A 72,089-nucleotide genomic window follows, 5' to 3' on the forward strand; every position below is an offset into this window, starting at 1 on the left:
TATCGTCAAAGCATTGATACATGAAATACATTGTGTATCTTTTCTAGCTCAGGTGGCAACAACAATCTATATACAGCCAGTCTGATACGCTCGACAATTTCATATGGCCCGATAAACCTCAGACTCAATTTTCCTTTTCTGCCAAATCAAAGTACTTTCTTCCACTGTGAGGCTTTCAAAAACACTTTGTCTCTGATCTCAAATTTAATGTCTTCTCGTTTCAAATCTACATATGATTTCTGACGATCGGAAGCCACTTTCAGACTATCTTGGATCACTTTTACTTTTTATTCAATCTCTTTTATCAAGTCAATCCCGTGAATCTTATTCTCACTGAGCTTAGTCCAATACAAATGTGTACAGAATTTACGACCATATAAGGCTTCGTACGGTGCCATTTTGATGCTCGATTGAAAACTGTTATTATAAATGAATTCAATCAAAGGTAAATACTATTCCCACGTACCTTCAAACTCAAGAATGCAACATCTCAACATATCCTTGAGTATCTGAATAATCCGCTCGGATTGACCATCAATCTGCAGGTGAAAAGTAGTACTGAAGTGTAATTTCGTACCAAGAGCATCTTGCAATTTCTTCCAAAATCACGATGTGAATCTCGGATCTCTGTCTGACACAATAGATAATGGCACATCGTGCAACCTCACAATATCAGAAATGTATAACTCAACTAACTTATCAAGTGAGTAATCTGATCGTACCAGAATAAAATGGGCTGATTTAGTTAATCTATCAACCACAACCCAGTTAGCATCTTTCTTTCTCAGAGATAGGGGCAAATTTGAAACAAAATCCATTGTCACTCTATCCCATTTCCACTCCGGAATCATAATTGGTTGTAACAAACCAGATGGCACTTGATGTTCAGCTTTAACTTGTTGACAAATTAAGCATTTTGGAATAAATTCAGAGATATCATGCTTCATACCAGGCCACCAATAAAACTATTTCAGATCATTATACATTTTCGTGCTACCCGGATGAACAGATAAACAACTGTTATGAGCTTCATTCAAAATCATCTAAATCAATTCTGAATTTCTCAGAACACAAATTTGATCTCGGAATCTAATATAATTATCTTTATCAACTCTGATTTCTGAATCAGAATATAAATCACACTGAGCTCGTTTTGCTAAAGTCTCATTATCAACCTTCTGAGCTTCGATAATCTGTTGAATGAATAACGGTCTTGCTTTTAATTCGGTTAAAATCGAACCATCATTGGGCACAACCAAATAAGCATTCATCGCACACAGAGCAAAAAGTAATTTTCGACTCAAAGCATCAGTAACAACATTTGCTTTTCCCGGATGATGATCAATCATAAGCTCATAGTCCTTTAACAATTCTAACCACCTTCTTTGTCGCAGATTCAGATCTTTCTGAGTCATCAGATATTTCAAACTCTTATGATCAGAATATACGTGACATTTCTTACCAAACAGATAGTGGCGCCAAATTTTCAAAGCAAACACAATCACAGCTAATTCCAGATCGTATCTTGGATAGTTCTTTTCGTGCGGCTTTAACTGTCTCAAAGCATAAGCAATAACTTTGCCTTCTTGCATCAAAACACATCCCAGACTGTTCAACGAAGCATCACTATAGATCACAAATTCTTTACCCATTTTAGGTTGTACTAACACTGGAGCTTCAGTCAATAGGGCTTTCAATTGATCAAAGCTTTTCTGACACTTTTCGGACCATTCAAACTTCACATCTTTCTGAAGCAGTTTCGTTAATGGAGTTGCAATCATAAAAAAGCCTTTTACAAACCATCTATAATAACCGGCAAGTCCCAAAAAACTGCAGACTTCAGAGACATTCCTCGGAGGCTTTGTAACACCCCGTACCCGAGACCGTTGCCGGAGTCAGACACGAGGGGTTCGCAGACTTAAATCACTAATTTGCACAGTCCATTTTAAATTTCCAGACAAGCTGGCTAACTGCGTCACTGTCACCTTAAAAATCATATCTCGAGTTCCAAAACTCAGAAACCAGTTCCGTAAATTTTTCCAGAAACTAGACTCATATGTTCATCTACAAATTTTTTTCTAGAATTTTTGGTCGAGCCAATTAGTACAGTTTATTAGCTAAACTCTCCCCTATTTCAGGGTTCGACTACACTGACCTTTGCGCATTACGACTTGGATATCTCCCTGTACAGGGCTTCAATACTGATACCGTTTGTTTCTATAGAAACTATACTCGAAAAGGAATCTATACATATATGGAATGACTTCTAATTATCTCTGGGTAATTTATAATGAATTTCCAAGGTCGAAACAGGGAATCCAGAAACCGTTCTGGCCCTGTCTCACGAAAACTTAAATATCTCTTAACATACTGTTCATATGATTGTTTCGTTACTTTCCTATGAAAATAGATTCATCAAGGTTCGATTACATAATTTATTCACTATTTAATTCCATTCCTACTATTTTTAGTGATTTTTCACATTCACGTCACTACTGCTATCAGCATCTATTTTTAAGGTAGACATTACCTATTACATAGTTTCCATGATTCAACTAGCCCTTTTGCATATATAGCACAAAATATGATCAGGATTAACCATTCCAATGGCTAATCGTTCCAAAACATTTCCATACCTCTTAATGAACATCATACAAGACGATTATAATATTAAGCTCAAAGTGTATATAAGCCATTTCCGCATGGCTATCCAAATTTATACAAAACCAAAGGGTCCATGACCAACAACAAAAAGGGTAGTCCTATACATGCCATTTCAAAGTTCAACCAAAAGTGTACCAAAGGGCTTTGATAGTGTGGGCGACTTCGACTTCAATAATCCCGAGTCCGATAGCTGACGAACCAAAATCTATAAAACAGAGATTCAAAGAAATGGAGTAAGCATTTAATGCTTAGTAAGTTTTGAGCCATAAAATTTGACACAACTAAAGGGTAGCATTCATATGGCTAAACGGATAATTTCATATGCACAAATTCTCAATATCACTTACTTCACATTACCAACCCTTATATTCATACACAAAAGATCAACTTAGCCAAAGGCCGGAAGCTCATTAATCGACTGAGCGAATAATATTTAAATGAAATCACTACTCCAATGCGTATACAAAACGTACCTTATCGTTGGGATTTTTCGAGCATATTAATTGAAATTTTTACAGCAAGATCGCTCATTCCCAACCCAAGTACCTTCGGAATTTAGCCGGATATAACTACTTGCTCAAATGCCTTCGAGACTTGACCCGGTTATAGTAACTCGCACAAATGCCTTAGGGACTTAGCCCGGTTCAATAACTCGCACCAATGCCTTCGGGACTTAGCCCGGATATAATAACTCGCACAATTGCCTTCGGGTTTAGCCCAGAATTAGTCACTAGCACAAATGCCTTCGGGACTTAGCCCGATTATCATCCGAATATCCATGCACATATCAATAAATCATGACACATCTCTATTTCAATTTCATGACTAGAATTCAAACACAAGTCACTTATCAAGCATTATCATTTCGGCTCAATAGCTACATACAAGAGCATGATTTTGATTTACTTAAAACATGATCTAATCGAATCATAATCTAAGCTCCATTACTCAAAGACTTACCTCGAATGTGGTCGAAAGATTTCGATGGCTGTTCGATCACTTTTTCCTTTCCCTTATCCAACTGTGGTCCTCTAAGCTCTTGAGCTAATTCAAACAAATTTAACTTATTAAAGTCTCATTATGCTAGCTTATGGCCGAATATGACAAGGAATTTGATAGGTCATATGGCCACCTTTTAGCTCAAATACACAATGGTCATGCACATTTTTAATCACATTAAGCAATTTAATACAATTCATTCGAACATCAAAAGAGAAGCTCAAGGTACTTAGCCCATATATACATTAGACATTAGAGTCACATATTGTACGAAATCACAAATCGAATTCAACATATTAGCTAATATTCCCCTTAGCCGAATTTTCTAAGTCAAGATAAAGCCATCAATATGCTTACCTATGGCCGAACATACACATCAATTTATGTACTCATTCATGTGGCCGAACATACATGTCTATGTTGAGGCCGATTGCAACACTTAATACATTCTACAAGTATGTTCACTTGTATTGACTAAACACCATTTTGTTTCAAGTTCAAAACTTGGCTAATACACATATATACACTATTAAAGCATCCTTTCCCTTTCCATCAATTCAACACATGCATTACTCATTGATATACAAAATTATATTCGCCTTAGCACACATCTTGTCTGGCCAATTTTTCTCCATCTAGCAACATTTTATGTACTATGCCGAACCAAAAGATCAAACACCTAGCTTAATCATTTCCAAAACACTTAACCGGCCTTTGACCAAGACTTTAAACAAAGTCTATGTTCGGCTATCACACATATGGGCATTATTAGCTCAAAGTTTTAACAAGATTAATTTCTTTGATCTTAACCTAAATGACAACCCCCATTGTTCATCTAGATTTAGCATGAAACAAACACCAACCAAGAAAACAACACCCATGGCCGAGTATCATCTTCATCACATAGCAAGATTTAAACCATGGGCTAGGTAGAACTCAAACTAACATCAAAAATATGCATGAATCTCATGGAACAACATCAAACTTACCTTAACCTAGCTACAAGCATGGCGAATCTCTTCAACATTTCCTCCTTTCTTTCCTTTTGAATTTGGTCAAGAAGAATGAAAAGGATGGACATTTTTTTCTTTGTTTTCATCATTTTCCTTCTTCCATTTCTTTATTACTAGCTTTTTATTTTATTGTTTCCTACATGCCACATTAGCACACCATGCTTAAAATATGCTATGCCCCATAGCATGGCCAGCCACTAGCTCAAATATTGGGCAATTTGACATGCAAACCCACCATTTCACAACATGCATTATTAGGCCTCTTTACATTTGCCTAGCACATTTCTAAATTTTCTCACATAAGTCCTATTTGATAAAATTCACTTACAATTAACAAAATTCAAACATGAAATTTTCACACATGCATATATACATATAATGAGCATCAACTATGACGGTTAATTATTTTATGACTCGGTTTTGTGGCCCCGAAACCACTTCCCAACTAGGGTCACATTAGGGCTGTCACAACTCTCCCCCACTTAAGAAATTTTCGTCCCCGAAAATCTTACCGGTAAATAGGTTTGGGTATCGCTCTTTCATAGAGTTCTCGGTTCCCAAGTAGCTTCTTCCATCCCGTGTTTGAGCCATAACACTTTTACTAACGGAACCCTTTTGTTTCGCAACTCTTTCACTTCACGAGCTAGGATACGAATCGGTTCTTCTTCATAACTCATATCGGATTGAATTTCAATCTCGATGGATTAATTACGTGTGATGGATCGATCTATAACGTCAAGCATCGAAACATGAAAGACGTCGTGAATCTTTTCAAGTTCAGGGGCAAAATCAATCTATACGCCATCGACCAACTCGCTCGTAGATTTCATACGGCCCAATGAATCTCGGACTCAATTTGCCCTTACGGCCAAATCGAGTATCTTTTTCCAAGGTGAAACCTTAAGAAACGCTTTGTCTCCCACGATACTCAATATTTCTTCATTTTAAATCCGATACGACTTTCGACGATCCGATGTCGCCTTCAGACTTTCACTAATTATTTTTACTTTCGCTCAAAGATCTTTAATCCAATCCACTCGAAAATTTTACTTTCACCGAGCTCGGTCCAAAACAATGGCGCACGGCATTTACGCCTCGCATAAAGCCTCGTAAGGTGCCATCTTAATACTTGATTGAAAACTATTGTTGTGCGAATTCAATCAAAGGTAAATACCGCTCCCATGAACCACTAAACTCGAGGATGCAACATCTCAACATATCCTCAAGTATCTGAATTATCCGCTCGGATTGACCATCGGTTTGTGGATGAAAAGCGGTAATAAAATGCAGCTTGGTACCCAAAGCTTCTTGTAATTTCTTCGAAAATCGCGAGGTGAATATCAGAGCTCTATCCGATACAATAGAGATAGGTACCCCGTGTAATCTCACAATCTAAGAAACATACAGTTCAGCTAGTTTATCCAATGAAAAATCCGTACGTACGGGGATAAAATGAGCCGACTTAGTCAGTCTATCAACAACAACCCAAATCGCATCTTTCTTACTTGTCGACAATGGCAACCCAGACACAAAATCCATCGTGACTCTATCCCATTTCCATTCAGGTATCATGATCGGCTGAAGTAAACCCGTAGGCACTTGATGTTCCGCCTTTACTTGCTGACATATTAAACACTTCAAAACAAAAACGGAAATGTCTCGTTTCATACCATGCCACCAAAACTGACGTCTCAGATCGTTGTACATTTTCGTACTCCCCGGGTGAATCGACATTCGGCTACAATGAGCTTTGTTCAGAATCATCGAAATGAGTTCTGAATTTCTTGGAACACACAACCGACTTCTGAACCCCAAACAATCGTCATCATCAATTTAAAACTCTGATTCCATGTTCGAAACACATTCAGCCCGTTTTGCAACCAGTTCATCATCGGCTTTCTGAGCTTCACGAATTTGATGAATCAAAAATGGTTTGGCCTTTAATTCCACCACTAACACATTGTCGGATAGAACAGACAAGTGTACATTCATCGCTTGTAAAGCAACTAGTGATTTACGACTTAAGGCATCCGCAACCACATTAGCCTTTCCCGGGTGATAGTCAATGACAAGTTCATAATCTTTCAACAACTCAAGCCAACGCCTTTGTCACAGATTCAAGTCTCTTTGAGTCATCAAATATTTGAGACTTTTGTGATCCGAAAATACATGGCACTTCTCACCAAATAAGTAATGTCGCCATATTTTCAAAGCGAATACGATGGCAGCTAATTCGAGATCATGGGTCGGATAATTTTTCTCATGTGGCTTTAATTGTCTCGACGATAGGCCACAACTCGACCCTCTTGCATCAATACGCAACCCAACCCAAGTAGGGAGGCATCACTATAAATGACAAACTCTTTGCCCGATTCGGTCTGCACTAGAATTGAGCTTCAATGATAAGTTTTCGATTGATCGAAACTTTTCGACATTTTTTCATCCATTCGAACTTAACATCTTTTGAAGTAGCTTCGTCATTGGTGTGGCTATCATCGAGAAACCTTTACAAACCATCGATAGTAACCGCAAGTCCCAAAAGCTCCGAACCTCAAGAATATTTCTGAGGCTTCCAGCTAAGTATGGTTGAAATTTTGCTCGGGTCAACTCGAATACCGATGCGGATACCACATGACCCAAGAAGCTAACCTCTCTTAACCGTAACTCACACTTCATCGAACTTAGCATATAACCGCTATCCCGTAAAATTTGCAACACTAATCTCGGTGCTCAACATGTTCGGTCTCATCTCTTGAATAGACCAAGATGTCATCAATAAACACAACTACTTAATCGGTCCAAATATCGCTCAAGATCCGGTTCATCAAATCCATAAATACCGCAAGGGCATTAGTGAGCCCAAACGGCATCACTAAGAACTCATAGTGGCCGATCTCGCTCGAAAGCGTTTTGGGTATATCCGAATCTCAATTCAGAATCGATAATAACCCGATCTCAAATCTATCTTTGAAAACACCGAGGCTCCTTTTAGTTGATCAAACAAATCGTCAATATGCGGTAACGGATATTTATTCTTTATTTTCACTCTATTCAGCTGACGATAGTCGATGCACAACCTCATGGTTCCGTCCTTCTTTTTCACAAACAATACTGGTGCACCCCAAGGTGAGAAACTTGGTTGAGCGAAACCTCTATCCGTCAATTCTTGCAACTGAGCTTTCAACTCTTTTAACTCGGTTGGTGCCATACGATACGGAGCTATCGAAATTGATGTAGTCCCAGGTACAAGCTCAATACCAAACTCTACTTCCCGAACAAGTGGTAAACCTGGTAATTCTTCGGGAAAAACATCCGGGTATTCACAAACCATCGGCACAGATTCAGGCTTCCTTTCTAACTCTTTGTCATCAAGTACATACGCAAGGTATGCTTCACACCCCTTTCTTACACATTTCTGAGCCAGCATCGACGATATTACAGCTGGCAACCTATTCAAGTCAGTAGACTCGACTCGAATTATCTCGTTATTTACGCACCTCAAATCGATGGTTTTTCTTTTGCAATTTACAATTGCATCATGCACGGTCAACCAATCCATACCGAGGATAACATCAAATTCGTCAAACGGTAAAAGCATCAAATCAGCCAGAAAACAAGAACCTTGGATTACTAGGGGACATTTCTTGCACACTTTGTCGACAAGCACGTAACGACCCAAAGGATTTGACACCAATTATAAACTCAATAGACTCAACAGTAGAGTCTTTATCGATGCTAAGGTTTCACATATATAAGAATGAGTAGAACCAGGTCAATCAAAGCAATCACATTAGTATCAAAGAGAGTAAAAGTACGGTAATAACATCTGGCGAGGAAGCATCCTCGCGTGGGCGTATAGCGTAAGCTCTAGCAGGAGCACAAGCCTCAGATCTGGTTGTAGCATCTCTAGATCCTCTCTGACCGCCACTAGCATTGCCCGTATTCCTAGATGGTCTACCCCGAGCAGTAGTAGCGCCAAGTTTCCCACTCGATTTACATTTTGTTCGCATAATCTCGGAAATCTTTAATAAAGTGGTGAGTGACCAAGACTTGTAACAGAGCGGTCATGGAATCTACAACTCCCGAGTGCCATTTACCACAACATCGACACTCGCTCGTCTCGACGATCATTTCCAACATCTGGCGATCAAGTGACTCGTGCACTCACTGGGGTCGATCGTGATCTCGTCTAGATAAGCCCAAGTGTCTCTAGATCGGCCTAAGCCATCTCTAAATTTCTTCGATGATTGTGGGAAGGGCTTCAAGACCTCTTACTGAAACTCCTTTGCTTCCACCTCACTTTTCTTTTCTCCATATCGAGCTCCTCGGCTTTGCAAGCCCGCCGACAAGTGCCACAAATTCTCGAATTTCCAAAATGCCAACATACAACTTTATATCATCATTCAGCCCATCCTCGAAACGTTTACACATCACGGCTTCTGAAGAAATGCATTCCCACGCGTACCGGCTAAGCCTTACAAATTTTCGTTCATAGTCGATAACCGACATGGAACCTTGTTTAAGTTCAAGAAATTCCTTCCGTTTTTGATCCATAAATCTCTGACTGATATACTTTTTCTGAAACTCGGTTTGGAAAAACTCCCAAGTTACTTGCTCTCTGTGCACAACAGAAGTCAACGTATTCCACCAATAGTAGGCAAAATCACGTAGCAAGGAGATAGTACACTTTAGCCTCTCATTGGGTGTGTAAGATAGCTCATCGAGTCCCTGGATAGTGTTGTCCAACCAAAATTCAGCTTGCTCGGCATCATCGCTGTCCGTAGCTTTAAATTCAATAGCCCCGTGTTTTCAGATTCTGTCAACTGGGGGTTTATTTGACCTTATTTGGTCAGTTGCCGGAGGTATTGTAGGTGCGAGGGTGGTATTTGTCGGGAATGGAGGTTGTGGAACAGCCGTATTAGTTCGAATGTATTGGTTGAACCAATCATTCATCACGCTTTAAAAAGCTTGTCTAGCTTCATCATTCGGATTACTAGCATTAGGTTGAGAGTCCGCCGGAGCTGTCCCTTGTGCGGGAGCAGGCGCTACACTCTCAAGATCATCAGCTACCGCTCGGTCGGGATCGGGATCCATTACTATAAATAAACACATTTTCAATTGTCAGAAATCACCACACTATCAAATAATCACATAATGGCATGTATAGCTAGACCCAAACGTATTACGGTAGTCCTAGAATCGACTAAACTGTAGCTCTGATACCAATAAAATTGTAACACCCCGTACCCGAGACCGTTTCCGGAGTCAGACACGAGGGGTTCGCAGACTTAAATCACTTATTTGCACAGTCCATTTTAAATTTCCAGACGAGCTGGCTAACTGCGTCACTGTCACCTTAAAAATCATATCTCGAGTTCCAAAACTCGAAAACCAGTTCTGTAAATTTTTCCTGAAACTAGACTCATATGTTCATCTAAAATTTTTTTTCTAGAATTTTTGGTCGAGCTAATTAGTACAGTTTATTAGCTAAACTCTCCCCTGTTTCAGGGTTCGACTACACTGACCTTTGCTCATTACGACTTGGATATCTCCCTGTACAGGGCTTCAATACTGATACCGTTTGTTTCTATAGAAACTAGACTCAAAGAGGAATATATACATATATGGCATGACTTTTAATTATCTCTGGTTAATTTATAATGAATTTCCAAGGTTGGAACAGGGAATCCAGAAACTGTTCTGGCCCTGTCTCACGAAAACTTAAATATCTCTTCACATACTGTTCATATGATTGTTTCGTTACTTTCCTATGAAAATAGATTCATCAAGGTTCGATTACATAATTTATTCACTATTTAATTCCATTCCTAATATTTTTAGTGATTTTTCACATTCACGTCACTGCTGCTATCAACATCTATTTTTAAGGTAGACTTTACCTATTACATAGTTTCCATGATTCAACTAGCCCTTTTGCATATATAGCACAAAATATGATCATGATTAACCATTCCAATGGATAATCGTTCCCTAAAATTTCCATACCTCTTAATGAACATCATACAAGACGATTATAATATTAAGCTCAAAGTGTATATAAGCCATTTTCGCATGGCTATCCAAATTTATACAAAACCAAAGGGTCCATGACCAACAACAAAAAGGGTAGTCCTATACATGCCATTTCAAAGTTCAACCAAAAGTGTACCAAAGGGCTTTGATAGTTTGGGCGACTTCGACTTCAATAATCCCGAGTCCGATAGTGATTTAACCAAAATCTATAAAACAGAGATTCAAAGAAACGGAGTAAGCATTTAATGCTTAGTAAGTTTTGAGCCATAAAATTTGACACAACTAAAGGGTAGCATTCATATGGCTAAACGGATAATTTCATATGCACAAATTCTCAATATCACTTACTTCACATTACCAACCCTTATATTCATACACAAAAGATCAACTTAGCCAAAGGCTGAAAGCTCAATAATCGACTGAGCGAATAATATTTAAACGAAATCACTACTCCAATGCGTATACGAAACGTACCTCATCGTTGGGATTTTTCGAGCGTATTAATTGAAATTTTTACAGCAAGATCGCTCATTCCCAACCCAAGTACCTTCGGAATTTAGCCGGATATAACTACTTGCTCAAATGCCTTCGGGACTTGACCCGGTTATAGTAACTCGCACAAATGCCTTCGGGACTTAGCCCGGTTCAATAACTCGCACCAATGCCTTCGGGACTTAGCCCGGATATAATAACTCGCACAATTGCCTTCGGGTTTAGCCCGAAATTAGTCACTAGCACAAATGCCTTCGGGACTTAGCCCGGTTATCATCCGAATATCCATGCACATATCAATAAATCATGACACATCTCTATTTCAATTTCATGACTAGAATTCAAACACAAGTCACTTATCAAGCATTATCATTTCGGCTCAATAGCTACATACAAGAGCATGATTTTGATTTACTTAAAACATGATCTAATCGAATCATAATCTAAGCTCCATTACTCAAAGACTTACCTCGGATGTGGTCGAACGATTTCGACGGCTTTTCGATCACTTTTTCCTTTCCCTTATCCAACTGTGGTCCTCTAAGCTCTTGAGCTAATTCAAACAAATTTAACTTATTAAAGTCTCATTATGCTAGCTTATGGCCGAATATGACAAGGAATTTGATAGGTCATATGGCCACCTTTTAGCTCAAATACACAATGGTCATGCGCATTTTTAATCACATTAAGCAATTTAATACAATTCATTCGAACATCAAAAGAGAAGCTCAAGGTACTTAGCCCATATATACATTAGACATTAGAGTCACATATTGTACGAAATCACAAATCGAATTCAACATATTAGCTAATATTCCCCTTAGCTGAATTTTCTAAGTCAAGATAAAGCCATCAATATGCTTACCTATGGCCGAACATACACATCAATTTATGTACTCATTCATGTGGCCGAACATACATGTCTATGCTTTGAGGCCGATTAAAGACTTAATACATTCTACAAGTATGGTCACTTGTATTGACTAAACACCATTTTGTTTCAAGTTCAAAACTTGGCTAATACACATATATACACTATTAAAGCATCCTTTCCTTTCCATCAATTCAACACATGCATTACTCATTGATATACAAAATTATATTCGCCTTAGCACACATCTTGTCTGGTCAATTTTTCTCCATCTAGCAACATTTTATGTACTATGTCGAACCAAAAGATCAAACACCTAGCTTAATCATTTCCAAAACACTTAACTGCCTTTGACCAAGACTTTAAACAAAGTCTATGTTCGGCTATCACACATATGGGCATTATTAGTTCAAAGTTTTAACAAGATTAATTTCTTTGATCTTAACCTAAATGACAACCCCCATTGTTCATCTAGATTTAGCATGAAACAAACACCAACCAAGAAAACAACACCCATGGCCGAGTATCATCTTCATCACATAGCAAGATTTAAACCATGGGCTAGGTAGAACTCAAACTAACATAAAAAATATGCATGAATCTCATGGAACAACATCAAAATTACCTTAACCTAGCTACAAGCATGGCCGAATCTCTTCAACATTTCCTCCTTTCTTTCCTTTGGAATTTCGGTCAAGAAGAATGAAAAAGGATGGACATTTTTTTTTTCTTTGTTTTCATCATTTTCCTTTTTCCATTTCTTTATTACTAGCTTTTATTTTATTGTTTCCTACATACCACATTAGCACACCATGCTTAAAATATGCTATGCCCCATAGCATGGCCGCCACTAGCTCAAATATTGGGCAATTTGACATGCAAACCCACCATTTCACAACATGCATTATTAGGCCTCTTTACATTTGCCTAGCACATTTCTAAATTTTCTCACATAAGTCCTATTTGATAAAATTCACTTACAATTAACAAAATTCAAACATGAAATTTTCACACATGCATATATACATATAATGAGCATCAACTATGACGGTTAATTATTTTTATGACTCGGTTTTGTGGCCCCGAAACCACTTCCCGACTAGGGTCACATTAGGGCTGTCACAGGCTTTGAATCCAAAATAGCTAAAATTTTGTTCGGATCAACTCAGATACCTGATGCTGATACAATATGGCCTAGAAAACTAACTTTTCATAACCAAAATTCACATTTGATAAACTTCGCATACAATTTCTTATCACGCAAAGCTCTGTAGCACTATTCTCAAATGCTCGATATGCTCGGATTCATCACGCGAATAAATCAATATGTCATCAATAAATACGAAAACAAATCGATCTAAATACGATCTGAAAATTCTGTTCATCAAATTCATAAAGATAACAGGTGCATTTGTTAATCCGAAAGGCATAACTAAGAATTCATAGTGGTCGTACCTCATTTTGAATGTAGTTTTCGGAATGTCTAAGTCTTTTACTCGCAACTAATAATAGTCTGATTTCAAATCTATCTTCGAAAACACGGTAGCTCCTATCAACTGATCAAACAAATCATCAATTCGAGGCAGAAGGTATTTATTCTTGATAGTCACCTTGTTCAATTGCTGATACTCAATACACATTCTCATTATGCCGTCTTTCTTTTTCACAAACAGAACAGGAGCACCCCAAGGTGAGAAACTTGGTCTAGCAAACCCTCTATCGGTCAACTCTTGTAACTGAGTCTTTAATTCTGTTAGTTTGGTCGGAGCCATTCTATACGGAGCTATCGAAATCGTAATAGTTCCTGGTACTAACTCAATGCCAAATTCAACTTCTCGGATCAGAGGTCATTCTGGAAGTTCTTCAGGAAACACATCAGGGAATTCACAGACAACAAGCACTGATTCAACTTTCTTTTCTGACACTTTCGAATCAATCACATAGGTAAAGTAAGCTTCACAACCTTTTCTCACAATACTCAGAGCTTTCATTGACGAAATCACAGTCAGTAACCCATTTAAATCACCGGATTCAATTCAAACTATTTCATCATTCTTGCATCTCAAATCAATAGTTTACGTTTTCAATTCACAACAGCATCATGCAAAGTTAACCAATCCATACCCAGAATTATATCAAACTCATCAAAGGGTAATAACATCAAATCAACTAGAAAACAAATGTCTCGAAACATTAATAGACAATTCTTACAGACTTTGTCAACTAAAACACTTTTACCTAGAGGGTTCAATACTCAAATCATGAATTCAGTAGACTCTATAGGCAAAGCCTTACTGGATACTAAATTCATGCATATATATGAATGTCTTGATCCAGGATCTATTAAAGCAATCACAAAAGTATCATAAAGTGTAAATGTACCCGTTATAACATCAGGAGACGAAGCTTCTTCACGAGCTCAGATGGCGTAGGCTCTGGCAAGTGCTATAGCCTCGGATCAAATAGTAGTGTCTTTAGTCCCTCTTTGGCTACCACTTACATTTCCCGGATTTAACAGACATACGGCCTTGTTTAAGCTTAAGAAACTCTTTACGTTTTTGATCAATAAATCTTTGACTAATATATTTCTTTCGAAATTCAATTTGAAAAAAATCCCAAATAACTCGCTCTTTCAGAGCCACGAATATCAAGGTCTTCCACCAGTGATATGCCGTATCTCTTAGAAATGAAATGGCACATTTTATGCATTCATTCGAAGTTAAAGACAATTCATCAAATACTCATACAGTATTCTCTAACCAAAACTCGGCTCTTTCAGCATCATCATTTGTTGTAGCACAGAATTCTTCAACTCTATATTTTCTAATCTTATCAACTGGAGGCTTAATTCAGATTAGCTTATGACATAACAGGAACTTGGAGAGGATTAGTCGGGGTTGAGGGTTGTTGAACAGCCAAATTAGTTCTAATGTACTGATTGAACCAATCATTCATCATTGATAAAAGGCTTGTCTAGTCTCTCTATCTGGCTACTCGTAATCGTTCTAGAGTCGGATGGCACTGTCCCTTGCATGGGAGCAGGCGCATTGCTCTCGACATCGTCAGCTACGGCTCGTTCAAGATCCATTTGCTATATAAAACACATTTTCATTGTCAGGATTCATTACACTATCGCAGTTCATAAATATGACATGTATAGCTAGAATTATATACGCTACGTTAGTCCTAGAATCGACTACACCGTAGCTCTGATACCAACCAAATGTAATACCCTTAACCCGTATCCATCGCCAGACTAGGGTTAAAGGCGTTACCGGAAAAATTGAAATATTTCACAAATAATTCACAAACATCATTCACACATAATCATACATCATTATAGAGTCCCTTAAAATAGGTCAACGAGACCTTAATCATGCTTTAAAAAGGGTACCAAGCTCATACAAAATTTTTCTAAACTTAAACATTTTTCAAAGTTGTACAGGTCACACGCCGGTGCGATCAGGCCATGTGCCTCACACGGCTTTAGACACGTCCGTGTGTCTAGGCCATGTCAAAATAGGGATACATACTGACTTATCCACACGGCCACAAGACACAACCATGTCCCAAGCCGTGTGAAAATTAGAGAGGCTACTGACTTGGGTCACACGGTCAGTCACACGTTCGTGTGTCTAGCCCGTGTTCAAAACTAACTTGGCCACACGGCCTAGCAAAAGCCCGTGTGTGCGACCGTGTGGTCTGCTCAGGCTCATTTCTAAATGGCCCTTAAGCAACACGGTTGAGACACACGCCCGTGTCTCTGCCCGTGTGGGCAAAAATAGGCCATTTATAAGGCCAATTGACCACCCATTAAGAGTCCTACCTACAAGCATCAAAACTATAACATTTTATACCAAATTCTCAATCATTTCACAACCAAATCATACACCATTCATGCCATTACATTATTAACAAATTCCATTCTCAATTCACCAACCAAATCATACCAAATCTAAACCAAAATCATAACAAAGCATATGTTTCAATACTTCAAATTTACATCATTCATATACACACCCATAATCAAGCCAAATCACATGGCTAGATATATACATCACAAATCATAATAAAAATACTTCTAGCCTATACATGCCATACTTTAATATTCACATTTTCAAAAGGTACCAAAAAGAAGTTCGATAGTGTGGTAATGATCCTCGACGATCCCCGAGCTCCCAATAGCTATGATATCTATAAAACAATGCAAACACACACAAAGTAAGCTTTCAAAAGCTTAGTAAGCCATATACAATAAACTTAACATTCAAAACATGAAAGCATCATCAAAATACATACACTCTATTGTCAAATACTATTACAAACCACATAATCCATATACATTTCCCCTATACTCAATTCATTTGAACATATAGCATACTTTCTCATACTTATATCACATATCATCACTTGTACATATACTTACCTTTTATTCTCAAGCATAGTATACATTTCAAACGTACCTGAATCGAATACACAACTCATATATTCATTCGTTTCTCGGAATGCCCGTTGAACCATTTGGAATCATAAGTGTAATAGCCCAAATTTACCATGGCCTGTAAAAATAAATAAATATAAAAACAACAAAAAAAAAATTTATTAAAGTCTATTTACAGTCCATTAACAAAGCCCAAAATTCGGTTAGCCCAAAATTCATTAGCCCTATACCCGGTTATACCCAAAAACCCTTAGCCTGATAGCCCAAACCCGTTTACATCGGTAGCCCAACAGATGACCCAAGACCCAATTAGCCTAAATTACCCACTACCCCATTACACCCATAACCCAAAAAACAAACGGGGCCCAAGAGGCCCAAACCGTGAAACAAGAACGGCAGACCTAGGGTTTCAGAAACCCTAGGCGCCGCAAGCACTCCAACTGACGTGTCCTTTCATCTCGCAATGACCCACCATTAGTGCCATGATTCCAGGCTCCGTATCACGCCGTGATCGACGCCCGAATCAATGCCAATGTGCCGTCATCAGTGCCGTTCATTACTAGCCTCCTCGCTGGTACCTGCAAAAGAAAAAGGAACCACAGCAACCAAAGAAACAAATATGGAAAGAAATCAAAGGATTTTTTTTCCTAAAAATGTAACAGAGGGTTATAAAAACCCCTTTTTGATCTTTTGTAATACTACGTTTTTTGGAATATATACACAGATTCAAAAAAGGAACACATTTTACACACATAATAAAAAGAGACCAACAGTCGATTGAAGAGCACAGAGGTGATTATTTTTTTCTCTCTGAATACATACTGATATCGTAAAAATAGAAGGAAAAAGGACGTACCGTTGGATTTGTGTTGGAAAATGAGGCTTTCTAGCCTCCGGCCACCGTATATGGTGGAGTTGACGGTGGCGCGTAAGCGCGTGTAGGCCCTAGTCGAAGGCTCGACAGGGCTCCGAGGGCCGGCTCCCAAACCCTCTTGCAGAGGATTTTTTTGTTTTTTTTTTAAATCGGGTTTCAAAATGAATTTAGGGTTGATATTTGGCTTTTATAGCCTTATAAAAACGGCGTCGTTTTGCTTAAAACAATAAGCTTCAAAATGGCATCGTTCCAGAGCTAGGATCCGCGCGTTGACCCGAGATCAGGGAAGGATCCGCGCGTTTTTGTTTAAAGGGCTAATTGCCCAATTGATCCTCCCTTTTTTTATTATTTATAATTTTATTTTATTTTTATTTTAAATTGACCCTAACCTTTATATTTAGTTCAATTTAGTCCTAATGGCCATTAAAATCTATTCTCAAGAAAGACGTCATTTTGGGGAATTAGGCTAATTGCCCAAATGAGTCCCCAGCTTTTTAATGCATTTCAATTAAGCCCCAAAATTTTTATTTATTTGTAATTAACCCAAGATTTTTAATTAAAATTGATTTTAATCCTTTTTATATATTTAATTTATTTTAGATACTATGTATATTATTTATTTTTATAAATATTAGCTATATATAAATAGTATATATCTTATTTTTTATTTTTTATATAATTATTCATTATATTATTTATATTATTATACATTTTATTTATAAATTTTATTAGATTATATATTTTACTACGTACATTATTCCTTACATTTTTATTTTATTATAAATTATATATTCTTTTATTATTTATTAATTGTAAAAAATTTTAAAATTTTAAAATTATTATTAAATAATATATATGTCATATTATTTATATTATTATATATATTTTCTTTATAAATTCTATTATATGTTATATATCTTATTGCATATTATTCCTTTTTTATATTTTTTATTATAAATTATGTATATTTTAAGAAACTTTTAAAATTATTATTAAATAATATATGCATATTTATAAAATATATAATGTTTAATATCTAACGTTTTTAAATTTGTTATAAAATCTTGTTCCTATTTAACATATTATTATTATAAATATATTAAGTCATCATATCATATAGTATGTTTTATATATTAATCATTTTAAAATTTCTCATTTATCATTTATTATTTTAACCATTTTTATACTTCATCTATGTTTTATTTCTTTGACTTATATTTTATATACTCAAAATTTATTTATTTTATTTATTATTATTTAGTAGGTTAATTTTTATTTCATAAATTATTTGTTATTTTTATATATTATTTGTTTATCATATTTGCATAAAATTGATTATTTATGTTACTTCAAGTTATATTTGCATGAGATACTATTATGTATGTGTTCGTAATCTATATTATGCTCATTGTTTTTTCGTGATTATACTTGTATGAAATGCTAATGTGTATTACGTGATTTTTGTCATTATTTAACATTTTCTATACTATATTCGCATGAAATATTATTATATATGTTTAATTTGTATTGATATATTCACTATTCGCCATTTTGTATTTTGCATGAAATGATAATGTGTATTCATGTTATTTGTGATTATATGTACATGAAATGTTAAAGTATATTGTGCGATTTATGTCATATTTACCATTTTCTATATTATATTTGCATGTAATGTTAAAGTATGTAGTTTAATTAATCTAATATTGATCTTTTGTAATAGGTAAAATGCATCATCATTTTTTTAAAAAAATTTATATTTCATTTAATCCAAAGGAATCTTAAAAACAAGGCTATGTCTTTTGTATTTAGGAATTTGGGAAATAGTGTCCTAACATGCTGGCTTGCGATTTCCCGTTTGTCTAAATATCTAAAGTATCCTTTTTAATAGATTTTGTAAATTACAAGATGATTTTAGTTACAAAAGTTTAAGAATATCGTGTCCAATCATGCTGGATGTGATGTTCGCATTCTTTTGGAACGAAAGAATTTTTATTTTCAACTCAAATTATTTTGGCTTTAAAAGAGATCTTATTTCTAAATTCTTTCAAGTTTTTGACATTAAGACAAAACTATTTAATTTGGTACCAATTTTGGGCATTGCGAGGGTGTTAACCCTTCCTCGCACGTAACCGATTCCTGAGCTCGTTTTCTCATAATTTCGTAGACCAAAATATTTTATAAGGTGATCCAATCACACCTAAAAAGGTTGATGGCCACTCCCGTTTTCAAAATACCCTCTCCATTTTAAAAGAGGTTTCGACAGTTTGGCGACTCCACTGGGGACTTATAAGAGAGTCAAGCCATGAAATTGATTTTTTGTGTCTTAATGTCAAAAGTTTGGAAAAATTTTAAAGATATTGATCATTTTACATGTGTTTGCTGCATATGTTTGTTATTTTGTTTTCGCACACATTGCATTTGCATGACCTTTGTGGTCGCACCTTTAAGTGGGAGTGAGAAGCTACGCTTTCGTGAGGTTTTCACCTCTGTATGGGCTAGTGGATTGCTTCCGGGATACATCTGTACCTATGTCTTCGTGAGATTTTCATCTCCGTATGGCCATAGGGAAATGTGTTCCCCTGAACCGAACTTGGTCCATATGAGCTTATAATGGGTGAGGACCGAGGAATCTGCTGGTTCAGGTAGCCTTGCTTTAGAACTGAAACACATATAGTGAACTTTAAGTGCTTACCCTAGGGAGTATAGTGATAGTCTTTAGTAAGCTACCTTTATAAGTACTTGTTTGTTATATTTTTATATGATACTGACTTACTTTATTTTGCTATCATTACATGTCACTCAACATTTAAAGGTGTCGATTCACGGTTTGATTTCTAGATTAGAAAGTTTTGTAATGAGGAACAAATATCTTGATAAAGTGGAGGACAACGCTTCTGTCTGTGCATGGTCAGAGAAAACCCAGTTAGAGAAAGGAGATAGTGTCACTGAGGGGTATACGTCAGAGTTGTGGGACTTCACTCGTATCAGTTCAACACAGAATGAGTTTTAGGAGTTGAAGGACATTTGGGCCCAATGGGATGACGAGGCTAAGCAGCTGTTTTACCAGAATTATGGAGATCTTCCCTATTTTCTAGACATCAAGGTGGATAAGCATCTGTTTCAAGCCATGGTACAGTTTTGGAACCCTACTTATAGTTGTTTTACATTTGGAGAGGTAGACTTAGTACCTACTTTGGAGGAATATACGACCTTGCTTCGCTGTCCAAAAATTCAAGGTAACAAAGCCTATGTTAGGGCTGCTAATCCCCCAGCTTTTGTGAAGAAATTAATGATGATTACAGGGGTGAGTGAACAGTGGGCCGCAGCTTGAATCCAACAAAAGGGTGATAGCAAATGTATTCCGTGGGCAAGTTTGAGGGATTTGATATTGGCACACCCAGATGTGAAGAAGAGGGTTGATATCTTGGCCTTAAGTATGTATGGATTAGTGATTTTCCCAAAAGCCATGGGGCACATAGATAAGGCAGTTGCAAATTTATTCGATCGAATTAGTAAACAGAACACACCTGTACCTGCAATCCTAGCCAAGACATTTAGATCCTTGAGTGCGTGTCAGAGAGCTGGTGAAGGTAGATTCATTGGCTGTGCACAATTGTTGTTAGTATGGTTCCATTTTCATTTTTGGAGGGTTGATAAGGTTCCTTACTGAGTGTTCTTTGAGGATTATTCTCCCTTAAGGGAAGCAGCAGCTACGCCAAGGAGGGACGACATTTTAGAGGAAAGGTGGGTAGAAATACTTCAGAACCTCCGAGAAGAAGATGTTATATGGAAAGCCCCTTGGATGACTCCGAGCGAAATTCTTTATCGTTGCGGAAGTTTTGATTGGGTACCTCTTCCTGGAATTTGGGAAGTTGTTGGTTATGCACCATTACTCGTCCTAAGGCAATATAAGGCAGAGCAGTTTATACCAACAACACAAGGGCTAGCTCAGAGTGATTTTTCGTATAAAGGGGATCATTATAAAAAGAAGATGCGAGAAATTGTAGAGGCTTGGAAGAAGGTTTGCTGTGTGAAGATTCTAACTAAAGGTCCGACGACAACTCTTGAATACAAAGGGTGGTTTGGTAAGAGGGTCAATGATAACGTCCTTAGACCGACTTTGGAGGCTGCTCGATCAATGAAGGAGAATTTACTAGTGATTCCATCAGAAGAGTTCGAAAGGAAGAGTTTGGAACTTGGAAAAAGATAGAGAGGCTTGAGGAGGAAAATATGTACCTAAGCTTAGACGTTGACGTTCAGAAATTGAGGTCGAAAAAGTAAGGAAAGAAAAGAGGAAGATTGAGGAAGACCGAGATGACTTGAAGACGCAGTATAAGAAGACACAACTATCATTAAAGAGAGCTGGATTGGGGAAGTCTTCAGAACAGTGGCAACAAGAGGTTCAAAAAGAAAGAGCCAAGGCCGAGTATTAGGAGAAGAAGTTCCAAGAGATGCAGGCGCGTAATCAGGCCCTAGAGAAGGAGAATCAAGGATTAAAAACTAAGGTGACTGAGCTTGGACGATCTCTTCATCATCACCGAAGTCGTAACTCTGTGGTCGAGTTAAAGGCAAGCCTAGATAAGATCGAGGAAATGAAGCACAATATTGAAGGGTTGGAAGCAGCACTACAGGACTATGAGCTGCAGATTGAGCAGCTCGAGGCAAGGGAAGAACATTGGAAGGAAGAGCTTCACCATTTTCAGGATCAGGTTAGAGATAGGGACTACCTCATGGGAGAAGCTATAGTACAGATTCGAGAAGTTGCTGATCACTTGCAGGACCTGGCGGCGCAAGCTAATGTATTAAGTACAAAGTATGAGTTAGTGTCAGATAGAGGTCTAGAGTTAGCTTTGTTATTATATAGGGTTAAAACTTTGGACCTAAGGGCAAAGGCATATTTGTAATCCGTTTTGTGTAAAGATTTTTTGTCTCTTAAATAACATTTTCTAAAAGAAATTGAATCAGAATCGATATCTTTTTACATTCATGCATTTGCATCTCATCGCATCATATGCATTCAAATTTAGAGAAAGACCCTAATTAGCTAAAATTAATAGGGAGAAAGAGAGAGTGAGAAAAAGAAAATCTGGAAGCAACACATCCTTACGGTACATGCATTAAGACAAAGAATATGGATCAAAGACTTGAGTAGATCCAGAAAGAAATGTAGGAGCAATTACAAGAACAATTGATGAAAATCCAACAGGAGGTGAAGGATCAAATGTTGGAGGCTCAAAGGAATATGATGGCTGAGATGGCTCAGTTGTTGAGGGGGACAACAGATAAAGGAAAGGCCCCTATGACTACCACTGAAGAGGATAACGAGGGTCATCCTCCTGGTTTTACTCCACCTCATGTGCAGACTCAACCTAAGGCATATCCCCGCGGGTCGTCTGTCACAATAAGGCCTCAACAAGGACAAGTCGATGCTGGAATACCAATGAACTTTCAAACTGGTTCGGGATTCAACCCTGGAGACAACCCTGCCAATCCAGTTATCCCTGATCTAGATATAGCTGAGAGGGAAGAGATAAGACTCGAATCATCAAGGCAATTAGAAGAACGTTGTAGATGGTTAGAGGAGAAATTTAAGGCACTAGAAAATGCTGATAATCGTCAGGGAATTGATGCTAAGGACTTGAGTTTGGTCCCAAATTTGGTGCTTCCCCATAAGTTCAAAATACCAAAATTCGATAAGTACAATGGGACTACTTGCTCGGAAGCCCATATCACCATGTTCTGCAGACGGATGACTAGTTATGTAAACAATGATCAATTATTGATCCATTGTTTTCAGGATAGTTTGGTTGGGGCAGCGGCTAGGTGGTAGAATCAACTGAGTCGAGCAAGGATCGGTTCTTAGAGAGACTTAGCGCAAGCCTTTATGCAACAATATAATCATGTGACTGACATGACTTCTGATAGGATTACTTTGTGAAATATGGAAAAGAAACCTAATGAGATCTTTAGGCAATATGCACAGAGGTGGAGGGAGGTTGCCATGCAAGTTCAACCACCGCTCTTGGAGAAAGAAACTACCATGCTATTCATCAACACTTTAAAGGCCCTATTCATTACCTACATGATTGGACGTACCACCAAGAGTTTTGCTGATATAGTTATGGCGGGAGAAATGATTGAGAATGCCATAAGAGGTGGCAAGATAGAGGGGGAAACTACTAAAAGATCAGCCTCAAGAAAGAAAGATAATGAGGTGAATAATACGAGTAGTTATAATTCGAAAGCGGTTACGGTTAGTCAGCCTAGAGTAACTACGGTTGGGCAATAAGATTCTCAAAAGCAGGGATCTAGTTCGAGACAGAATTCTGAAAAGGTCTCATTTACGCCTATCCCAGTGATGTATCGGGAGCTTTATCAAAGTTTATTCAATGCACATGCAATAGCTCCTTTTCATTTGAAACCGTTACAACCCCCATATCCCAAATGGTATGATGCAAACACCAAATGTGAGTACCATGCAGGGATATCGGGGTATTCAATTGAAAATTGCACTGGTTTTAAGAAGGCAGTGGAAAGACTAATCAAGATGGGGGTCGTAAAATTTGACGACACCCTTAGTACAGAGAACCCGTTGCCAAATCATGATGATCAAGGGGTAAATACAGTTAGGGATACTGGTATGAGAAGGGTTAAAAAGGGCGTGGCCGAAGCGAGAACACCGATGAAAATGATTTGGGAAGAAATGGTGAAAAGAGAGATGATAATCTCTAAAGAAAGGAATAGAGGAGTGAGAGACTACTGCGAATTCCATGCTGAAGAGGGACACGAGATCCAGGAATGTGACGAGTTTAAGGCCTTAGTACAAAGCCTTATAGATAATAAGGAGCTGGAATTTTATAAATCTAGCTCAGATAAGGGACGGATATGCACATTAGAAGATGGACCGAAGAATCAAAATCGGCCAAGGATCATTATTTCTTTACCAAGAAATAATGAAGTTGAAATACGAACGGTACCGAAAGTCTTTATTCATAAACCTGTTTCCTTTCCTTATAAGGAGAACAAGAGGGTACCTTGGAATTATAGTTGCAATGTGACAATGCCGGAGAAGGAGGATATAGCAGGTGCTTTTGAGGAGATTCAAGGTAAGGGTTCTTACACACTAGTGGGAAGCCTTATGATGCAGAAGGCGTCAGAGTGAAGCCTGCAAAAGCAAAAGCTTGTGACAAAGGAAAGGGGACTGAAATATTGGTTAATGGGCCAGTGAAGGAAGAAGAAGCCAGAGAATTTCTAAAATTCTTGAAACACAGTGAGTACAGTGTAGTTGAGCATTTGCGCAAACAACCAACTCGTATATCAGTATTGGCTTTGCTTCTGAGTTCGGAGGTACATCGTGAGGCGTTAATGAAGGTGCTCAACGAGACTTATGTTACTAATGATATATCCATCAACAAGTTGGATCGATTGTTTAGTAACATAAGTGCTGACAATTTCATTTATTTCAACGATGATGAAATCCCACATGGAGGCATGAGATCAGCTAAGGCTTTGCACATTACCACTCGCTGCAAAGGATATACATTTTCGAGTGTGCTTATTAATAATTGGTCAGCCTTAAATGTCATGCCGTTGTCTACATTGAACATATTACCCATTGATAGTTCTCACACGAAAACATGCCATAATGTAGTGAGAGCATTTGATGGCACGGAGAGAAAGGTCATGGGAAGAATTGATATTCCTTTGATGATTGGGCCAAACACGTATGAGGTGGACTTTTAGTGATGGACATCATGCCCTCTTACAATTGCCTGTTGGGGAGGCCTTGGATACATTCGGCAGGAGCGGTGCCCTCATCTCTGCACCAGAAATTGAAGTTAGTAGCTGACGGATAGTTGGTCACCATAAATGCGGAGGAGGACATTATAGCAACAGTTACCAGTGACGCACCCTATGTAGAAGCAAATGAGGAGGCCATTGAATGCTCTTTCCGTTCATTAGAGTTCTTCAATCAACATTCATCTTAGAGGGGAATGAGGTGCCGGTGCCTAGGATATCCAGAACCACAAGAATAGGTTTACAGATGACAGTAGGGAAAGAAGCCTTGCCAGGAAAAGGATTGGGAAGATATCTCCAAAGAGGGATTCAAGATCCTGAATTAAAGGAGAAAAGAGACCGTTTTGGCCTGAGTTTCAGGCCAGATTACAAGCAGAGGAGGAAAGAAATAGAGAAGCGCCAAGAAAGAATAATGGCACGTTTAGATGGAAGAGAGGTAGAGTGGGAACTGATGACATTCCCCCATATATCTCAAACCTTTATATCAAGAGGGATGATTCTTCCTGAGAGAGGATTGCTCGAAAAAGGAGGTTATCACATCAATGTTGTGCATAATGAAGAGTTTGAATGAGGAAACCTTGAGGGCATTCGCCCTTACGAACCAGGAAGCTCTTTAAACAATTGGGTTGCAGAAGAACTTCCTGTAGTTTTTAAAGATTCTTCAGAGTAATTTTTAGAACACTCTTATTGCTCTAAAGCTTAGGAGTAGTAAGATTTCATTTGTAAAATAGGCTCATGTTCGGATATTTACATTTCAATAAAATGCAACTTTTGTTATCGATTCAAGTGAACATTCTTTTATACCATTCAATATTCTTTTGACATTTAAATTCTTTCAATTTTTTTCCATTTCACTCATAACATATAAATAAATTTATTCATTCTTTGTATATTCTTTCGTACCCCGCAGGCCCCTAGATATCAATGACATAAGCACTGATACTACGAATCCTAGATTCTCTTTTGAGCAATACATGTGTTTAGAAGAACTTCAAGATTTTGAAGATGACAAGGATTGTGATATGTCTCTAGATCTGTTGAGAATAGTGAAACAAGAGGAGAAACAAATCCTACCTCATGAGAAAGAGGCAATAGAAAATGTAGCCTTGGATGAAGGGAAGGAGGTGAAAATTGGCACACATATTGCTAAGAAAACGAGACAAGGCCTTGTTGAGTTACTACGAGAATTCAAAGATATCTTTGAATTGTCATATAAGGATATGGCGGGTTTGAATACTGATATCGTGGTACATCGTCTCCCCATAAGACAAGATTGCAAGCCAGTCCAACAAAAATTGCGAAGGATGAGGCTTGATATTGTGCTGAAAATAAAAGATGAAGTCAAAAAGCAGTTTGACGCTGGATTCCTACAAAAGGTTAAGTATTCAGAATGGGTGGGCAACATTGTGTCTGTCCCTAAGAAGGATGGGAAGGTATGAATATGTGTTGATTACAGAGATCTGAATAAAGCTAGCCCAAATGACAACTTTTCTTTACCGCACATCGACACTTTAGTGGACAATACAACGGGATATTCGTTGTTCTCCTTTATGGATGGCTTCTCAGGGTACAATCAGATAAAGATGCATCCTGAGGACATGGATAAAACCACCTTTATAACATTGTGGGGCACCTTTTGTTACAAGGTAATGCCCTTCGAGCTAAAGAATGCAAGGGCAACATACTAAAGGGCTATGGTGACCTTACTTCACGATATGATGCATAAAGAGATTGAGGTGTATATTGATGACATGATTGCTAAATCTCGATCAGAGAAGGAACATATTGAAGTTTTGAGGAAGTTATTCCTGAGATTAAGGAAATTTCAGTTGAAGCTTAATCCGGCAAAGTGCATCTTCGAAGCTAGGTCGAAGAAGTTATTGGGCTTTGTGGTCAGTGAAAAGGGAATAGAAGTTGACTCAGACAAGGTTAGAGCCATACAAGAATTGCCTCCACCACGTACTCAGAAGGAAGTATGGGGTTTTCTTGAAAGATTGAATTATATTGCTTGGTTTATTTCACAATTAACCGAGAAATGTGATCCTATATTCCGCCTCCTTAGAAAACACAACCAAGGTACTTGGGATGAGGAATGCCAGAATGCTTTTGATAAGGTTAAGCAATACTTGTTAAACGCTCCAGTGTTATCTCCGCCTAGTCCAGATAGACCATTAATTCTGTACTTATCAGTGTTTAGTAATTCTATGGGATGTGTGCTTGGCCAACATGAATAGTCAGGAAGAAAAGAAAAGGCGATCTATTACCTCAGTAAGAAATTCACAGAGTGTGAGATGAGATATTCACCAATTGAGAAATTGTGTTGTGCTTTAATCTGGACGACTCGAAGGTTGAGGCAATATATGTTATATCATACAACTTGGCTAATTTCAAAACTTGATCCATTAAAGTACATGATGGAGTCAACAGCCCTAAATGGAAGAATGGCAAGGTGGCAGGCACTGCTTTTAGAATTTGATATAGTCTATGTGAGTCAAAAGGCTATAAAAAGGAGCGCGATAGCAGAATTTCTGGCGAGCAGAGCTCTGGAAGATTATGAGCCATTAAGCTTTGATTTCCCTAATGAGGAGTTGATGTATGTGGCAACTATTGAAGAACGTTCATGGAAGATGAAATTTGACGGCACATCCAATGCGGTAGGAAATGGAATTAGGGCAGTCTTGGTATCCCCAAATGGTGATCATTATTCATTTGCATGTAAATTGGATTTTGACTGTACGAACAATATGGCTGAGTATGAAGTATGCATCATGGGGATTCAAGCGGCCAGAGAGCGAAAAATTAGAACTCTGGAAGTATATGGAGACTCTTCGTTTATAATATACCAGCTTAGGGGTGAATGGGAGACAAGGGACCCCAAATTGATTAATTATCGAAAGGTAGTTTTGGAGTTACTTGAAGAGTTTGATAACGTCACTTTCAGTTATCTCCCACGGGATGAAAATCAGATGGCGGATGCTTTGGTAACATTGGCTTCCATGATTAAAGTGAATAAACAAAAGGATGTGAAACCAATTTAGATGAGCATTTCTGAGGTTCCAGCTCATTGCTGTAACATTGAAGAAGAGGAAAAGGATGATCATCCTTGGTATCAAGATATATTACGGTATGTGAGAAATTGTGAATATCCTGAACAGGCAACTAAGAATGACAAAAGAACTTTGAGAATGTTAGCCTGCGAATATGTGCTAGATGGGGATATCCATTATAAAAGAAGGAAAGATCAGATACTTTTGAGATATGTTGACACTGTAGAAGCTAAACAAATCCTGCAAGAAGTACATGAAGGAGTTTGTGGTACACATGCTAATGGCTTTACGATGGCAAGACAAATCATGAGGTTTGGATACTATTGGTCTACTATGGAAGGAGATTGTATCAGTTATGCTAAGCAATGTCATAAATGCCAGATATATGGAGACAAGATCCATGTACCACCTTCACCCTTACATGTTATGACTTCTCCATAGCCCTTTTCCATGTTGGGCATGGATGTCATTGGGCCAATATCACCAAAAGCTTCGAATGGGTATCGTTTCATTTTCGTGGTCATTGATTACTTCACAAAATGGGTAGAGGTAGCTTCATATGCTAGTGTTACCAAGTCGGCAATAAGTCATTTCTTGAAAAAGGAGATTATTTGTCGGTATGGAATGCCTAAGAGGATTATATCGGATAATGCATTGAACTTGAATAATAGCATGATTGTGGAAGTTTGTAGCCAATTCTAGATCAAACATCATAATTCATCTCCATATCGCCTAAAAATGAATGGGGCAGTAGAAGCTGCTAATAAAAATATCAAAAAGATAGTGGGAAAAATAACTGAGACCTATAGAGATTGGCATGAGAAATTACCGTTTGCACTCTTGGCCTATCGAACGTCCGTTAGAACCTCTACTAGGGCAACTCCTTTCTCGTTGGTTTATGGGATGGAGGCAGTGTTACCTATTGAAGTGGAAATACCTTCTCTTCGAATTTTGTCAGAGATAAAACTGGATGAAGCAGAATAGATTCAATCGCGGTATGACCAATTGAACTTGATTGAAGAAAAGAGGCTAAGAGCTATTCGCCATGGTTAGATGTATCAGAAGTGAATGATGCGAGCTTATGATAAGAAAGTTCATCCAAGAGAATTTCGCGAAGGGGACCTTGTGCTGAAAAAGATCCTTCCCATACAGAAGGAGTTTAGAGGAAAATGGATGCCGAATTGGGAATGGCCGTATGTTGTGAAGAAGGCTTTCTCTGGTGGTACTTTGATTTTGACAGAAATGGATGGGAAAAGTTTACCCAATCCAGTGAATTCAGACTTAGTCAAGAAGTACTTTGTCTGAAGAGAAGGGAAGCTAAAGCGAAAACCCACAAAGGGCGCTTTGAGATTTCTAAAAAAAAATAAAGAGGCCAAGGTGAAAACCCGCAAAGGGCGCCTTGAGACCAAAGGGGTTTTGAGTTGAAAACTCGAAAGGGCTGCTCAAATATTCGAGAAACATGCGGTGACTTTGCTATACCAGATTTGATGAGAAATGGAATATGTTACATACCGGGGCATCAACAAAGTACTTTGGATCTTCTAAACACATGTTAAACTCAAAATAGTCTTCATGAAATTTGTACACAGAAGCCTAAGCTGTGATATGATTGGACATCGATTTTTTTTGTTCTGTTTATTATCTTTGGATTCTTTTTCTTCTCAAAGATATGTTTTCAGATTAATTTCCTATTGTATTCTAATGATTTGTCTAACTATTCTCAACATTAAATCATTTGTCTTCCATAAAGAGTGTTGCATTGAAATAATAATTGATGAACTAGATATTTTTACAAGCGAAGTTTTGCATATTACTCTGGAAATCTCTAGAGAATACAAGAAACTAAAACAGAACAATTGTTTGAAGAATTCCCATGAGTAAAGGTCGGAGGTACTCAAGGAAATTTCTTCTTCAGTCCAAAGGATGATTGGACAATTCAAACGATTCAATCGTAGGAGAGGATTGCCTTCAGCAGGTCGTAACGTTTGGAGAATGGTATAATAGGTCCAATTTGATTTAAAACACATGAGCAGAGTATGATTGATACTTGGAGTAAAATAAAAGTAGAACTTTGATGGATGAACGAGTAAAGACGTCTGAAATAGGAATCATTTTCATAACATTTTGCATAATTAGGAGCATTTGATTCATTTCAAGCATGGCATTTTAAAATCATCGGGCATGAGTACATATGCATTCTACAGGTTATGTCCTTTAAAGGACAATGTAGATTGAAGATAGCATATTTGGTGTCTCTGTATTATCAGAGAGCAGATCAAAGATAGCATATTTGGCATCTCTGTATTGTCAGAGAGCAGATCGAAGATAGAAAATTTGGCATATCTGTATTGTCAGAGAGCAGATAGAAGATAGCAGATTTGGCATCTCTGTATTGTCAGAGAGCAGATCGAAGATAGCAGATTTGGCGTCTCTATATTGTCAGAAAGCAGATCGAAGATAGCAGATTTGGCATCTCTGTATTATCAGAGAGCAGATCGAAGATAGCAGATTTGGCATCTCTGTATTGTCACAGAGCAGATCAAAGATAGCAGATTTGGCGTCTCTGTATTGTCAGAGAGCAGATCGAAGATAGCAGATTTGGTATCTCTGTATTGTCAGAGAACAGATCGAAGATCACGGATTTGGCATCTCTGTATTGTCAGAAAGCAGATCGAAGATAGCAGATTTAGCATCTCTGTATTGTCAGAGAGCAAATCAAAGATAGGAGATTTGGCATCTTTGTATTATCAGAGAGCAGATCGGAGATAACAGATTTGGCGTTCTTGAGCTTGCAAGAAGCAGGTTGAAGATAGCCAATTTGACATTCTTGGAGCTATCAAAATACCTTTGAGGAAGATGAGGATCAAGATTTCGAGATTTGGCCAGGCCGGGCAAATTTGGTCCTTTTGTAATATTTGTTCTATTCCTGTTACACAGTAACAAGCAAAGAGGGGCACTGTAATAGCCCAAATTTACCCGGGCCCGTAAAAATAAATAAATATAAAAAAAATAAAAACAAAATTTATTAAAGTCTATTTACAGTCTATTAACAAAGCCCAAAACTCGGTTAGCCCGAAATTCATTAGCCCTATACCCGGTTATACCCAAAAACCCTTAGCCTGATAGCCCAAACCCGATTACATTGGTAGCCCAACAAATGACCCAAGACCCAATTAGCCTAAATTACCCACTACCCCATTACACCCTTCACCCAAAAAATGAACAGGGCCCAATAGGCCCAAACCGTGAAACAGGAATGGCAGACCTAGGGTTTCAGAAACCCTAGGCGCCGCAAGCACTTCAACCGACGCATCCTTTCATCTCGCAGTGACCCACCATTAGTGCCGTGATTCCAAGCTCCGTATCACGTCCTGATTGACGCCCGAATCAATGCCGGTGTGCCGTCATCAGTGCCGTTCATTACTAGCCTCCTCGCTGGTACCTGCAAAAGAAGAAGGAACCACAGCAACCAAAGAAACAAATATGGAAAGAAATAAAAGGATTTTTTTCCTAAAAATGTAACAGAGGGTTATAAAAACCCCTTTTTGATCTTTTGTAATACTACGTGTTTTGGAATATATACACAGATTCAAAAAAGGAACACATTTTACACACATAATAAAAAGAGACCAACAGTCGATCGAAGAGCACAGAGGTGATTATTTTTTTCTCTCCAAATACATACTAATATCGTAAAAATAGAAGGAAAAAGGACGTACCGTTGGATTTGCGTTGGAAAATGAGGCTTTCTAGCCTCCGGCCACCGTATATGGTGGAGTTGACGGTGGCGCGTAAGCGCGTGTAGGCCCTAGTCAGAGCCTCGACAGAGCTCCGAGGGCTGGCTCCCAAACCCTCTTGCAGAGGATTTTTTTGCTTTCTTTTTAAATCGGGTTTCAAAATGAATTTAGGGTTGATATTTGGCTTTTATAGCCTTATAAAAATGGTGTCGTTTTGCTTAAAACAATAAGCTTCAAAACGGCGTCGTTCCAAAGCTAAGATCCGCGCATTGTCCCAAGATCCGGAAAGGATCCGCACGTTTTTGTTTAAAGGGCTAATTGCCCAATTGATCCTCCCTTTTTTTTATTATTTATAATTTCATTTTATCTTTATTTTAAATTGACCCTAACCTTTATATTTAGTTCAGTTTAGTCCTATTGGCCATTAAAATCTATTCTGAAGAACGACGTCGTTTTGGGGAATTAGGGCTAATGCCCGGTGAGTCTCCTAGTTTTTTAATGCGCATTTCAATTAAGCCCCAATTTTTTTTATTTATTTGTAATTAACCCAAGATTTTTAATTAAAATTGATTTTAATCCTTTTATATATTTAATTTATTTTAAATACTATGTATATTATTTATTTTATAAATATTAGTTATATATAAATGGTATATATCTTATTTTTTATTTATTTATATAATTATTCGTTATATTATTTATATTATTATACATTTTATTTATAAATTTTATTAGATTATATATTTCACTACGTACATTATTCCTTACATTTTATTTTATTATAAATTATATATTCTTTTATTATTTATTAATTGTAATTTTTTTAATTTTTAAAATTATTATTAAATAATACATATGTCATATTATTTATATTATTATATATATTTTCTTTATAAATTCTATTATATGTTATATATCTTATTGCATATTATTCCTTTTTATATATTTTTATTATAAATTATGTATATTTTAAGAAAATTTTAAAATTATTATTAAATAATATATGCATATTTATAAAATATATAATTTTAATATCTAACATTTTTAATTTATTATAAAATCTTGTTCCTATTTAACATATTATTATTATAAATATATTAAGTCATCATATCATATAGTATGTTTTATATAATAATCATTTTAAAATTTCTCATTTATCATTTATTATTTTAATCATTTTATACTTCATCTATGTTTTATTTCTTTGACTTATATTTTATATACTCAAAATTTGTTTATTTTTATTTATTGTTGTTTAGTAGGTTAATTTTTATTTCATAAATTATTTGTTATTTTTATATATTATTTGTTTATTATATTTGCATAAAATTGATTATTTATGTTACTTCAAGTTATATTTGCATGAGATACTATTATGTATGTGTTATGTAATCTATATTATGCTCATTGTTTTTCTGTGATTATACTTGCATGAAATGCTAATGTGTATTACGTGATTTTGTCATTATTTAACATTTTCTATACTATATTCACATGAAATATTATTATATATGTTTAATTTGTATTGATATATTCACTATTACGCCATTTTGTATTTTGCATGAAATGATAATGTGTATTCATGTTATTTGTGATTATATGTACATGAAATGTTAAAGTATATTGTGCGATTTATGTCGTATTTACCATTTTCTATATTATATTTGCATGAAATGTTAAAGTATGTAGTTTAATTAATCTAATATTGATCTTTTGTAATAGGTAAAATGCATCATCATTTTTTAGAAAATTTTATATTTCATTTAATTCGAAGGAATCTTAAAAACAAGGCAATGTCTTTTTTATTTAGGAATTCGGGAAATAGTGCCCTAACATGCTGGGTTGCGATTTCCCATTTGTCTAAATATCTAAAGTATCCTTTTTAATAGATTTTGCAAATTACGAGATGATTTTAGTTACAAAAGTTTAAGAATATCGTGTCCAATCATGCTAGATGTGATGTTCGCATTCTTTTGGAACGAAAGAATTTTGATTTTCAACTCAAATTATTTCGGCTTTAAAAGAGATCTTATTTCTAAATTCTTTCAAGTTTTTGACATTAAGACAAAACTATTTAATTTGGTACCAATTTTGGGCGTTGCGAGGGTGCTAACCCTTCCTCGCACGTAACCGATTCCCGAGCCCATTTTCTCATAATTTCGTAGACCAAAATATTTTATAAGGTGATCCAATCACACCTAAAAAGGTTGGTGGCGACTCCTGTTTTCAAAATACCCTCTCCATTTTAAAAGAGGTTTCGACAATAAGGATACGCTGATAGCTTGGAAAGCTCGTACAATGCCAACGTCCCAAACATGGTTTTACATTAATCAAATATCAATGCCACTGTCCCAGACAGGGTCTTACACGAAATCAAATACGATGCCAACGTTCCGGACGTGGTCTTACACGTAAATCATAAGTCAATGCCAACATTCCGGATGTGGTCTTACATGAAAATCATAAGTTGATGCCAACGTCCCAGACATGGTCTTACACGAAAACACATATTGGATTCTATGTCATGACATATGTATCATAACTATTCCTATGGTTCGTACAGGGATTTTTGGACGTCGAAACTTTCTCAAATTTCATATATTTAGCTCTCATATCCATTTATCAAGTCGGTTAAATAAATCGAAGACCGCCTTATCTATATGCCCTAAAGCCTTAGGGAAGATAACCAATCCGTAATTGCCTAACGTGCCTTTTCTTCACATCAGGATGTGCTAGGATCAAACCTCTCAAATTTATCTAATGAATGCACTTACTATCATCTTTCTACTTGATTCAGGCTGCAACCCACTGTTCGCTCATTCCTGTGATGTTCATCAGCTTTTTTAAGAATATTGGGAGTTGGCAGCTCTGGAATAAGCCTTATCAATTTGAATCTTCGGGCAACGGAGCAAGGCTATATAGTCTTCCACAGTAGGTACCAAATCCACCTTTCCAAAAGTAAAACAACTATAAGTAGGGTTCCAATACTGGGTGAGAGCTCAGAATAAGTGCTTGTCCACTTTGATATCGAGTTGATAGGGCAAATCACCATAATTATAGTAGAATAGTTGCTTGATCTCGCCATCCTATTGATCCCATATTTCTTTCATCTCTTGAAGATTATTTTGGGTTACGCTGATACGAGTAAAATCCCATAATTCTGACACACACCCCTCTGTAAAACTATCACCCTTCTCTTGCTGCGTTGTCTCGGCCCATATCCAGACGGCCGCATTATCCTTCACTTTATCAAGAAACTCATTTTTTATGACAAGTTATCTATTTAGCAACCGAATGTGAATCAACACCTTTCTTGTGATGAAAATGCCAAGCAATTACAATAAAAGTAAAACAAAACAAGTCAGTACCTCATACACAGTTTAAAGCAAGTGAAGAATAATAAGTAAAGCACCTACTCAGGTAACCACTAGGGTTTTGGTGTGGTTCTACCTGGGGTGGGCTCTTAGGGCTCACTATATGCAGTTCGGTTCTAAAGCAAAGGTACCTGAACTGGCAGATTCCTTGATCCTCACCCATTATAGGCTCATATGGACTGAGTTCAGTTCAGGGGATTCCTTATGGCTATACGAAGATAAAAATCTTACGAAGACATAGGTACGGATGTATCCCGAAAGCAATCCACTATCCTATACGGAGGTGAAAACCTCATGAAGGAATAGTTTCTCACTCCCACTTAAAAAGGTAAAATCGACCGATTATGCCATGCAATGTATAGAAATATATCAAAAACTCAACCTAGTAAAGCAATTATAAACCAAAATAATGAAAATCACAACAAAGACAGACGAAAGGCAACGAAAGGATCGTAAATTTAAATCAAGTTTTCAATTTTTGACATAAAGACAAAAAGTAATCAACTAGTGGCTTGACTCTCTTTTTTGGTCCTCAGTGGAATCGCCAAGCTGTTGAAACCATTTTTTTATAAAATGGGTCGACTTTGATTTTGAAAACAAAAACGAACATGAGAGTCTCCACCAATCTTTTTTGATGAGGTGGGATCGGGTCACCTCGAAAAGTGGTTGTTTTTAATAAACTATTTGATTTATTAAAACAATGATTTTGGTCCAAGAAATTCAGAAAGAAGGGTTCGGGAGTTGGTTACACACGAGGAAGGATTAGCACCCTCGTAGCGCTCAAAATTGGTACCTAGTTGATTACTTTGTGTTTTTTTTTAGTGTCGAGAATTGAAAATCTTGAAGAGATTTAAAATACGATCCTATGTTAAAATATTGAAAATTTTTCGAGAAAGGGGCATATTTCATGTTAATCGAGAAAGTACGTCCTGTAAGTTAGGACACAATGTCTTAAATTCCTGATACGAGAATAAACGCCGAAAATTTTACTTATTTTGAAAGATATTTGATTATCTCGGTTTTAGAAAGAAATCATATTCTGTAAGTTGGAACACGATTTTTTCTAGACTCCAGAAATTATTTAAAATTCAGGTTTTTTTTAAAAATGTTCGTTTATTCAGATTTATCGAGAAAATCGAAACCCCGTAAGTTAGGGTACGACCTTTTGAATCTCAAAATAAGAAGTATCACTTATTTTAAAAATCATAATTTATGTATTAAGTAAGATTAATGTAACACAAATTTGTTGTGAAAATAAATCACGATGATAATATGCATAATAAAAATAAATGCCTTAAAAAACAACAAGAAAGACGAGAATGAATTAACGAAACAAACAAGCTAATTACAGATAACAAGAAAAATAACAAGCAAGCTAATAAAAAAAACAGTAAACAACCATATAGATAAATGGGATATAAAAATAATAATACTAATAATAATGAGAATAATATGAATGATAATAAAAATAATGAATAATCTAAGGTTTGTAATCATATATAAAAGAATGTGAATAAATAAATATAATATGATAAAATAGAATAAATGTATTTAAAATATTAGGTAAATAAACATAAAAAGAAATATAATAGAAATAATAATGGAAAACTAATTAATTTAATAATATGATAATAATAACAAGTAAATAAATAATAAAGGAAAATAATAATAGTAATAATAATATTAAATTAATTAATTTAATAACAAAGTAGAAAAAATAACAAAAAAAGGGCTAAATTGAACTTTAAAACAAAAATTTGAGGCAAATCAGAAAAAAATAAAAAGGAAAAGGACCAAGTTGAATGCGCAAATAACAAAGAGGGACCAAAATGGGCAATAATCCCCACCCTCCAAAACACATGGCTTCAAAGTGGACCAAATTGAAAGTCGAAATAAATTATAGGGAAAAAATTAAAAATGAGAGAAACTTAATTGTAAAACAATAAAAAAGCGGAAGGACCAAGGGTGTAAATAGCGTAAAAATTGAAAACACACGGTCCCTCGAGAGCGGGTTGGCCTTAAACGACGTCGTTTTGGCGCTTGAGAGGCCTGCCCAAAACGACGTCATTTTGGGAGCTTATTTAAGTCAAAAATTTCTAAAAAAAAAAAAAAAAATCATTTCAGCCTTATTTTTTAAAAAAAACTTCAGAAAAAACCCCTTTTTCTTTAAAATGGCCTGAAGGTCCGGCCATGGCTCCAGAAGACCACCACCACGCCAGTCGCCAGCCATCGGCTACGATGCCGTCGTCCACGGTGCCGAAAAAATTTCAAAATGTCTATTTTAATCCTTTCGGACCCCTGATTTCGAATCTAGGGGTCCCTTTTTTTTATAGAAAATGGCTAAAAATGGCCAAAAAGAAAGGGAACCTTTCGGTTCCTAAGGCTAAAAATCAGGCATCTTTTCCCCTTTTTTTTTGTTTTTATATTATATATGTATATCTATAAAAAGATTTTAGAAAGAAAAAAGAAAGGAAAAATAAATAAACCTTAGTCCGAATAGGTTTTGCTTTGTGCTTCTTTGCTCTTTTTTATGAATTGCTTTCTCTGTGTTTGTATATTTCTTGTTTTGCATCACTATTTTTTGTATTCGATCTCTGTCCAACAAAATTACAATGGTTTACCATGGCTTATATAGCCATTTTACCAAGTTTTAATCTATTTTTGTATATTTGTTGTCACTTCTGCTTTTGGTCTTTCTAGGTGGTAGTGCAAGTGGAGGGCAGTGCTGACAGAGGTGGCAGAGGAACTAGGGGCGGAAACAGACCTAGGTGCGGTGTACTAAGGGTTTTTTCCTCTCTCTTTTTTTTTTTTTTGAAAATTTTTAGGATTTTGGGCTTGTAATTTGGGCTAGGGTTTAGGTTAGTTTTGGGCTGATTATTTTTATTGTTTTTTTGGTTTATTCTTTGATGGGTCCGGACAAATTGGGCTTATTTCAATATAAAATTACTATAAAAACATGTTTGAAATGAATCTGAACAAAATAGCATCTAGGTTCATTTGAACCTAGACATTCATTTGTCCGAATTTAATCCGAACATGAAATAATTTTTATATTTTTTTATAAGTGTGATATTTTTTATTTTTTTTCATTTTTATTAATGCTTGTCATGTGTCATAATATAAGGTTGACATGTGTCATATTATTGGCTAGTGGTGCAACATCATCACAAGTACCAAATGTTACGAAATCGAAATTTAGGTAACAGTTAAATTCAAAATAAAATTTTAATTACAAATTATAAAATTCAGGGTAAAGTATATATTAACCTTTCTACATTTATTCTAGTTTTATAATGTAGTAACTATATTTATTTGGGTCAAGTTTACATTTTATTATTTTTAGTATGAATTATTTTATAATGTTTATTGGCCTTATTTAATATTATTTGTTATCATCATGTTATTTTTTTTTTTTTGTGAAAAGAAACAAATTGCACAATAGCAATTAAACCTTTTCCTCCAAGAGAGAATCTTCAAACAATCGTAGACCTAATCTCCTGTCACAAACCATCTTAACAAGACCATCCTCGATTTTATTTTCATCACAAAAGATATGTTGAATTTTCTAATGCCTTACAATTTTCAAGAGTTGATGAATTCTCCTGACAAGAGGAAAATTAGAACCCCCAAACGATTCATCCTAAATGGCATTAACAGCATTAAAACTATCGGTTGAATTAGAACACTTCCATAACCCCATTCCAGAATAAGTTTCAAACTATCTAAGATACCCCAAAGTTCGGTGTCTACGACCATGCACATGCCCAAATATCTACTAAAACTAAAAATCCACCCTTATTGTGATCACACACAAATCCCCCAGTAACAACAAAACCATCCTCAATCCTAACCGAACCATTTATAGTCAAACACATCCAATTCCTTTCTAGATGAGAGCTAGCAACAAGACTTCGTGTTCCGTATGATGGAGATTTTGAAATAAAAGATATTATTTTGCCCAACTATAAGATACCTTGATGATTTCATTAATATTTGAAAAGATGCCCTAAAAAATAAAAATGTTGCGATTTTTCCAGATGCGCCAAGAAATCATCCCAAAAAGGCATGACCAATCAACTCCCCCCGGGCAAAATATCTATTGGTTATGAAGGTTTTCTATCATCCACTCATAAATGGGTCCAGAATAAAATCTAGAGAGCTTATCTGTTGGAATGAGCTTGTTACTAATGTCCCTAGCCGCAGGGCAATCCCTAAGCACATGCAATACATCTTAGGAACCATGTCCACAAACTTCATAAGGACTATCGATTCCTACTCCTCTTATTGCCCTCTCCGCATTCGGAAGTAAACATTGTTTGAGAGTAAACCACATAAAGAATCTAACTCGTTGCAGATCTTGAAACTTCTAAGGAAACTGTTAAATGGATTCTTTAAAATTCCAAGCTCTTTCCCAAAGCTTGCCATATGCACTTTTAAAGGAGAAAGAACCTGTCAAAGTACCCCCCAAATGATCCTATTAGGTCCAGATGAAGAATAAGGTAGTGGAATTCCAACAATCTTATTAATGATCTCCTTAGTAACCCATAGCCGGAAGAAGTCTAAATTCCAAGAATCGTAATCTATAATCATATTACTAAGAGGACAATCCATGTCAAGATTAGAGCAAGAAGGGATATGCTTATACAAGGGTCTAATATTTGGAAATCAATGGCCCCGCTAGCAATTTACACATTTCTCATCACCTACAGACCAAGGTAAATTTTTACGAATAAGAGACCATACCTTAGTGAAGGATCTTCATAAGAAAAAACAGCATCCTCTCGATAAAGACTCAAGCAATCTACTTTGAACCCCATACATCAATCGGAGAACCCGAACCCAAAAGGCATTGGAATTGGTCATAGTACTGAAACCAACCTTCATCATGAAAGAAGTATTATGATCCTTTAAATGTCATAGCCCAAAACCTCTATGTGATTTAAGTGGACACACTGAATCCCAGCTCACTAAAGCCATCTTTTTAGCCCTATTGTAAGAACCCTAGATAAATTGTCTAACCATGTGCTCAATCTCTTCACACAAGCTTTTAGGGATCATCATAACTGTATGAAATAACTTAGAATCGAAAGCAAAATCGATTGTGTCAAAATCACCCTACCAACTAGAGAGAGTTGTTTAAAGTCCGAACCAGAAAGCTTAATGCATACCTTATCAACAACAAAACGCAAAGTATTATTAGTGGCCTTATCATGCTCTTCCTACTCCCAAATAAAGACCAAAATTACACACTTCCTGAAAATAAAAATTTCTTCTTATGCGTTCCTCTGAGTCACCATCATTAATTTGATGGCCCGAAATCTCACCATGTTATTTTTAATTATTATTCTATACTTATAAAGATATGTGCGTGCGCGCATAGTATATGTAGTATGTAATATTACATATATGTAATATATATTAGAAATGTAGGGACATGAGGCGGTTAAAAGAGGCAGTTATTGAAGGTAGGGATAACGACAGAAAAGAACGAAACGGGGGAGGGTGACGATTTGAGAAAAGAAAAAGAACGGGGAGAAAGCATTTTAAGAAAAGGGAGAAGGGAACTGCCATCTCTCTCGCTGGATATCTCCAACCCTTCCATGGTCCGAGCTTTCACACACATTGAAGAGGCTGCAACGAAACTTGTCGACGATCAGAAAAGATACAACTAGACGAAGGGTCCAAGGTATTTACATGTTCAATCGCATATATGATTTTTGAATGCTGCAGAGAATGAAACCTTTTTTCTTTTTTTCTAAAATTAGCTTTTTAACGGTTCATACAAATTTTTTCCTCTCAAAAGAACATGTAAGGACTGAACTGATTTGGGCATTAAAGTCACATCGAGTGTATATTTGTGGTGGGAGTCACTCTATGTTTGATTCATGTTCACTTTAATCCCTGGCACTTGCAATATGTTTTATCCCATTTATTCCAGGTGATCCATTATTGGAAATAAGATGAATTTGATAATATTTTTTATTATTATTTGACTATTGTTTCTGTTTGTCTTGTAATGTGATTATATAAATATGCTAAAGTTAATATATTATTTATGTAGCTATTCATGTGTATTTTGTGTTTTACCTATTGATGAGTGTGGATAGCATGTATACTCGTTAAATAATTCTGACATTTTTCTTACTTTCTCTTTTCAAATAATAAGGTAACACTTTAGCATTAGAAAATTGATGAGGTGGTTGCCAAAATAATTGAAATGTTAATTTTTTTTTAATGTTGGAATATCCTTCTTCAATCCGAGTAAATAAAAATTTTATTTTATTATAATAAAAGTAAAATGTCACATTTCATAAATTTTCAAATTTAATTCACTCAATTAAATAATTTATTTTTCATATTACATATTTTAAGAATTATAATTAAATATGTTAATTTAAATTTATAATATTTGAAATTTGAAACAATACATTAATTTTGAGCGTGATAAGATTGCTAAAACTTTCTTCGTATGCGTAATTAACTTTCAAACTCAAATTTTTAATTTTCTTTTAAAGATAACATTTTAAGTGCTGGATAACATCCAACAAAAAAAATTGATGGTGACTTATATTTTTTATTAAAAGCCCAACAGTTTGACAATAAAAATATTCAAATTTTATCAAATATTGTTAAGTCAATTTTATTCAAAGGGTGGCTTCGACATATAAATTTTGTATAAAATTATAAAAGATAAAGATTCTCCCATAAAATATTTGTTACTTTTAGTTATATATTTCCCAATTGAATTAACCAATGAATTTTAGTTATATCCAATTGATATATAACACAAATTCAACCATGGGTTAAATAATAGAATATATATCTATATATATAATTAACACAATTGGACAGAGACTCGACAATTGACATGTAGAGAGTGTCAACCGAGCATGAAGCCACTAACGACCTTTCATGTCATGGAAATTTATATACAATAGAAACTATAAAGAAAAAAGGGGGCCAAAACTCATTATCAAAACTTTTCACATTTAAAACATATGTTTATTTCTTCGTCTTCATTTATCGTTCATGAGCTTTCATATGTTAAATCAAGAAGCATACAACATCAATTGGCCAAATATAAAGATCAAAATTGAAAGAAAAAAAAAAAGGTAAAAGAAAGAAAACCTCGGTACCATAGGAATCAAACCTACTCTTACCCTTATATTCTAATTTTCATTTTTCTTAAAATATTAATATCCAATATTTAACAGATAATAACTGTTAATGAATATACTGATATAACTTCTAAATTTTTTAAAAGATTGAACATCTGTGTCGAACATATGCATATACTTGAGTAAAGCAGCTATCACCTGCACCAGCCAGACCGCTAGCTGAGGAAGACCTTGTGGATCAAACATGCTGCATTGATTCTCAGTTCCAAAACTAACAAGAGATGTTAAAGCTTGTATGAACAAGAACATTTTTTGGTAACCAAAAACATTCAACGGATTCAGAATTGTAGATGCATAGGATATTGATCCTCAGCAATATTACATCCTCTAAATTCATCAGGAGTTAATGTTGCATTGGCTGCTAAGCAAAGTGTGAAATGTTTGTACAGTCAAATCTAAATTCTGTAAGAATGGTAAACCAAATTCCAAACTAATCATGCTTTTTTCTGTGTCTTTTCATGCATGACAAGGTTAATGTTAAGCCTTTGCTTCTGTTGCAGCATGAAGAAGCTCATCCGGAGTTGCAGCCGGGTCTAAGTCCCAACAATTATTGGGTAAATCACCGGATTCTCCTTGAAGTAACCATGAAGGAACCTGGTGCGAAAAGCGGAACATCTCTTTCCTCGGTATCCATCTAATTGCATCCTTATTTGTATTTCTCTGATATACTGTCTTGAACCCAACCAATTTGACAAGGGGAGTAACACAAACTCCAAGCTCTTCAGAGTAACCATCAAGCACCTCCACCATCTCATATTGATGCCTCACATCATCAGGAGTCGACCTGTTCCAATCTGGGGACCAATTCCGATACACAGCCCAAATATCTCCACTTTTGGGGAATATGCGAACGCAGCCTCCCCTTCCAGCCTTTTCTCCTCTCAGAAGATGAGAGAAAATGTTGACTTGATCAATAATGTCAGAATTCCGTGCCCTGAAGTGTCCACATGATTTAGAAAACCCAGAATCCACCCAATTCACAGAGCCAAATTCGTTATCAGTCTTGGAGCTCAAGTAAGTAATGAGAATTTTAAATGGTTTTACAGAAACAACCTGGCGAATCAAGCAATACAATCGAGGCATACCATCATCTTCATCATACAGTGCCCATATTTGTTTTGGTTTGAAGCATTCCTCTGACCTATCTTTGTCAAAATCATGAAAGTCAGAGTCCGGAACAGTAATTGAGACCGGTGCACTTTTATTTGATGCTAATTGATGAACAGAAAACGTCAAATCTGATATCTTGGGAGCCTTTCCGGCTGCTGGAGGTTGAACTCCTTCAATGCCTAATTTAACTGCTGAGGCTGCGGCAGCTGCCTCTGAAGCCAACCTAATCTCTTCCAATTTCTTCCGAATTTCAGTCCTCGCCTTGTCAATTAACAACTTTCTAGCATCAAATATTGGTTGTGTTAAGCATCGCCTATTTGGAGGTTCACTAGGGCTGGAAAGCTTTGGATCAGGCTCAACACCATGTCCATTTGCTAATCCTGCTTCTGAAGGTTTCAATCCCTTGTCTACGTATCCACTTTTAAAATCGGAATTAACAATAACCTTCCTTTTCTTCTCAACTCCACCAGTCTTAGATCCTGAAGAATCATTATAGCCATTGAACAAATTTGGAATTTTCGGAGTGGCAATGTTTTTCATGGAATGTTTTCCATTGGCATTTGACTTCACCTTTGACCCTGCTCCTCTACCCTCTCTGTTGGTCTGATAAACAGAATCAGTGGAAATGGCAGATACTCCATTAAGGCTCATGATCCCAGTCGAAGTTCCAGAGAATGAACTCCACTGAAATGACATGTTAGAAACATAATCATACCCATGTCCAGAATGATAACCTGAGACCACATTTCCAGTAAAAGCAGCAGCATTCGTCGGGATGTATGCGACCCCATCATATCCATGACTTGCATATCCATTATTCGGCACATAAGACCAGGGACAATAGGGGAACGAACCATTCACTGGGGCAGACCCAGTTTCAACAGCAATGAAAGTGCCACGGCAGTTCTTACACGAAAGTCTCTTATTGACATACTTCCGAAGATACTCATACTGAACTTTACAAGATGTGCATACAGTCCAAAAAGTATCAAGTCTACCTTGTGAGGTTGAATTCAAAGCGTTGCTTACACCAGTAACCCCAGAGGCATATGTTGGAGTTTGAACCACTCCAGAAGGCATCTTTTTGTTTCTCTTGATATCATAGGCACTTTTCTTGATTTTATCCGACAACAAAGTCCACGCCTCGGATACAAGTTTGAAAGCCCCATCAGCTCCCACACATTTATTCTTATCAGGATGAAGTAACACAGCCATCTTTCTGTATTGTTTCTTCACTGCCTCTTTATCCGCAAAAGGCTTCAATCCAAGAATCGAATAATAATCAATTTCACCATTACATTTAGTCTCCCATGCAACGTAAACTTCGAAAGTGGACACCATCTGTGATATACCCTCTAATTCAGGATACAACGCTTTAGCCTTTATTGCATAATTCTTAGCACCTTTAAAGTCTCTTTCACCAAACCGCTTCTCAGCAATCTCTTTCGCTTTAAGAGCCTCCGCTTTGTTCGCTTCCATTTGGAAAATTCAAATGATTTTCAAAACCAAACTCTTGAAAACAAACGTTATAGAGATCCCAACATGATAAACCATAAAAGTAGCTGAATTGTCATATTCAACCATTTCATTTTTCCTGCATAAGGTCAACAAGATGACATTTAGATCTTTTCGCAAATCAAGCTTCACATTTCCAAGTAAAACTCTACTCCACCAAGTCATGCAACCTTCAAACAAACTTAAAACCAAATTACTTATCCTTGAATTCAAGATCTTAACTTTTAAGCTCTGAGAAACCACAGGATGGGGAAAAAATGATTAGATTTTTAATCTAAACCAATGAATCATCAGAGTTAATCATATTCAAGCATTTTTTAGAGTTGGGTTATTCCATATCTTAGAGCAAAAAAGGTATACATTTACAGTTAACTTCTCTTCCTTCTATCATTTTTCTCAGTTAAAGAAACAGCTAAATTTGAATAAATTTGAAAACCCAAATCCACTAATTTCAAAGCTAAATAACAAAGAGCAAATGGATCCAAGTTCAACAGCTCAAAAATATTTAATTTAAGTAATTTAACTCATAATTTTAACTAAAGGGTTAAAACTTTTTACAAAATTAAAGTGTATAAGCAAACATTTTACGCATAAAGTACAGTTTAAAATTAAAAAAAAAAAAAGCTAAACTAAACTAAACTCACCGAGATTTGAGCAGCAATGGAAGCGAAGCAAGACGCAGATCGCCACGTGTCCTTTATAGCTTGAGCAAATCAAGGTTTTGAGCTAATTTTTGAATCTCAGTGAAGTTAAAAAAGGAAACGAAAAATCAAACTTCAGTTTTTTGCGGGAAGAAATACACTGAACTAAGTGGAGGGAAACAAATTAGGGTTTTCAATTGGGAATTTGGAGGGATTAAAATTGGCGGCGAGGAATTGGGATTCGGTCGATCGTCGATCAGAAAAATGGAGGGTTGGCGAAAATTAATAAAAATAAAAATGATAATTTTCAGTGAAAGTAAACGGTGTTAATAGTATTTAATGGTAGAGGAGCTATTTTACACTCTGATGCGTAATACGCACAGTTATATTTTATTTATATTTATATTTTGATATGAAAAATAAGTATATATTTTTGTTAAAATAAAAAGACAACATTATTAGGTATTGCGATAATTATGATATTAATAATAATAGAAAATAATATTTGTAAGGGAAAATGTTTGGTAGCGGAAAAAAATACAGATGCGTAATTTCCTTTTCAGTTATTTGTGTGTGTATTTTAGGTAATAAATTATCAGAAATTTTCCAGGTAATTTACATGATTAAATTTTATAAAGTAAAATTATTAAGATGGTTTATATTTTAAATTAAAATAAAAAGTTTATTAATGCATAAAAAGAAATGATAAATAATTAAATTAATATAAAAAGTTAAAATCTTCGGTTACTTTTTGTATATTTGGTACGTAGAAGAAAAGCAAAATAAGATTCCTTTATTTCATACGTTATATTTCTTTTAAGTTTTCATCATAGTACTTTTTTTCTATAAATATATAAAATCAAAGTTAGAATATAGCTAATAATTTTCATTATTTTCTTACAAAAAGTTATTCTTATTATTTTAATCATAGCTATTTTAATCATAGTTAGAATATAGTTATTTTTATTATTTCAAAGTTTGAATCGATTGGATCAATCAAATTAGAAATCAGTTGAGGTATAGTCTAAAGAAAAGTTTTAAATTTATTAAATTAATAATCATGTCAATAAATCAGTTAAACTGATAAAAATAATTTTTATTTTTATAAATTTTAATAATTTATTTAACCAAATTGTTTTAACTGATTGGATCAATGAACCAATAATCTAATTGATCTAAATACTAGCTAGATTCTAAAAACCTTATTTTAACTTTAATTATTGTATTTTTTTTTACAATTTACGAAGAGATTTTTGAGAAACTGAATAACTTGGGTTACTGAAATTATTTTTAGTGACTATTTAAGTGGTTGAACCACCAGGTAAAATCCGGTGATTATGTACCATTTTAGCCTATGATGAATAAGATCCTAGCTAAACTCCTTGGAATTTGCATTGAAAAAAAAAACTTTAAATCCATCTAGTTTCAGTAGATGATCCGTATATATTATATTCGGATAAGTTGTTTTACATTATAATCAAGTTAAATATTTATATAAACTTCAACATATTTATGTATTATTATCTTATTCGCCTAAATTTTATGCTTTTAAAGGTTTAAACACTTATGTACTTCTATTAAATAGTACTATCGTACTCCTGCCTAGTGATCTTTTTCGCGTAATTATCTTGATTCTTTACTATTCACTAAAGGCTAAATGAGTTAAGGAGTGTTGATAAAGTGAATCCTATACGTAAGATATTGCGATAGGATTATGAATTTGGCTTAAAGAATGTGCAAGGATAAGTGATATAAGGTCGCAAGATGTAAAGTACTGAAACCCCTGTGTTAAGGGCAAATTTTAAATATGGATCAGGTAAGTGTGGTATTAATATTAATGCTGGTGTATACCCATATTGGAGATGACGGTATGTGAAAAGAATTATAAAAGTGAAAATATGAAAAAAAAAATGACTAAATCGTAAATTTTAAAAAGTATGAGGATCATTATGCAAAGCCATCCAAAAGTAGAAAAATATATTATGGATTAATTTTCATTAAATGGATTGCAATATGATTTGGTGTGATGAAAATAACTTGTGACTTGACCGTGATAAGTGATAAAAGTAACATATTTTAATCTTATTTTTAATGATTTTTGGGTGATTTTTTTATATTAATTATGAATTTTATGCTCAGAATCCTTTAAATTCATGTTTTGATACTAAATAAAGCACGTGGGAGCAAAATGAGTGAAAAACGAGCAAAAACCAGAAAATTGAAGCAAGCTACATGAGCTAGACCATTCCACACGGCCTGGCCACATGGTTGTGTGGCCTACATGGGCGTGTGGTAGGCCATGTCAATTTCACGAAATTACACACCGAATTGCTAAAAATTGTGATTTTTAGGTTTCTCGGACATTTTAAGACGTGTATATGATAAAAATAAGAAAATAGGATGGAGCCATCTGAGAATACCTAAGAAAACAACTCAAAAAACACCATTGAAGCCGATTCTGAAGCAGATTTCTATCAAGATTGAAGATTCTTGATTGATTTCTTAGAGGATTATCATAAGTTTCTTTATTTCTTTCGGTCATACTGTATCTTGGATGTTTTTATTTTCAAGCATGAACTAATTTTCTAAACACTTAAGGAGATGAACCTTATGATGGATTATGTTGTTTGATTTTTTATTTTACGCAATAAATTCTTAGTTTCTTGTTCTTAATTATATATGCATAATTCTTGGTTTAATATTTCTAGATTATTGATCTATGTTTGATGTGCTTAAATCAGTGGTTGAATAAACCTTATTTAAGAGTAAATCTTGTGTAATTGAGTGGAGTTGCATGCAATCCTAGAAATAGGACGGCATAAATCTACCAGATTAGAGTCAAATCTAATAGTGGAATCCATAGCATGAGTTAGTAGGGGCTTTAATTAGAAAGAAATTTCAATTAATCAACCTAGAGTCAGTTGCTCTTATGCTCAAAAGAGATATTTTGCATAATTTAGGGATTTCTACGTAGCAAGATACTAAGTAAATAAATTGTATAATTTAAATTGATAGTGACAGATGAAATCTAGGTGAATTCTTTCTTAATTATTGTTTTGCTTCTTGGTTATTAATTGGTTATTTTCATGTTTTGTTCTTTATCGTGTTCGTTAGTTAATTGAGTTAGTTAATTTTAATTTTTTATCAATCACTCGAATTATTGGGTTGAATAATAGAATGATAGTAATTACTAGTATTTTTAGTCTTCATGGGAACAATATCTTTACCCACTATAGCTATACTATTAATTGATAAGTAAACTTGTCTTAGTCAAATTTTAATTAGTTTATGGATATTAGACCCCCTCTTCCCTACTCTCGCGAACGGGGGAGAAAAATCAACAAGTAAAGACAACAATTGAATAAAACTTGTGACAATCCTAATTAGACCCTGGTCGGAATGTGGTTTCAAGACCACATTACCGAGCCAAAAATTTATTTTTGTGTTTTAATTACATAAATTTTGTGTGACGTTGAATATATGAGAAATTAAATGCTTAATATTAGCTTTAGGAATGTGAATTAATTGAAAAGGACCTAGTTGACGAAGTTAGAAAAGATGATAGATGAATTATAAGGAGTAATTAATAATAGGGAGAGGAAGCATGGCTTTGCATGTCAAATTACCCATAAAATACATGGTGGCGGCCAAGGAGTGATGATGCTCCACTCATTCTAATTTAATATGTTTTTTTAGTTAACAAATGATGGGAATAATAATAGGAAAGTGAACAAAAAAAAAGGGGTGTTCATACTTGCCATCTCCTAGCCGAAAAACCAAGAAAAAGAAAGGGAGAAAAATTTTGAAGAAGTTCGGCCATTGCTTGTATCTAGGAGGAGTGTTTGATGTTGTGGCATGAAAATGAGGGAGTTTGAATGCTTAATAAGGAGGGAAGAAGGAGTGTTCATGTTTCCTTTCTTTTGCAATTGTCGTAACTAGAGGAAGAAGAGGAAGCAAGATTCAGCCAAGGTGGTCCTTTAGATCAAGGTATGTTCAATGATATTTTTGGAAGTTTACACAACCTTTGGGTGATGAGTCTAAATTCTATCTATCCCATGGTTGGATTTGGGGTTGTCGGAGAGTTAGGCTTTGACTAAGAAGCTTAAAAATTTTAGTTGATACCTTGATGCTATTAACATGTTAGTTATATGTATGTGTTAAATTGCTTGTTATGTTAGCATGAAAGTTGAAGTTGTTAAGTCACTTTGTTGGAGGTGCGAATTTAGGACTAAGAAGAGAATGAGTATTCGCTAACATGGTTGAAAGGTGGATGTGCCGATTTTTTTAGATTTAGACTATGAGAATGGCTATAATGGGCATTAAGATGTGGAACTTAAGAAATGTAGTTATATGTGGATTTACATGATGTTACAAATAGATGTGAAAATATGCTAGATTAGGAAAATTCGATCAAGTGTTCATGAGATGAAATTAGATGTTTAAATGATGTTATAGTTGACATTGTACATACATTCGCCATCTAATTGAGTATGAAGGTGGCGTTAAATCTAATTGTGATGCCCATTCGAAGTGTATATATATATATATACATAAGTATGCCCATTCGTGAGGTTACCTTTGATTATGTGTATAATCGACTAAATGGGTAATTAGTGAGGATGGTTGCGAATATACTAACATACATATGCATGTGTAATTGGATTATAAATATTTAGCAAGGTGGTTAAACTAGTTGATTTATTGATTAAGCTCAAGGAGTTAAAGGAGGAGAATCAAGCAAAGGCAAAGAAAAGATCATCGAGTAGCCGAGTTGGAACCGTCTTACCCAACACAAGGTAAGTCATTAAGCATATATTTTGTATTAATTTAAATGATCATAACGTCTATGTAATGATGCTGAATGGAATGATAAATATATGTATACATGTATGCATGGGGTGATGAAAGTATTGAATGAAAAGAAAAGAGGTGAGATGTATTGAGTTGTTGGTTTCGGCACTAAGAGTGCGGTGTAAACATTCATGATCATGAGATTGGCACTAAGTGTGCGGGTTCAAATTGTATAGCACTAAGTGTGCGAGTTTGATTATATAGCACTAAGTGTGCGAGTTCGACTATTAAGCACTAAGTGTGCGGGCTTATTATACATTCTCTAATAAATATACATGCTCTAAGTGTGCGGCCTTATCGAGTCAATCATGGACAGCGGTACGAGTAAACACCTTGAGCTCATGAGGAATAGACATTTTATTTATATTTGGGATTGAGCTTGGTAAGTCTTGAACCTATGTGGTGATTATACTTGAAGATAAATGCATCCAATGTCATATGGTGTAATGTATGAAATATCAAAGTAGGGCTTGGTATGAGATCGAACCGAAATGCCTAAGGAATTATAGCACAGTTTGGGTATGGATGGAGGACTTTAATCCCGCATTATTTATTTTCTCTTATGATATATTATTACTGAACGGCAATGTAATGCTTATGACTTACTGAGTTATATACTCACTCGGTGTTTGCTTGTCACCTACTTTAGGTTTCTTGGACTCGTCTTTTTGCGTGCTCGGGACTGTCATCGAAGTCATCACACCGGCTAGCAACTTTTGGTATCTTCTTTTTAGTCGGTCTAGGAGAACATTTCGGCATGTATAGGCTAATATGTTTCGTTGAAATTTGGTATGTAAAATTTTAGCCATGCAAAAATGGCATAAATGTTCGGTTGGATTTGGTTCTATAATGTTAGGTCGCAAGTCTTGGTAATTCGATTTTTATGCCATATGTCATGGTTGATTATTTTTGGTGTTAAAATTCATGATATGGCAATAGTGTAGTAGGGAGATGTTTGACAATGATTAGCCTTTGGCATGGCTAGTCATGATCATAATTTGTGATATGTATGATGAATTACTAGTTAGATCAAGGAGAAATCACGAAATAGGCATAGTTGCTTTAGTACCAGATGCTGGCAGCAGCAGTGATGTGAGATTGAAAAATCACTAAAAATAGTAGGAATGGAATTAAATAATGAATAAATTATGTAATCGAAGCTCGATGAGTCTATTTTCATATAGAAGAAACGAAACGACCATATGAGCTGTATGTTAGGAGATAATTAAACTCTTGTGAAACAGGGCCAGAGCGATTTCTGGATCCCCTGTCCCGACTTTAGAAATTCACCCTAAATTAATCAGAGACAATTAGAAGTCATGCTTTATATGTATAGATTCCCTTTTGAGTCTAGTTTCATTAAAAACCAACGGCATAAGTATTGGATCTCTGTAAAGGGAGATATCTAAGTTGTAATGCACAAGGGTCAGAGTAGTCGAACCCAGGAACAGGGACAACTTTAACCAATAAACTGTACCAATTGGCCCAGCCAAAAATTCTACAAAAATTCTACCATATAGATATATGAGTCTAGTTCCGGGGAAAATTTACGGAACTGGATTTCGAGTTTCAGAACTCAAGATATGATTTTTAATACGACTCGTACGCAGATTGGCAGCATGTCTGGGAAATTTCTAATAAGTGGTTTGAAGTCTGTTAACACCTCGTGTTCGACTCCGGCGACGGTCTCGGGTTCGGGGTGTTACAAAACTAATATGTGCGGTGTCTGCAAGTGTGACAGGTCAGTTGTAATATATTTGAAAAATGCGGTACAAGAGTATTCTGAGGATCGAATCCAAGAAATTTGGAGATTGAACAATTTCTCGCTAACGAGCATGCAAAATGGAGAGTCTAAGCAACTAATCGCAGAAAATTATATTACAGTAAATCATAAAAAGTCAAGAGTGATTACACTAATCTACTATCTAGCTACTAAGGACTAAATTGTAAAATGTGTGAAATTATGAAATTAACAAATAAATAACAAATGGTGATTGATTGATCTTGATGTGGTTCACTCATCCACGAATTAGGGATCTAAATTGCTTAAACTCCTAAAATGGTTCTATTTTACCTCTCGGTCTTAATTTTACCAAGTTGGACAAGTAAGTCTGGTTTATCTCTCAATATCACTGGCCAACCTGGGACTAATGAACCAGTCTTCAACAAGATCTCCTCTCAATCTCACTTACCTAAATATTCCCTTAGGGTTGTCAATATTAAGTTTTTAGGTTCATTCAAATTAGTCCAATTTATTACAATTTGGTCCCTCATCCAAAAAATCAGTTCACCACATCTCTATCAACCACCCGCTTAAAAGTTTAATTACTCATATGAAAAACTAAACTAACAAGCATAAAAGTGCAGAATATGGAAGCCATTAAAGAAAAGCTTAAGAAAAATGTAAAAGTTTGGATTTTTATGCAAGAGAACTTAAAGGAAATGTAAAGAGAAGCATATTACATAAAAATCTAAAGCAATAAACATAAAAGGAACTAGCTTGAACATATTAATATAAAAAGAAACTGAAATTCATTAAACGAAAACTGAAAATGTCATTACAACTAAAGTAAAAGGACTAAATGTGCAAATAAACCTAAGCTACAATGTTAACTAACTTAACTAACTACAAGAACATTAATAGCAAGAAGAAAATGTGGAAAACAAATAACTTTTACAGTTATGGAAGATGAAAAAAAATGAAAACCCTAGAAAAGTGTAGAGAAAAAGTAAAGAAAACCTAAGGGAAAACTAGCTAAAAACTAAGCCTAAATTTCTCCCTCTCCTTAGCCAAATTTGGTTATTCTTAGCAGCTAATTTCTGACCCTCTTTGTGCCTAAAATGCCCTTTAATGGGCCTTAAATGACTGGTTCTTCGGTTAGATAAATATACACTTAACGTTATTTTTTTGTCCTATCACGATGTGGGTATCGCGATACTGTCAATAGACTTGAATTGGTGGGCCTTCAATGATCTTAGCACACTATCATATGATGTCATGGAGTCTTTCACCCATAGTCTTACTCATTATACCTGGCTGCCATAGCAATCTTTCATTTATGGTCTTACACCGCATACTTTATATACCTTATATCGTGTTGCTATGGTGTCTTTCATCCATAGTCTTACGCTATATACCTTTTTACCTGGTACCATGTTGCCATGGTATCTTTCATCCATGGTCTTACGCTACTTACCTCATACCAAACTGCCATAGTATCTTTCATTTATGATTTTATGCCATATATCATCATCACGGTGTTGCCTTGAAGGATTAGCTGATACCGCTATTGCGATAAATACCATTCCATAATTTTTATATCCAAAATCCTTCTTCTATTACCTCATTTACACCACTTAACATTGATGTTCGAACACCATAGTGTTTCCTTCACAAGGCCGGGAGCTTCGCCCGAGGCAGTATCTAATAGGTTCTTTCCCCATTTCCCTTCCTATCTTCATTTATCTCATTGAGGTTTTTCCATAGTCATGCAATGCATGCACATATAATCATATTTCATGCTTATGTAAACATGACATACTTAGACAACATAGATCATAATAACATGTTTGGAGTCTAAAACTCATATGAAACCTCATTTCCTCCATAGCTTATCCTTATCTCTAACGCTAGAGCTTACATTCTTCTAGCAACAACTTATAACTAAAAACTTACTGGTTAAACCCACACTTCATCTTAAAAGCTTAAACTTTAATAAGCATGTGAAACCCTTAAAATGATTCTGAATTCCATGACTTTATCTCTTTAACCTTTACGTACACAAAAGGATTAAGAACCTTACCAGCTTGCTGGTTTCCTTACTCTTCTAGCTTAATTGTAACACCTCTAACCCCGTCCCGTCGCCAGAATAGGATTACGGAGTATTACCGGTCATTACAGTACATTTACACGTAAAACAAGAATAAATGCAATACTATACATCTAAATATAACTTTAATGGGCCCACGGTACTTAATAAGAACACCTTAAACAAACCAGGGCTTGATTGAAAGCTTAGAAATTTTTTTTTGAAATTTCAAAATTTCTTCCTTTGAATAGTACCACACGCCCGTGTGGCTGATGTGACACGCCCGTGTGGATGATGTGACACACCCATGCCATCAACTCGTGGGGCTCTCTGACTTATACCTATAAATCAATTAATTTCACACGGCCAAGGCACACGCCCGTATGTACTCCAAAAGAACTTTATAATTCAAATTTACCAACCCTGCATGTAACGCCCGTACCCGAGACCGTTGCCGGAGTCGAACACGAGGTGTTAACGGACTTAATTCATTACTTAAACAGCTCATACAATTCATTTTAAAATTTCCGACAAGTGGCTAACGCATCACAGCGCTTTAAAATCATATCTCGAGTTCCAAAACTCGAAATCCAGTTCCGTAAATTTTTCCTAAAACTAGAATCATACATATATCTACTAATTTTTTTTCCAAAATTTTTGGTCAGGCCAATTAGTACATTTTATTAGTTAAAGTCTCCACTGTTTCAGGGTTCGACTACTCTGACCTCTGTGTATTACGAATCAGATATCTCCCTGTACAGAGCTTCAATGACTATGCCGTTTGTCTCTCATAATACTAGACTCAATAATGAATCTGTAAATATGAATCATGACTTATAATTATCTTTGTAAAATTTATGGTGAATTTCCAAAGTCATAACAGGGGATCCAGAAATCGCTCTGGCCCTGTTTCACAAAAATTTAAACATCTCATAAAATATAGCTCATATACCTGTTTTGCTTCTTCCATATGAAAATAGACTCATCAAGCTTCGATTCCATAACTTATTCATTATTTATTTCCATTTCTACTATTTTTAGTGATTTTTCAAATTCATGTCACTACTGCTGTCTGAATCTATTTTTGTGGTAAATTTTACCTATTTCATGGTTTCCATGGGTTAGCTAGCAATTTGACATACATAGCACCAAATATGATCATGATTAGCCATTCCAATGGCTTATCATTACCAAGCATTTCCATACCACTCAATAACCATATCATAAGACCATATATACAAAATGATTATAATGCTATATTCAAAATATACAAGCCATTTTCGCATGGCTATACGAATATACATTACCAAAAGATACTTAATTAACAACAAAGGTCAGTCCTATACATGCCATTATCAAAGTTCAACTAAAAGAGTACCAAAAAGGGGCTTAGATAGTGTGGATGACTTCGACTTTGACACTTCCGAGTCCGATAGCTGACGAACAAAATCTATAATACAGAGAATTTAAGCAACAGAGTAAGCGTTTCGATGCTTAGTTAGCTTATAAGTAAGGAAATCATTTGAAACAAAAACACAAAAGAAATAGCATTCATAAGGATAAATAAATGTCTATGCACAAGATCACTTATTCATTTTAATTTACACTTCTATCAATATGTTTACACATTCGAAGTCAAACTTAACTAAATTTCATTTGATTCAATTTCATGTAACTCAAGAGAGCTATAGACTTCATATAACCCTAAGGAATGGCCGGGAGAGCTTTATTCGATTACTTAATCACAACTTATACTGTACCAAATTTTTCCAATGTATATAATCCATACCTGGTCATATTAGGGATTATGAGCACATTAATCAGAATTATTATGACAGAATCGCACCTTTATAAACATAAATACTTTCGGAATTTGGCTCGGATGTAACAACCAGCACGAATGCCTTCGGGACTTAACCCGATTATAATAACCCGCACGAATGCCTTCGGGACTTAACCCTGTTGTAATAACCCGCACGAATGCTATGCACATATATATATCATAACCCATTAGCATTTCCATTGCATTACTAGAAAACAAGTTCAACATGCTTATCAACCCTTACTCTTACGGCTCAATAGCTACATACACGTAATACGATTTCATTTCGTTATTCCACATGAATTCTTTAACCATTCGGCTCCAAGTCATATAAAATAAAAATCATTTGTTTCACTATGTAATTTATATAGAACCATAAGATCACAACTTATCTACTATGCTTTTATATGATACCTATAAAATCATAAGCTAAGTTCCGTTACTCAAAGACTTACCTCGGTATATTCGAACGGTTGTAGATTGGTTACTCTATTGCTTTCTCTTTTCCCCTATCCAACTTCGATCCTCCTTGCTCTTTAGCTTAATAAATGTAAATAAATTTGTTTAATATCTTAACTAATATTATTTACTTATTATTCACATTCAGTAACCACATAACTTCAAAGTATAATATGTTTTATATAATATGCCAAGACTAAATTTTTATGCTTATTATACCGATATCTATTTCACATAAACAAGCAAAAATTTACATAATTTACCATGCTTCCATATACACGAATTTAATTATATATATAGTATGCCATTTACTCATAAACCCCATTATGCCGAATATTCATTTAATATTTAGTTCACATACTCATACATAGATGATTTGAAAATTTCCCTTTGACCAATATACATTCGGCAAATGATCATAACAACTTAGCAAGTCTTAGAATCCTTATTTAACATTTTGACTTCATCTTGTTATCCCCCCCCAAAGACCGAATGCACACATATATAAAAAATATAATGCCGAATGTCATTAACCAATAGTCACACACACTACTTATGTACAAAAATTTTATCCACCCTAGCCTATAGTTCATTCGGCCATTCATCACTCAACCAAACAAAATTTCATAGCAAACTCCTATGACCGAGCACATACATATACTTACATCCCAATACTCATAATATTCAAAATCACATTTTAAATAAATTATAAAATCACATTTTAAATAAATTATCTTAAACAATGCCGAATCCTTAAGTGATTAAACATCAAATTTTACTCAATTCAAAACATATAAACAACATTTATTCATGACATCAAACATCTTTATTTCGGCTATTACTAGTATAAACATTAACCATTCATATTTTTAGAAAGACCAATTTCTTTCCTCAACACATTCATCATCAAAATTAAAATAAAACAATCAAAATTTCTTCCTTTATAACCATAGCCGAATGCTCCATTCACCCATCATTATTGAAAATTTTAGCATGGGCTAAGCAAGAACCATGATAATTTGCCTAAAACAAGTAAACATTTCACAAATTTAACACAATATACTAACCTCCCTAAGGATTCAAGTGACCGAAATTCTTCCCCTCCTTTCTTTCTTCTATTCGGCCAAGTTGAACAAAGATATAACTTTGTTTTCATCACCAAATTTCTTTATTTTTATTTAAAGTATAAAACCATTTAACTAAAATTAATACATATTTTAATATAAATTCATCATCATGGCCGGCCACTACTAGCAAAAAGGGATATTTGACATGCAAGTCCAAGCATTTTATAACATGCATTAATAAGTCACTTCAACATTTGCCTAACACATTTCTAAATTTTCTCACATAAGTCCTATTTAATAATTTCGCATACAAATGACAAAATTAAATGATGAAACTTTCACACATGCCTTTTCACATACAATAAACACCAAATTTAATGGTTAATTATTTTTACGACTCGGTTTTGTGGTCCCGAAACCACTTTCCGACTAAGGTCAAATTAGGGCTGTCACACTGCAAACTTTAAACAATAAGCAATCTAATATTCAAGCTTTTAACCAATCCAAAATATGATAAACACATTTATTACTCATTAAACCATCATACCATAGTCTAACACTTATATTCAATAACCCTTAAACAAACTACTTCAAAATTTGCACTTAAGTACCATTCAATTCAATTCAAAAAGGACTATATTATAACACACTCATTACATCCATTAACTATCCACTAACATTCTTCACTAATTTCACTTATAAACAATTTAACATCAAAACAACCTAGGTACATGCCATTCTTTAAGACAATAAACTTCACCAATTACTTGAGTTCGGGAGTTGGCTCGGATGCTGAGATGTTAGTTACTTTGTACCTAACCTGCGAACGGAAACAAACCGTACGCTGAGTATACACTCAGTGGTATTTCTATAAACTAATGCTTAAAACAATAATAAGCCATGTGTATGTATTGTAACTCAAAACTTTTACTTTCATAGTCTTAATAGCTTAATCTCTTACCTTCATCTTTTAGCTCTTAAATGTAATTAAACAATTCTTTATATATTTTTCATATCATTCGATACCTTTCAACAATCGTATAACAGTCACAGTCACATAATCAATAGCAGTCGGCCTTTAGTACTTTCATTTACCCCTATTAACATAACTCGGACCTGGACGGATACACGGATCCAACCCACGCACCAGGATATCATACAGTGTTTCATTGGCCAAGCCGGAATACACCGTAAGGGTAATAAAGAATGATAACAATAACAATAACAATAAAGAATAAGAATAAAGAATCAGTCAGAGTACCTCTTCGGAACGAATCCGAAATAGTAACAATAGTCAACACATACAGTCCTTCATCGACACACAGTTCGAATATCCCTGAACACTTCCAATCCTATGGCATGCCAACTATATCCGGCTTAGCCCGACACTGTTAATAGGGTATTTGAATCATTTCATTTTGATACATAAGCAATAACAATTTCTATCACATCATTTATCATACATACTAACCAATTAAAAATAAAAATTACATTTATTAAATTATTAAGCATAGTTTATTGAAATACAAACCGTAATTCTCGAGTTTACTTGATATCCTCATTCACTTTCTCCTTCCCCTTTTTTGATGACGTTTCCGATGCTATGTTGGCTACATAAAATTTAACATTTAAAATTATAAATGTATGTTATTTAATAACACACTCTTTTATTTCCATGTAGCTTTTACATAAATTCCAATTTAGTCCTTCCACCATAACCATTCTTTTTCTTCAAAATAAACCCGATATTTTCTTTCAATTATCACTTTAGACTATTCAACTATTAAATTTTACAGCATAAAACATTAATTATAGAATTCTCTCAATTCAATCCCTACTATTTCAAAACTTATATCTCTCTCTTACAATTTAATTCTTCTCCCATTTCTAACTTGAATTTCTATCATTTTATCTCATAATTTACGCAATAATTCAACTTAATCAACATCAAAAAATTCACTATCTTCCTAAATTTCAACATAATTCAATTAGTATTTCTTCCTAGGATTCCATAGACACCAAAATTACAAGAAAAGGGATTAAATTGGCTTACCAATCAAGCTTGAAACTCCAAAACCCTAAATTTTCCTTTTCTTTTTCTTTCCCTTTTTCTTTCTTTCTTTCCCTGCTATTCGTGCCTTTCTTTCTCTTTTTCTTTATGTTTTATTTCTTTTATTTTCTTTATTCATTCTTTATTTAATTAATATATTATAATTATATAACATAATATAATTTACTTTATATTATTATTTACTTACATAATAAGTAAATACAAATATATTACATACATTTGTACCAATTAAAATAATACATATGTATTTATATTTACCACACACTTGTCACATAAGGTTTATTTGCTAACTTAGTCCCTTGACTTTTCTATAGTTTATAATTAAACTTTTACACTTTATTCAATTTTGTAACACCCCCTTACCCGTACCTGAGATCGGGATAGCGTACGAGGCATTACTGGACGAACATACAAACATCCAACAAAAATGTGAGTTATAAAATTTCAATTCCATCATTTTGTCCCTTATATGGGCTTACGAGGCCCGAAGCATACATTTGAAGTGGTCCGGGACTAAACCGAGAATGTATGAAAACTTAAGAAAATTTTTGTGGTCTAGCCTCACACGCCCGTGTAGAGGCAAACCATACGCCTATGTCCGTGGGACACGCTCGTGCCCCTAACCCGTGTGGGATCCTGAAATTTAATTAATTCAGTTCAAGGTGCAGTGGTTTTCACACGGCCTAGACACGCCCATGTTGTTGACCCTGTTCGCAAACTTGGGCATTCTGTTTATGACGTCATCATTCATTTAGGGGCACACGGCCAAAGCACATGCCCGTGTGGTCTGCCTATGTGCCACACACGGATGAGACATATGGCTGTGTCTCCAACCGGTGTAGTTACTACAAAGCATACAACATTGAAATTTTGGGGTACAGGGGACAAACCATTGAACGACACGCCCGTGTGGGCTGTCCATGTGTCACATACAGTTTAGATGTAACACCCCGAACCCGAGACCATCGCCGGTGTCGGACACGAGGGGTTAGCAAGCCAAGTTCACTTGTTTTGCCCATCCATTGGACATTTCCAGTCAGGCTGGAAAAACTGCGTCACTGTCGCCTTAAAAATCATATCTCGAGTTTCAAAACTTGGAAACTGGTTTCGTAAATTTTCCCTAAATTTAGACTCATATATCCATCCATGGATTTATTTCTAGAATTTTTGGTCGGGCCAATTGGTACAGTTTATTAGTTAAAGTCACCCATGTTACAGGGATCGACTGCTCTGACCTTCGCGCGATATAACTTGAATATCTCTCTGTACAGGGCTTTAATGCTGGTACCGTTTGTTTCAAATGAAAATAGACTCAAAATGGAATCTGTACATATAAGGTATGTCTCCTAATTCTTTCTGGATAATTTATAGTAAATTTTTAAAGTTGCGACAGGGAACCCAGAAACCGTTCTGGCCCTGTCTCACAATAGCTTTAATATCTCTTAACATGTAACTCCTATGACCATTTCGTTTCTTCCATATGAAAATAGACTCATCAATGTTCATTTACATAGCTGATTCACTATTTAATACCATTCCTACAAATTTTGGTGATTTTTCACATTCACGTTACTGCAGCTGGCAGCATCTGTTTTAAGGTAGGTCTTACCTATTTTGTAGTCTCCATGAACCAACTAGTCTTGCCTTACATAGGTCCACATATGATCATTTTAACCATGCCAATGGCTGATCATGTGACCAACATTCCCATTTCCAATTCATAGTCACATCATGACACCATATATATATATACAAACCGCAAATAGTTTAAGTTGATACTTCACTATTACGAGCCATTTTCGCATGGCCGTACACATATACATCATAACATATTTAAACCAACAAGGGTAGTCCTATACATTCCATTTCAAGTTCAACCAAGAATTTATACCAAAATGGGGGCTTGATAGTGTGGATGACTTGACTTCAACGATCCCGAATCCGATTGCTATCGGCGAAATCTAGAAAACCGAGAGCCAAAGCAATGAGTAAGCATTTTTATGCTTAGTAAGTCTCAAGGAATATAATCAACTCTAATTACAGCAATACATTCACATAGTTAAATGCATCATTTCATTAATGCACATTCACATAATCATACTTACTTCACCATCCCAACTCTTATGTTCATACACAAATAACGGCTTCATTAAGGCCGATAACTCGTTCCATCATAGGAGCGGATATTCACACGCTCTTACTCCTAGCGCGCAAAGCACACACCGCACTTACCTTGTCATTGGGAAATTTCACAAGTGCATTAGCTGAAATTTTCCAGCAAGCTTATAATTTTCAAATCACATACCTTCAGAGTTTAACCGGATGTCGCTACTCGATCAATCGCCTTCGGGACATAGCCCGGTTATGGTAACCCGCACCAAGGCCTCACGGACTTAACCCGGATATCACGATTTGCACAAATGCCTTCGGGTCTTAGCCCGGATGTAGCCACTAGCACAATTGCCTTCGGGTCTTAACCCGGTTATAATTTCCAGCATAATTGTCTTCGGGCTTAGCCGGATATCATTCAATTTCTCATGCACACATACATCAATAATCATTGGACATACATATTTATTTTCGTTACTAAGGCTCAAACACAATTATAATCACTAACATAATCGCCTTGGGACTTAGCCCGGGTATCATTCGAATACTCATACATACATAAATCAATAATCAATACATCCATATTTCATTCCACATAATTCAAGTAAGGTCACTTCTTGAGGACTTACCTCGGATGTTGTCGAACGGCTTTTACGGCTATTCGATTACTTTTTCCTTCCCCTTGTCCAATTGTGGCCCTCTTAGCTCTTGAGCTAATTCAAACAAATTCAATTTATCAAAACCTCATTGTGCTAGCTTATGGCGAATATGACAAGGAATTTAAATGGTCATATGGCCACCCTTTAGCTTGAATACACAATGGTCATGCACATTTTATACTACATCAAGCAATTCAATACAATTTATTCGAGCATCAAGGAAAAGCTAAGGCCTTCAATAGGCTACCCAAGGCCGAATATACTTGTCCATGTTGAGGCCAATTATGCACTTAATACCACACAAAAACAGCATGCATTTTACTAGTTAATGCTTTGCATATTGTAGCTCAAAACTTACAATATAGCATCAAGCACTCATATGTGTGCTAGGCGAATGTGCTTACAATTTCACAATTATTCTTCAACATCTTCTTCTTTAAACAAACTTATTCATCACTTCCTTCATAACCAAAACATCATGTGCAAACATATATATACATATATGAGCATGGCGAATTTCAAGGTGTCCATAGCCATCCAAAACACAAATTTTAACTAACATGCAAGAAGCATGAACCATGCTCATGAATGCATCATGGCGAATATGACAATCATGCTCCTTTTCAACTTCAATCATGATAAAACAAAAGAAAGCTCAAAATCTTACTCAAGAGTAGACAATCCATCATTGCATGTATCATCATCAAGCTTCACACTTAGCATGCAATGGCTTTATCACCATAACAACTTTGGCCAAATACCATTTCCATGGCTTAACAAAGATTTGAGCCATGGCTAACATGCACATCAAGTTAGCAACCAAAACATGCATGAAACTCCTAACACAACCTCATACATACCTTAATCTTGATGCAAACTTAGCCAAATCTCCTTCTAGATCTCTTCCAAACCAAGCATGAAGCAAAAATCCTCCTTCTTCCTTAGTTTTGGCTCAAAGAAAGGATGAACAAAATTTTTTCTTTCCTTCTCTACAACTCACGGCAATGGGGGATTACCACACTCACACACATTTTTTTTCATTTTTATCACCCATACACCTTTGTTTATTATTTCACCCTAATGCACCAACAAAACATGTTTCATGACATGTTTAGCCCATCCTCCTTGTCATGGCCGGCCACCACCTATAAAGGGGAATTTGACATGCAAGTCCATTATTTTGCATGCATGCTTTAATTAGTCATCACACATTTCCTATCATACTTTCAAAGTTCATTACTAAGTCCTTTCTTGTGGAATTCACCCTTATAACACTAAATCAATCATCATAAAATGTCATACATGAGCACACACATATTATAGGCATCAAAATAAATTTTTAATTATTTTTATGCCTCGGTTTTGTGGTCCCGAGACCACCTTCCGACTAGGGTCAATTTTGGGCTGTCACATTAGACACCTACCCATGTGTCTATTCATGTGGACCATTTGGAGGCTATCTTCCAAGCCATTGGTCACCCAAGAACCCTCATGTACTCCAACATGCTTAACATCCCACTATTCAGCATGGACCACAATCACATACAAAATTTGGCATGCAATCAAGAGATAATTATAAGAAAACACTCCAATTAACTATATGGACCAATTCACTTGGCCATATACAAAATAATCATACCAATTAGGGAACCATTACTTTTGGCTAGCCACATGACATGACACATATACAAAATAACAATCACCTATACATGCCATGACTCAAAATAATCAAATGTATTATACCCAAAGTTTAGTTGATAGTGTGGCCCGAGCTTCGACGTTCTCGATCCTTTGAGCTAGCTTGACGAATCTAAAAGAAATAGAAAAGGGAGGGGGAAGCTATGAAGCTTAGTAAGTACACATACAAATAAAGTAAATCTTAATTAAACCATAGAATATTATTTACACCTTTGTCACTTTTTCATACCTTTCATCGAACATGTGATCTAAATTTTCTTTATAAACATAATACATAAAAACATATATTGCCATGGATGATCGTAGTTGTAGAAATACACACATACCTTTCCTCCCCTGTACACATATGCATTTTACTTAGTTTACGTTTGAACCTTGTATACATTACCCACTGAACATTTGGAATAACAGATAAGATACTTGGATATAAACGCACCGAAGTGCCATAATCATGACATAGCACGCCTCTCAACAGGGCTACATAAGCTCCCGGACCTAGCATGTACCACATAATTACATGCCTCTCAACGGGGCTACACAAGCTCTTGGACCTAGCATGTATCATGTCATCAAACAAGCTCATACTTACATAGCTATCCTAGTGACATGTCACTTGTATCCTTATCTATTCCTAAGTTCAAACGGGATTTTTGGACTTACGTCTCTTTGTCAAACATTCTTGGAATGTTGGCCTTATAACATATGACCTTATCATATACAAATACTAACATGGCAACACTTGTAACCTAAGAATAAAACATCAAAACATATTATAGCAACAAGGTAACCAAATAATATATTAATTACCCATATTTTATTTAAACATTTAAGACATTAATTAAGGTATTTATTTGTACATATACTTACCTCGATGCAAAATATTCGAAATAGTGCCTATGCCTCGTACACTTTGTTCTTGCCTTTATCAAGACTCGATTCTCGTATTTCTTGATCTATCATAACAAATTTAGCTCATTAACTTCATACATTACTCAAATCAACCCTAAATTCATGCTTTGATAAAATTACCCTTTTTACCCCTAAATTTTCACTTATTCACAAATTAGTCCTTAGGCTCGTATAAAGAAATTCAAGTGATTTTTCGGTTACCCAAGCCTAGCCGAATACCCCTTGTACTTAAAGTAGCCCATACTTTCCTTCATTTTAGACTTTTCTACCCATTTTCATAAGTTTTACAAATAAGTCCTTTTTAAGGTTTCCATGCAAAATCTCTTAACAAAAGTTGTTCTCCATACCTTAAACTATCATATTCTTCCATAATCCACCAAAATACATCTAACTCATGCATGGGTAATTTTCTAAAAATAAACCGTAGCATGAAATATGGATAGAAATGAAGAGAGCAAGTTGCAAAGATGTCCAAAATACAAAGAACATTAAAAACGAGGCTAGGATTGACTTACTATCAAGCTTGAAAGTTGAAGAAACCCTAGCTGTAGTACCTTTGAATTTTCGGCAGCAACATGAGAAAGATGAGCTGATTTTTAGCTCTTTTTCCCTTTTTAATTCATTTAATATGCAAATGGCCAAAATGCCCTTACTCACTAAACTTACAAAAATTTCCATAGATGTCTATATTTGTCCAAAAATCTAGAAATTGGGCAAATTGCTCTTTAGGAACTTCTAATTCATGCTTCAAAACAATTTCTCACAAATTGCACCAAAAACCCAAGTTTTGTATCTTATTCAATTTAGTCCTTATTTTGTAATTGGACACCTTATTCTTAAAATTTCCTCATGAAACTTTACCACATGCATAATCTTATATTCTAAATCTCATAATGATGCAAGCATGCCCCACGCAACAACTAGCTCGAGCAAGGACTCCATGGTGCTACCTCAAGGTCCTATCACCCGAGCTCGAGCCAAGGTGTTTAAAGAGTCTATCGCAGCTTTTGTGACTCAACTTTGGGATGAAACACCATGTGGACATTCTGAGAAAGTTTATCCCAGCTATTTGAATTCACCGTACAATTGCCTGCAAGTCCAGTTCAGCTCACGTTCAGCTTAAAACCAGCTCACTAGCTTGGAATTCAGCTCACTTCTAGTTCTCTAGCTCGGGTCTAGCTCACTACCAGCTCACGAGTCCAAGCCTAGCTCGGATTTAGCTCATGAGCTAAACTTTAGCTCATGAAGTCCAACTTTGACTTCATTTATTTTCTATTGACTTAAATTTAATAAGCCTATTAAAAGTTTATTAATATGCTATAAAATAAATAGTGTTCATATTAGTAGTTTAATTATGTCTTAAAATGCTTAAATGATATTAATTAAATTTAGTCACAGCCGAATTTAATTCTTTTGCTTGTGTTCACATTAATCGAAATTATCATATGTCTTGTGTAGAGATACCAATGGATACATGAGGATTCAAGAAACATGACTTTTGGAGGGTGCATGGACGGCTAAGGTGCATGGACACTTAAGATACATGAATCGGTCAAATGCATGAATGGCAAGGTGCAATGATTCCAAAGGTTCATGAATGACCAAGAGCCATGAATGTTGTGCTACCTTTTCATCTACACATGTGACTATTCGGCCAAAGGGACATAATACATGCATGAGATGGTTGGCCGAATGTCTTCCTCCATGAACCTCTACATTTTGTTCATATTGTGTTCACACAACAAGTCCTTTTGGTTCACCATGTTCACACCTATGGACTCTTTGTTAATGTTATGCTGCCAAAATTGTGAGGCAACTTTTTCTCCATTTTGTTCAAAGATTCGATTGGCTTTCCTAGCGATCTAGTTGCGTCAACCGTTTTCTTTGTCGAACCTGAACTTATCACTACCCTTAGTGTGGCGTTCGAACATACCAAGGTTCCTATCTTGTTAGATAGTGGGTCGAGGTTTCCTTTACCAATTCCTAAACTGAACTAAAAAGGTTTAAAAACAACGGGTCAATACCATTTCGGTATTGGTTCTTGTAAGCACCTTTATTAGTTCAAACCCATTTCTTTTTTTACCAAATCGAACCTAAATCGACCAATTCATTCATATCCCTTCGTTCATACCATTTCATTCCTACTATTTCATTCGTACCCCTCTTTCTATTTCGACCATTCCTTCAACTCAACTAAACCTAACGTAACTTCTTGTCGACGATCGGGCAATCATTAATGCGACTCGACTCACTCGAGGCAGATCGTATCATCTGGTATCAGAGCTAGTAAAACAAAAGTTCGTGCGACGAAATCATCCTCGGGATAGTCCAAGTGTACTCAAGTAAGTAGAAAAAAAAGAGTAAAAAAAAGAAAAAAAATTTGCTTCGTGAAATTCAAGTATTATATTGTATTTACCATTTTAGTAGTTTATAAACAAATAGATATATATATATATATATATATATACAAAAAATTTATTACTTCGTGAAATTCAAGTATTACATTGTAATTATCAATTTAATAGTTAAAAAAAGTATATAAAAAAATTCGAAAAAAAAGAAGTGAGATGTTAAGCAATTCGATTGTTATTTGAACGTCAAGTTTTGAGTTGATATAGTTCCCGATCCATCTTCTATTCTACTCTGCCTAATATGCCACACTTTTAACCCAATTCCCTACTCTTTCAGCCTACCCTAAACCGAATACATCAATCACTTGTTACCCTTTTTGAACCGACCACCTAGACCAAGGACCAAGCCTTAACGAATCTGCTTACGAAATCACGAGAAAAGGTTAAGAGAGGTAAAAGGCACGAGAGTTATAAGTGCAATAGAGTAGAGGTAAAAGCCTAATCTCGAGTGTAAACACGAGTGTGAAAGAATCATCTTCTTTTCCTTTTCTGAGAGATTGTGAGGTTTTGTGGTGAGGTTTACTTTAACAAAGTTTTAATGTCACAAGAGTCAGATCACAACATGGAAGATCGTCCGGCAACACAACCCGTTCGTAACGTCCCCGACTTAAACATGCAAGCCTTATTACGAGAAATGGAGCGACTCCTAGATCGAAGGCTCAATCCCATCGGAGACCGTTTTTTCCAAGTTGAAACGAATGGCCAACGTGAGAGAACACCCGAGGGGGTTAGACCAAGACTGGAGAGGCCAAATCAAAATCGGGGAAGACGAAGGGTCCAAGACGATGAAGCAAACAACCTTAGTGATCTTGAGAGTGAACAAGGATCCATTGCTAGTTTTCGTCGAAGGTAACCACGGCAACGAGGTCAAAGGCGTGAAGATGACGATCTTAAGAACATCAAGCTGTCCATTCCACCGTTTCAAGGTAGATCGGATCTGGAGGCCTATATTGAGTGGGAAAAAAAGATAGAGTTGGTGTTTGATTTTCATAATTATTTCGAAAATAAAAAGGTGAAACTAGCAGCAATAGAGTTTTTGGACTACGCCATGATTTGGTGGGAACAACTAACTACTTGTCAGAGGTGTAACGGTGAACGTCCTATCTCTACATGGACCGAAATGAAGGCGGTGATGAGGCGACGATTTATCCCTGCGTACTACCACCGAGAGTTGCACCAAAAACTCTAAAATCTCACGCAAGGGTCCAAAAGCGTCGAGGACTACTACAAAGAGATGGAAATCGCGATGATTCGGGCAGATGTTCAAGAAGATCCTGAAGCAACGATGGCACGATTCCTGGCCGGTCTAAATTGAGATATAGCAAACGTGGTGGAATTACAACACTACATTGAAGTGGTTGATATGGTCCATATGGCCATCAAGGTGGAAAGACAACTCAAGAGAAAAGGCCCAAGTCGAGGGTTTCCCACTTCCAACCCTTCAAAGTGGAGCCAAGGATCGAGTAAAGGACCTTCTAATCTTCGAGGGAAGGAGACCACAGTACCTCCGAAAACCAACAAGCCCATCACCGAAGTGAACAAAGGCAAGGTGCCTGAATCGTCATACAATCGAAATCAGGACATTAAATGTTTTAAGTGTCTCGGAAGAGGCCACATAGAAAGCCAATGCCCAAATTGAAGGACCATGGTGTTGCGAGCCGATGGCGAGATTGAAACGGAGGATGAGGAGGAGAAAGATCTGAATCAACTTCCGAAGTCGAGAAGAACGTAGAACAACCCATGGAAGGAGAACTACTTGTTGTAAAGCGAAGTCTAAGTCTCCAAGGCGCGGAGAATGATCTCCAACGAGAGAATATCTTTCACACTCGATGCCAAGTCGGAGGCAAATTCTGTAGTGTCATCATCGACGGAGGTAGCTGTACCAATGTAGCAAGTACGATGATGGTTGAAAGACTTGGTCTGCCCACAACCAAGCATCCGAGCCCATACAAACTCCAATGGCTCAATGATGGAGGAGAACTTAAGGTAACAAAGCAAGTACTTGTCTCTTTCATTATTGGTAAGTACTCGGATGAAGTTCTTTGTGACGTCGTACCGATGCATGCAGGGCATCTACTACTTGGTCGACCATGGCAGTTTGATAGGCGGGTTCAACACGACGGGTATACCAACCGGTATACTTTCAAATTTATAGGAAAGAACGTGACTTTGGCGCCGTTGACTCCCAAACAAGTGTATGAAAACCAACTCAAGCTAAAAGCTTCTGTCGAGCAAATGAGAGAAAAAGCAAAAGAAAACTGTAAAAAAATAAAAGAAGAGAAAAATACGAAAAAGAAAATAAAAGAAAGTGAAAAGAAAATCAATAAAGAAAAAGAAGAAAAGGAAGAGAAAATTGAAAAAATGAGTGTATATGCAAAAACAAGTGAAGTGAGAAAAGCATTGACGATGAAATGAACTATTCTTGTACTTTTGTACAAGGAAGCATTATTTTCTACTAATGAATTACCCGACACCCTACCCTCTCCTGTTTTGTCTTTGTTGCAGGAATTTAAAGACGTCTTTCCGGAAGAAATCCCGAGTGGACTTCCACCACTTCATGGAATCGAGCATCAAATTGATTTTGTGCCAGAAGCAGTTATCCCAAATCATCCTGCTTACCGAGCCAATCCGGAGGAAACCAAAGAACTGCAAAGACAAGTCAATGAATTGATGGAAAAAGGCTACATCCACGAGAGCCTAAGTCCCTATGCTATTCCCATACTATTGGTGCCGAAGAAGGATGGAACATGGTGCATGTGCATGGATTGCCGAGCCGTTAACAAAATAACAATCAAATACCGTCATCCCATTCCTCGCTTAGATGACATGTTAGATGAACTTAGTGGAGCCAAAGTATTCTCAAAAATCGACTTGAAAAGTGGCTACCACCAAATCTGGATGCGAGAGGGAGATGAATGGAAAACGGTGTTCAAGACCAAGCACGGGTTATACGAATGGTTGGTTATGCCTTTTGGCCTTACCAACGCTCCAAGTACGTTCATGAGACTAATGAACTATGAATTAAGGTCTTTCATCGGTAAGTTTTGTGTGGTGTATTTTGACGATATTTTGATCTATAGAAAATCCATGAAAGATCATGTAAGGCATTTCAAGTCTATTTTGGAAGTTTTGCAAAATGAGACGTTATATGCTAATTTAAAGAAATGTTCCTTTTGTTCTAACAAAACTGTCTTTCTAGGTTTTGTAGTTAGTGCGGATGGTCTCGAGGTAGATCAAGAGAAGATTAAGGCCATACAAGATTGGCCAAGGCCTACAAGCATTACGCAATTCTGAAGTTTCCATGGCCTAGCAAGCTTCTACAGACGATTTGTTCGAAATTTCAGCACTATTGCTGCTCCACTTACGAGTGTTATTAAGAAAAATTCTTCTTTCATTTGGAACGATGAGCAAGAGAGTTCATTTATTAAAATTAAAGATTTTCTTACTAACGCACCTTTGCTTGCCCTTCCAGATTTTTCGAAGACTTTTGAAATTGAGTGCGATGCTTCGGGCATTGGAATCGGGGCTGTTTTAACACAAGATGGTCGCCCTGTGGCTTATTTTAGCGAGAAAATCAGCGGAGCTGTACTCAACTACCCAGTGTACGATAAAGAGATGTACGCGCTTATACGGCCCTTGAGACGGGCAACATTACTTGTGGCCAAAAGAGTTTGTTATTCACTCCGATCATGAAGCCTTGAAACACATTAAAGGCCAGCACAAATTGAACCACCGCCACGCAAAATGGGTCGAATTTCTTGAGTCGTTTCCGTATGCCATTAAATACAAGAAAGGTAAAGAAAATATAGTGGCTGATGCGCTCTCAAGAAGGTATACTTTATTATCGTATTTGGATTCCAAAATTCTTGGTTTTGCATTATTAAAATATGCTTATGTTAACGATTCTGATTTTGGTGAGATATTTATTGCTTGCGAGAAAGGTTCTTTTGAAAACTTTTATAGGTACGAGGGCTATCTATTTCGGGAAGGCAAACTTTGCATTCCCTGTGGATCTGTTCAAGACCTCTTATTGCATGAAGCACATAGCGGTGGTCTCATGGGACACTTCGGGGTCAACAAGATGCTAGCCACTCTCCACGTACATTTTTATTGGCCAAGGATGCGAAAGGACGTGGAACGAGTTTGTGAGAGGTGTATAACCTGTAAAAAGGCTAAGTCGAATGTTCAACCCCATGGCTTATACACACCATTGCCAATTCCGGAAGCACCATGGGTTGACATTTCCATGGGCTTTGTCCTTGGCCTTCCGTGCACAAAAATGGGGAAGGACTCTATCTTTGTCGTTGTTGATAGATTCTCAAAAATGTCTCATTTTATTGTTTGTACTAAGACTGATGATGCTGTTCATGTTGCAAATTTGTTTTTTAGGGACATTGTCAGACTCTATGGCATTCCCCGTACGATTGTGTTGGAT

General features: G+C 35.9%; 3 protein-coding genes across 3 annotated transcripts; 2 read left to right on the forward strand and 1 right to left on the reverse strand.

The window, feature by feature from the left end:
- Positions 1-21,982: 21,982 nt before the first annotated feature.
- On the forward strand, positions 21,983-23,220 carry LOC128295417 (intracellular protein transport protein USO1-like). The gene is made up of 2 exons (XM_053030979.1): positions 21,983-22,189; positions 22,597-23,220. The coding sequence occupies exons 1-2, from the start codon at positions 21,983-21,985 to the stop codon at positions 23,218-23,220; spliced, it is 831 nt and encodes a 276-aa protein (XP_052886939.1).
- A 252-nt stretch (positions 23,221-23,472) lies between these two features.
- On the forward strand, positions 23,473-25,758 carry LOC128295418 (uncharacterized). Its single transcript, XM_053030980.1, has 4 exons — positions 23,473-23,604; positions 23,695-24,496; positions 24,538-25,114; positions 25,353-25,758. The coding sequence occupies exons 1-4, from the start codon at positions 23,473-23,475 to the stop codon at positions 25,756-25,758; spliced, it is 1,917 nt and encodes a 638-aa protein (XP_052886940.1).
- Positions 25,759-42,800: 17,042 nt separating this feature from the next.
- Positions 42,801-46,161, reverse strand: LOC108470481 (uncharacterized). The gene is made up of 2 exons (XM_017771806.2): positions 45,793-46,161; positions 42,801-45,227 (listed from the first exon to the last, which is right to left on the reverse strand). The coding sequence occupies exon 2, from the start codon at positions 45,110-45,112 to the stop codon at positions 43,001-43,003; it is 2,112 nt and encodes a 703-aa protein (XP_017627295.1). The 5' UTR covers positions 45,113-45,227; positions 45,793-46,161; the 3' UTR covers positions 42,801-43,000.
- Between the last annotated feature and the right edge of the window lie 25,928 nt (positions 46,162-72,089).

The sequence above is a fragment of the Gossypium arboreum genome, chromosome 7 (genome assembly GCF_025698485.1).
Source record: "Gossypium arboreum isolate Shixiya-1 chromosome 7, ASM2569848v2, whole genome shotgun sequence".
NCBI lineage: Eukaryota > Viridiplantae > Streptophyta > Magnoliopsida > Malvales > Malvaceae > Gossypium > Gossypium arboreum.

Coding starts and splice junctions, on each gene's coding strand:
- LOC108470481 (XM_017771806.2), bottom strand. CDS start 45,112: ATGGAAGCGAACAAAGCGGAGGCTCTTAAAGCGAAAGAGATTGCTGAG.
- LOC128295418 (XM_053030980.1), top strand. CDS start 23,473: ATGATTGGACGTACCACCAAGAGTTTTGCTGATATAGTTATGGCGGGA. Junction 23,605..23,694: donor CAAGAAAGAAAGATAATGAG/GTGAATAATACG, acceptor TCTCAAAAGCAG/GGATCTAGTTCGAGACAGAA. Junction 24,497..24,537: donor TGCTTTTGAGGAGATTCAAG/GTAAGGGTTCTT, acceptor CTTATGATGCAG/AAGGCGTCAGAGTGAAGCCT.
- LOC128295417 (XM_053030979.1), top strand. CDS start 21,983: ATGAAGCACAATATTGAAGGGTTGGAAGCAGCACTACAGGACTATGAG. Junction 22,190..22,596: donor ACCTGGCGGCGCAAGCTAAT/GTATTAAGTACA, acceptor AAAATCCAACAG/GAGGTGAAGGATCAAATGTT.